Source organism: Hibiscus syriacus, unplaced genomic scaffold (genome assembly GCF_006381635.1).
Source record: "Hibiscus syriacus cultivar Baekdansim isolate YM2019G1 unplaced genomic scaffold, ASM638163v2 tig00110987_pilon, whole genome shotgun sequence".
Lineage (NCBI taxonomy): Eukaryota > Viridiplantae > Streptophyta > Magnoliopsida > Malvales > Malvaceae > Hibiscus > Hibiscus syriacus.
In genome coordinates this window covers 2,242,099-2,308,330 of record NW_024062941.1, presented here as the reverse complement: position 1 = coordinate 2,308,330, position 66,232 = coordinate 2,242,099, and the positions used below count along the sequence as shown (strand labels likewise).

The 66,232-nt window shown below is 33.7% G+C and overlaps 1 protein-coding gene, 1 long non-coding RNA gene and 1 pseudogene across 2 annotated transcripts; 2 read left to right on the top strand and 1 right to left on the bottom strand.

Moving 5' to 3' along the window:
• Window positions 1-28,538: 28,538 nt before the first annotated feature.
• On the top strand, window positions 28,539-45,022 carry LOC120148828. Its single transcript, XR_005518405.1, has 3 exons — window positions 28,539-28,550; window positions 36,887-36,890; window positions 44,948-45,022. It is a non-coding gene; the product is annotated as an uncharacterized LOC120148828 (long non-coding RNA).
• On the bottom strand, window positions 44,967-46,955 carry LOC120148826 (probable ribosome biogenesis protein RLP24). Its single transcript, XM_039161832.1, has 5 exons — window positions 46,837-46,955; window positions 46,152-46,248; window positions 45,638-45,751; window positions 45,390-45,526; window positions 44,967-45,305 (listed from the first exon to the last, which is right to left on the bottom strand). The coding sequence occupies exons 2-5, from the start codon at window positions 46,230-46,232 to the stop codon at window positions 45,131-45,133; spliced, it is 507 nt and encodes a 168-aa protein (XP_039017763.1). The 5' UTR covers window positions 46,233-46,248; window positions 46,837-46,955; the 3' UTR covers window positions 44,967-45,130.
• Window positions 46,956-51,586: 4,631 nt separating this feature from the next.
• On the top strand, window positions 51,587-56,143 carry LOC120148800 (annotated as a pseudogene).
• The last annotated feature ends 10,089 nt before the right edge of the window (window positions 56,144-66,232 follow it).

Genomic DNA, 66,232 nt, shown 5'->3' with positions numbered 1-66,232 from the left:
CTTCACGTGATCAAGCTTGGTACTTTTACAAGGGATTCATACGGGAACATGGTTTTAGTGCACGTTGGGGAACAACACATCTTGATATGGAAGGGAATATGAAGATACAAGAATTTTGTTGTTCCAAATAAGGGTTTTGAGTATCCAAAGTCAATAATGTTGATCGTCAACGTGCTCATACCCCAGTCACCAGAACGGGATGCAAGGATAAAGTCGTAGTTACAGTAACAAATACAAAAGATCAGTGGGTTATAAGTAAGTCTTCTCATAAACATAATCATGCATTGTGCAGACCTGCTATGACACCATTTATGTGTTCTAATAGAGCTGTAAGTAAGGCTGATATCGATGAGGCAACAACATTGAAAGAGATCGGTGTTGGCACGTCACAAGTAATGAACTATTTAATACAAGTAAGGGGTTATCATAATGTTGGATTTACACATAAGACCTCTACAATGCACTTCAAATAGGTAAAGCAAAGGAAATCTACAATGGGGATGTGAAAGCGCTTATTACTTACTTTGATTATAAGAAACATGATGATCCCGTGTTTTTTATGACATACTCGGAAGACGAATCAGGGCATTGCATAATCTTATTTGGTCATATTGTACATCAAGATCAGATTACACATGCTTCGGTTATGTAATTGCATTAGACACAACGTACAAAGATAATTTGTATGGTCGACCAATTATGCTATTTTCGGTGTCAATCATCACCATAACACAATTGTTTGCTACTGCCATAATCATTGACGAGATGTCCCAATCTTTCGAGCGGGTGCTAAAGAATTTTTTAGAAGCCATGATGAATAAATCGCCTATTTAAGTTGTCACCGATGGGGATAGGGCAATACAGAGGGCTATCAAATCTGTTATCCCTTCTGCTAAGCACACATTATGTTCTTGGCATCTTTTTCGTAATGAACAAGCTAACATTGGTGACCCAAAATTTACAGCATCATTCTCAAAATGCATGGCTTCCTGGTGGATAACCATGAATTTGATTTACTGGCGTTCAGTTGTTTCAGAATTCAATGTCGAAAAGCTTCTATAGGTGATTGAGAAGGGAAAAACTCGGCACTTATGGGCACAAGCATATCTAACCGGTCATTTGTTTTCCAATATTCATTCAACACAAAGGTGCGAGTCTATGAATGCTTCACTCGCGATTGCACTGAAACATAAGAAGGCATATTTAGATGTTGTTCATGCAATTGAACAAGGAATTAGTAGAATGCATATGAACGAGTTGAAAGCGGATTACTTAAGTTCCCAGACAAATCCCTTCCAGATCACAAAACTGATTGACCTTCAAAGCCACGCTGCTGAGATTTATACGCACGAATCTTTTCGTTTGTTCGAAGAAGAACTTCAACGGGAGACGTTGTACCGAATTCATGAAGAGATTCAATCCTTATCAGATGAATATCAAAATTATATTTTGACAAAGTACAAAGAAAAAAATAAGACATTTGAAATCAGTTTTGATTTCAATACGAAAACCTTAAATTACTCGTGTAGAAAATTCGAGACTGTTAGACTTCCATGTCGCCAACAACTTCACATTTTGAAGCACTTGGATTACACATATTTTCCCGGGTCTTTGATTCAAAGTAGGTGGACTAATGATGCAAAGGCTTGGGCACCTAGTTTTGTTGGCTTGAATGTGCCTCCAGAAGTAATACAAATGGCAAGGTTCGCTGCTCTACGTGCAACGTCAAGTTCTTTGATTCAAAGTAGGTGGACTAAGGATACGAAGCCTTGGGCACCCAGTTTTGTTGACTTGAATGTGCCTCAAGAAGTAATGCAAATGGAAAGGCTCACTACTCTACGTGCAACGTCAAGTCAGTTATGCTACATTGCATCAAAGACAAATATGTCTTTCAAAACCGTAAGAGATGAGATGAAAAGACTAACAATAGAATTTGAGAACTCATTTGGTTTGAATGATTCAGTCAATCAGAGCAGTGTAGTTAACAACGTTCACGACCCTCAACAAAAACAACGCAAGCAAAAAGAAGTACCAAAGAACAAGGTCAAGAAGAAAATTAGGCGATATGGGTTTTGCAACAGTGAGGGACATAACAAACTAACATGTCCTCAAGTTAAGCTCAATTTGGAAACAAGCACACAACCTATATCAACTGATTTTTTCGAATACATAATGGAATGGCCATTCAGTTCTGCATATGATGACAATTATGTTAGTGACATTTGGAATAATCAAACAACGATCTCCATATATCGTAAGTATCAACATGACTTCTACTATGTATAAGAAATATGTACAACAACCTATTGCTAACTTTTATCATCTCATACTTAATTACATTCAGATACAAGTTTATAAATCGAATACAAAATTTATCTTACATTGACATCATCGCGCCCTTTTGTTATTCTTGTGTCTGATGGAAGCTTGTGTCATCTCCTCTCTTTGTTTATTTTTAGCGTAGCTAACGAGATGGTTTAACATTCGCATACGATCCCATTCTCTAACAACCTATATTCAAATTGTCAGAACGTTAAGTATTATAAACCACAACATTCAATCTATGACTTTTAACAATTTAAACGCAAACTAATTTGTAATTCCACTTACAAAATCACCAGTTGCCCCTCTAGAACCAATTGATTTCATCTGCATAATCATAAAATGTCGCAATCATATCTGTTACAAAATTTGAATACCACACATGTCAATTATGAAACATGCATAAATTGCACTTTCTATTTATGATAACATCTCATACCCATTCAACTGCTCATTCATCTTATGCTCCACAAATTTGAATTATTTCAATGAGACCTTTAGATGGCCACATGCTTCTAAAAAAATGCGTTCCTTATTATAAATATCTAATATTGTCATCTACATTAAAAAAATATCAAGTTATGATCCAAACAAATTATGCATTATAATTTACATAATTTCCTTTCATACATATCAATCTCTTAGCATCATTCACTCTCTGTTTGGCCGCTGGAGATGAAAATAGACTATCATATACTGTTGCAACACGTTCTACCATATCCAATACCAACAAATACCAATGGAAACCAATGTAGTTTATTATGATCAAGATCTGAAATAAATTTCACACCCAATTTGACAAAATTCAACATTATATCTTAAACATCATTTGCAATTCGTATGGTGTCTTGCCTTATCACACTCGGTGAATTTCACATAGTCATCCAATATCGACCCCCAAAAGCTCACAACACCATCAACAGTTGCGTTGTCCTCCAACGACTGTTGCTGCATTTACGCGACAATCATTATTAATTTACGATCTATAATACAACTTTTCAACATTTATTATTTTAACTCACCGCTAAGTGGTATGGAAGGTAGCCAATCTTCCCAAGTAACTTTTTCGATTCGTAACATAATGTTCAGCCGACCAAATCAATAAGCTAACAAAATTAATTACACAATCAGAACATATTCACTAGGTTTTAATGTAATACTCCAAAAATTTAGATAATGACCAAAATGCAAATTTTGAAAGTTTGATGGTCAAGGTGGAAAATTAGGAAAAGTTTAGGGAATTAAGTGATCATTTCCTAAAAAGAAATTTTATTTCATTAAAAGATAGTTTACTCTTGAGAGTGGGGTTTTATTGAAATCATATTTTTGGATTTGGAATTTAGTAAGAAAAACTAGAAATGGTTAAAGCCGATAAGGAATTGGTAATTCGGATCGAATTGGAGTCTTAAAAAATTTAAAGGATTTTATAAATTTGTTGGAAATATTATTTTAATAGTTTGGATCATAGAAATTTGGTTTGAAAATGTGCTATTTTTCAGATTCAATTGAAATAGTGGAATTCAGTGACTAAAATGCAATATTTGAAAATTCAGGGGAAATTTTGAAAATAAAAGTCAAAATAATTCAGCTTTGACTTTGAAATATGATAAGGATGAGTTGTCATGGTTTTATGGTAAATAAGAAGATTCATTAAGGGTGATTTGGTCTTATCTCAACTAAATGAATATTTTATTCATTTAAAGTTAGATTAAATGTAAATTAAGATGAAATGTATCAAACATTTTATTTCACATGCTCATCTTCTTCTCCAAAGTTGCGTGGGTTTCTCCTAAGGTAAGAGAAAGCTTCAATTCAATTTTCAAGCAATTTCCTTAGGATTTTAAGTATGTTGAAAATAGAAAATTGTTATATGCGAAAAATGTTATCATTTGGTACCAATATGCATGATAATATGTTAGTGTTCAAGTTCATCTTGAGTTGATGAAGGGGTCTTTGTTTTATGGGTTTTGAAGAGTTAAGAGATTTTAAAGAATTGGTTGTCAGAATTGATGAAGAACCTAAGAATGAAGTTAAAGAAAATAGTTTGGATTTTTAATCTGACAGTAGGTTCAAAAATACACCAGAAATTATATAAAAATAATTTCAAGGTTATTTTTATATATTTATGTTCATATATCGATCTAGTTTTTTTTTAAAACAAACGGGGATCAATTTCAAGGTGTATATAAAAATATATGAATTTTTAACCAAGGAAATGTCAGAAAAATCGGATAGCAGATTCTGCAAAATAGATTATGTTGATCAACTTTGAAAATTCACCATAAATTGTACATAATGAATTAGAAGGAGTTCTTTATATGGATGGATTCTTATTCGAGTCTAGTTTTCAACGGAAGAAACGAAATTAAATTCTAGTGTGTGTATCAATACATAATACGGATTCTTTAAAGGTAGTACGAGTTGTCTGAATATGGAAAATTGATGGGTTGTTGTGTAAGTGTTATAATTGATGTACTTTGCTGGAAAATGCTGTTTTGGAATTGAAATGAGTGTTAAATGTGAACTATGATTATTTTTGAAGTTTGAAAAGATTAGTGATTTAAGTACAACAATTGTAAAGTTGGTGTACTTAAATGTAATTATGCTTTTGTAAAGTATTGAATGGGAATATATTTTAATGCTGGAATTAGTATTAAGAATTTAAGTGGTAAAATGGTGAAGGACCATTTTGGGTAAATTGGAAAAGTTGGTTCCAATGTTATAGGAATTATTAACTATCGAGTATTTTGATAGAAAATGAGTTCAAGTATATTTTGGAGTTATTTTGGAATGTGTTTATGTTAGTACAATACTAACATATGTAATCGTTATGAATTGTGATTTATACAGATTATGATTGATTTACGATTGAAGCAAGTCAAGTATAAAAAGGGTTTATTGTGGAACATAGTGAGGCTCATATTTTGAAAGATATAAAGTGTCAAGGTGAGTGCAATACACACATGAAATTATTCATGGATGTTTTATACATCATCAGGAAGACTTACGATAAGTCGACCTTATTTATATCAGTATGATATATGTTATTTTTATAACTTCGACATGACATTGAAATGTCATGGTATGAAATTAAAATGCATTGATAATGAAAAATGTGATATTTTACCATGAATATTTTCGGGTATGAACTATCCAATGTTAAATTTGATAATATACTTTGCCATGAATTGATCAAATAAAATAGACTATATGCCTAAGAAAGTCATTGAGGGACAGTGTATAGTTGGCATGCCATAGAGTATAGCAGCTGCAGATTTATATTAGCACTATAGTGTGTAAGGACACTAAGCGCATGTTTATGTCCGGATTAGCACTATAGCGTAAGCTTAGTGTAGGTGGTGGGCACGACCTTATGTGTATTATCTGGATTAGCACTATGGCGTAAGCTTAGTGTAGGTTTAGCACTACGGTGCATGTATTTTACTTGAATACCCAGGGTCCTCAGGGTTGTATTGGGCTATTGTCTATTGTTTATGGCTATAGGCTATGGTTTATGATTTATTGCTTAATAAATGGTAACCATGCAAATAAGCTTACAAGCTTATGGAATAATGGCAAGTATATTGGTAAAATAAGCTTACGAGATTATGGGATAAATGGTAAGAGATTTTATATTATTTTGATCATGGAAAAATATTGGATATGAAAATAACATGATTTTATGACATTTCAAATTTGTCATTGAAATTCATGCATAAATTGTATTGCACTGTATATTATTTTAATTGCCTCACTAAGTTTATACTTAGCGTGTGATGATTTTCACGCGTAGGTAAAAAGCCAATAGTGGAATAAAGAGTTCAAGCGACTTAAAGCATCAAGGCGTATATTTCAATATCAGTAAAACATCCTAAAATGTAATGTAGACATAATTAGTGGCATGTAATTATTATGTTTTATTTGCTTTGTTGAACAAAATTGGAAACAAAATGGGATTTTACGAATTTATATGTATTTTCGGAAGTTACTGTAGCTTACTATAGCAGTTACTGTAGCAATGAACAGTAACCGCATTTAAGAAAATTTCTAGAATAATTTTGGGGTACCGATACCCCTTACAGGGAACTGATTCCCCCACTGTTCATAGATATTGTTCACTATTCATAAAAAATCTTTTGAATTAAATTGTTTACAACGAAAAATGATTTATATGATATGATATTTTTATAATATCATTTACCATTTTAAGAAATAAATTTTAAATTGCGTTAGAATTGGAGAATGGTTTTAGAAATTCGGATAACATCTATAATCTGTATAGGTATAATTATACGGGTTATGAGTGTTACATTTAACATTTTTTACTTTCTACTTACCGCACTGCCAACTCATTCCATAGGCTTCAACGTTTCAACGTCTTTTACAATAGTGAATTGATTTCCAATTGCGATTACAACATATCTGTATGAAGAATTACGATTAATATTTTGTCATTAAATATTTAAATATCACTCACAAAGCAATATATTGCACTTACGACGATTCTAACTCACTATTCCATAAATAATCACACATTGCAGCTTCGTAATCACCAATTCTGCTTGGAACTTCCTCTTTTTCAACCTACAATTTTGCATACAAATTTTGTCACAACAACATAATAAAAATAAAATTAAGTTTTCTTTACTCAGCTTACCTTCTGCTTCTTCTTGGGTGCAGGACATTCTGAATCCAAATCTGCATCTATAACACTCTCCGGTGTATAAATCACATACACATCCTTCCTCCTCACTTCCTCCGTCTTTTTTTCTTCATATTTTTCCAATTTATCATATTTTTCCTCTACATAACTCTTCATCGCATTTATTTCACCCTTCATTTTTTCCCCTTCATCCAACTTTTTATCAACCACCCCCTTCACCCCCGTAAGTTCACTCCTCAATTCCACAACTTCCTTCACCACTCCATCAATTTTTCCACCCATCACCATCTTAAGTTCACCCCTCAACACCTCAACTTCTTCACCACTCCATCTATTTTTCCATCCACTTCCCTTTTAAGTCTCTTAATTGTCTCTTCGACTTGATTGTCTTTGCAGAATATCAAAAGAATTTTTTTTTACATCCGCCAATTCAAACATCAAAATGTTGAATTTATTTTGTTTTCCCTCACCGTCATCCCCCTCATCGTCATCCCTCTACTATCATCTCTTCTTCTTTCTCCTCTTCCTCCATTGCCTCCTTGCCAATAACCTTCAAAATTAAATTACAATATTAATATATTGATTATATTCTTAAGATTATTTAATTACATTTATTACCCTTTCTTGCTTCATCGGTCTATCCAACTTCAACTTCGTCATCACTCTAACCACCTCTTCCTTCCCCCATACACGGATGCGTGCCAGTCTAAGCCTTTCATATTCCGGCACACTATTACAGTCCGACCAAAAATTGAATAGTGCAACCTGCATTTATAATTAAATTTATCATTTTATATAATAACTATACTATCATTTTATATAAAAAATGTTCTTCAACTCATTTATCTCTAAGTTTGCTATGCACCCTTTGAGGTATCTATGGTGGCCCTTTTGAAAGTTGATTATTGATTCAATCAATATTGAATGGACATATTCATCCCAATTGAATTCACCTTTCAAGCCTTCTTCGCAAATCAGCTTCATATTGTCCTTGCTCGTTGATGTATCACTTGTTGAACAAAGAAAGATCCTGACAAGGTATAGAATCGGGCCTTCAGGTCCCCCTTGTAAGATCCACTTTTGATTTCCTCTTCAAGTTCAACATATGTCACCTTGTGCTTCAAATCATAATTGGAGGCAAGTGTTTTCCAGTTCTTAGTCTTACTGGCTTCTACAACACTTTTATCTTTATTTTCTACCCCCAAGACGACTGCAGCACATGGGACCCCTAGAGGAAATGAATAATCACCATATTTAATCATACATTATTGGACATCGAATTGCTCCACCAGGGATCGACACAATTCCCTCTGAATTGGTCGATCCCTCACTCCTATCAAAGATCCAAACCCCATTTCTTTCAGCACATTCAATTGCTCATTCTCCTTATAGTGTTCAATTAATGAATTCACTCTTTTTATGCTGCACCTTGTCGACACTTCCTACATTTTTAAAAATATATAATGTTATTGTTCTTATATATTTTATCAAAGTATTTACAAGTTTAATGAATACCTTCTTTTCATGTGCTTTTCTCCAAGCTTTGCATTCTTGTCTATCCATCTTTGACCGTGTCATGTAAGGTTTCTTCTCAACATCACTCATCGACTTCCATTTCTCCACACATCATTTTTCACCTAATATTAAGCATAAACGTTTTTAATCAATACATTAACGCTAAATAATACTCAATTTCAATTTCATTTTACATACCAAACCGATGTGATTGCCAGCTTCCTTCATCCTTTGGCATTCGGTCATACTCTCAATATTTCAAATTTGTAATCAATTTAAAGTTCTTAAATACTTTAATCCAATTACCATTTCAACAATAATAACAAAATTACATTGATACTTACTAGAAGTACATATATCCACCCTTTGGTTGCTTTCGACTCTCGGTCTCAATTTCAAAGTCATCTTCGCAATCAACAATTGCAAGATCTTTTGACTTCATTTTTCCTTCATATATCAGTTTACGCAAAACAAAATCAAATACTAGCTACATACAATTTATTCAATATGCAAATATCGATAACTACTCTTGTAGTAAAACGGTTTCCTTCAAAAGAATTTGAATGGTCACTACTATAACTATCGACACATTATAAACCTACAATATCATTTCTACCTATAATATTATATATAAGTATCGATATTTATTTTCTACCTATAATATTATATAATCGGTCTCAAATCCTTCTTGGCTTCGAAATCCCCAAACCAAACCCAAAAACCCTAATCTCTATTTCCTTCAAACGAATGAGAATTTCTTTACTTCAAAAATTCCAAACAACACATAAGACCCCTATTTCTGATTACTGTAATAATAAAAAAACTAGGGTTTCGACAACGTACTTTTCAATTCGACTGTAGCAACAAACAAACAAGCAAACTTCGCTTTAAAAATGCCTTCTGAAATACATCAACAATACGCTTCTATTTCAACAACTCGGTCGTGTTCTATCTATTTTCAGAGGAAATTTAGCTATGCCCTTTATATTTTAACCAGATATATTATTTATATTTAATCGATACAATTACCCAAGTGTCGATACTTTTATGCCAGGTATCGATACTTTCGATAGGATATTTACCTATTTCTTTTAAAAGTATCGATAATTTATTACTTGTACTTATTAAAGTATAGACACTTTCAACATATCCGGTAGCGCTTTACCGATTTTGTCATAATGAAACTTGTTTTGTCATATTTTTACCAGTTATTATATATAGATACATTTTATAAAGCATCGACACTTTATAGGCGCTACTGCTTTTCTTTTAAATTCCAAAAGTGTCGATACTTATTTCAATGGAATCGACAATTTCAACATATCTAGTAGCGCTTTACCCATTTTGTCATAATTATACATGTTTTGTCATTTTTACTTGTTATTTTTATAAATCGATACATTTTTATAAAGTATCGACACTTTATAGGAGTTATTACTGCTTCTCTTTTAAATTCCAAAAGTGTCGATACTTATTTCAATGGTATCGACACATTCAACATATCTAGTAGCGATTTACCGGTTTTGTCATAATGAAACAGGTTTTGTCATATTTTTACATGTTATATTGTTATGGATCGATACATTTTTATTTGTATCGACACTTTATTGGTACTATTACTGCTTCTCTTTTAAATTCTAAAAATGTCGATACTAATTATAATCTAATCGATACTTTCAACATATCCGGTAGCACTTTACCGGTTTTATCATAATGAAACTGGTTTTGTCATATTTTTACCTATTATATTGTTATGGATCGATACATTTTTATTTTTATCGACACGTACCGACAAGCTAAGTTTATCGATTGCCAAATTTTTAATATTTTTTTCATGATTTCCACCTACAGCATTATTATTACTCAACATTTTTTATAGTGCTACACCAAATTTCTTAAATATCTTATAATATATCCGCTAACACCGTATATTAATCGTATATTAGTCCACCTTTCCTTTCCTGAGATAACCCCATTTTATTCCTCTTTCAAATATTGATGAACGGTTGACCTCTCACTAACCACTACTTTACACCCAATTTAAAAAGGATAAACCGTAATGGCCCGATACTAATTATTCATATCAACCATCCATCCACAAATTATAAAGAATTATATTTATAAATACAAAATTTTACATAAAATGTGAAAAGTAATTATTATAAATTGTATTTTTATCCTATTTAATAAAGTATAATTTTTAAATTATTTCATATTATTAACTAACAAGAATATTAAAAAAATAAAGGTAAATTATACAAATGGTCTCCACGCTATAGGATATTATTTTATTGAGTCTATCAACTATTAAAAGTTGTAAAATGGTCCCCTAAATATAGAGAGTTACTTTGTTGAGTTATTTTGTTGAGTTCCTTGACTATTTAAAGTTATAAAATGATCCCCTGACTATTCATTATGTTCTAAACTCGTATTTTTCCGTTAAAAATTAACGGTTGTTTGAGTTAAACGTTAACATGCAGACTAAGATATGATATCCGTTTGAGATTATGAGATCAGAATTTATCATATCTTAGTCACATGTTAATGTCCAGCTTAGACAAACGATAATTTTTTAACGGAAAAAGACGAGTTTGGAACATAATGAATAGTTAGGTGATCATTTCGTAACCTTTAACAATCGAGTGACTCAACAAAACAACTCTCCATAGTTGAGATTATTTTATAACTTTTTATAGTTGAAGAACTCAGTAAAATATTATCCTATAGCTGGAGGACCATTTGTGTATTTTACCAAAAAATTAAAAATCCCTAAATACGTGGGGGATTGATTCTAGAATAAAAGAGATCCTTATCGCTTTCCCGGGAGCACAAGAAGAGCTCAAAGGGCAGTCGCTCATACTATCACTAATCATGTTTCTCTCTTTCCTTTTTTAATTAATCTTGTTAATTATTTGTTTCCTTTCAATCTTAATCGAGCTTTTCTTTTCCCAGTGAATCACCATGGAATCATCAAGGTCTGAAAATAGACCCAACGTTGACTCTGAAGAAAGAAGAGGTTATGTTCCTTTCCTCTTAATCGAGTTTTTTTTCTATTTTTTTCTATGCACATAAGAATTTAATGCAAAACCCAATTTGAAATTTTTTCCCTTTCTGGTTATGGTTTGTTCAGTTTGGTTTATTTTCTATGACACGGTGATTTCTGTTCAAAATCATATTCTTCTGCTTTGCCTGTATGAGAAAATTGTCGGAAAATCGATACACTTTCCAGAAATCATCGTGTAATCCTGACGACTTTCACTAAGTATTGTAGTTAAGAATCTGGTTCAAAAAATAATTTCTATGACACCTTATATAAGTAATTTTTTCTCACCCAATTATTCAAGTAATTTGCCCTAAAGTATTGATCATTTGAGTGTTTTGTATTGAGATGATACCATTGGTTGATTGATCTATATAAATTTCGATTGATTGTATTCTTATCATTCTATGTTTTATATTGCAGAAAGATATGTGAATAATTTATACTGCATTTGTGGAACATGAAATTCTCTATGTCCTTGCTGGTGACGGTAACACCAAAGATATTTGTTCGTTTATTATGATTATCTTTGTTTGCAGATACCCATATACTTGAAGGTCGTGAAGACGGAGGCCTTGAAAGTTAAATCTAATGAAAGCGTAAAGAATTTGAAGGCATTATACGAAAAGGGGATCGTTTCCAGTAATATTCAGGGTCTTTTCTTTCTGATAATCTGCTCAAGGATGATGAGAGGCTAGTTGATCATGGTATTCAAAGGAATTCCACTCTCCATTTAGTTCTCCGTAATTTTGATAGAGTAAAGTTACTTGTGAAAATACCATCACAGAAAAGGACCCTTGTGGTGGAAGCAAGGGCTCATGATACCGTCCGAAGTATCAAGTCGTTGATCGAGGCGAAAGAGGGGATTGAATTTGATCGATTCTTGCTTGTCTATGATGGAAAACTACTTGAAAATGCAGATACCCATATACTGAAGGTCGTGAAGACGGAGGCCTTGAAAGTTAAACCTAATGAACCGTGAAATTTGAAGGCATTTTATACGAAAAGGGGATCGTTTCCAGTAATATTCAGGGTTTTCTTTTCTGGTAATCTGCTCAAGGTGATGAGAGGCTAGTTGATCATGGTATTCAAAGGAATTCCCTCTCCATTTAGTTCTCCGGAATTTTGATGGAGTAAAGTTACTTGTGAAAATACCATCACAGAAAGGACCCTTGTGGTGGAAGCAAGGGCTCGTGATACCGTCCGAAGTATCAAGTCGTTGATCGAGGTGAAAGAGGGGATTGAATTTGATCGATTCGCTTGTCTATGATGGAAAACTACTTGAAAGAGGATCGACTCTGACCTCTCTCGTGTAAAGGATGAGTCAACATTCATGTTGTTTTCTGCCAAAAGGATGTGTATCGATTTATGTCAAAGCACTAACCGGAGAAGTTGCGAAACTCAGGTTAAAGTTAATTTTCCATAGCCGATGTCAAAGCAATTGCTGAGGAGTACTTGGGTGTACCTCTGCAGGCAGTTGTCCTATTTAGGACAGCAGCTTGAGGACTCGAAGACATTGGCTTGTTATGACATCAAGGAGGAATCTATGCTAGAGATGTTACTCCCGTTATTTCAAATATTTGTCAATCCTGGAGTGGAGAACCATAACTCTTGACGTACAGTCGAGTAACTGTGATGATGTGAGGCAATATTTTTAAGAGATGAAGCTTCGGTTGATCAACTTTTAACATTTTTATTTTCTGGAAAACGGCTCAAGGAGGACGTACCTGGCAGTTATGGCATCCAGAAAGACTGCACTATTCATATGACATTGGCACCCTCATCGACCATCAAGCATATGAAGGTGACAGATATCGGTCGCCATATATCTCACTCTTCCACGTTCGTGCTGTTAAGGAAACAATTTTATCGGGAAAAAGAATTCCGGTGAAGGAAGTACTATTTCGAGAAACGGCATTGCATGATGACTTCTCTTGGCACATTATGGATTCACAACGACACCACTTTGACTGTTGTGTTTTGAAACTACGTGAATGAAGCTATTTTGGATCCAGATGATACAGATATGTCTTACTGCTATTTGATTTCGAAACCTTTGGATTCTATGTTTCTTGTTTTACTTTTCTAGATTGGTATTTGATCGAGAATGGCTATTCTGCATCGGCTTTTCTTCGGTAAGCTTTCGAAATTCAATGTTCGAACTTTTCTTAGTATATTTCAGAATTCACTGATGCATTCGAATTATATGTGTCTATTGGCTTGTGAAATCCATGCAAGCTAAGTTGAAGAGATATATTAGATAGAGAGAAAATTTCATGAAATACACATCTTGATGCAATGATAATCAAGATTTGATATGGCTGGTGACAGAGTTCCCTCTGATCCGCCACATCTCTTCGATTTCTTTTCTGATATTTTCAAGATGCTGGTACTTCATGAGAAGATAATCTGGTGGCACGACTTGAATGTCGGTGCCTAGAATTCTTCTCGGATAATTCCGGTGAACCTACAGGTGTGCTATTGGCTACTGATTGTTTTTGTCTCGACTTCTTTTGCATCTCATCGCCAGTAGGTGGCAATATGTACTGTTTTCCTGCACCAAAATGACATTTAGATATTATCTATAAACGATCATCTGGTCCTCTCATCTATTATTTGGATCAATGGTTGCATTCACATGAATAATGGCTTTGAAACCCTGCGACCGATTTATATACGGAAGATCAATCCTACTAGAAAAAATCGATCGTTTTTAAACGTTTAGCATAAGATCACAAAGAAAACCTGTTGACGGGATCTGTTAAATTCAGATCATATTGGATAGATTATTAAGAGCTTGATGATTGGAAAACTAAAAAGAAACAACCTTGAGGAAAACGCTTTGCTACTTGTTGCATGTTTGAAATAAGGGTAATTACGCATTTAGTAATAAACTATTAGTTTTGATGTTTTAGTACTTAAACTTTTAATTTTTCAAAATCATACCTAAAGTTTTTTTTGTTTCATTTTAATGCCCCATTGTTTAGCAACTTAAAGCATTTAGTACTTAAATATCAGTTTTGATCTGTTTTAGTATCTAAATTTTTAATTTTTTCAAAATTTAAGTATGATTTAGATACTAAACGTGTTTTGGTACTTAATATTTCATTTATTTTTCAAAACTTAACAGGGTTCTAAAATAAAGCAAAATTAATTTTATGTATGATTTTAAAAAAATAAAGTTTATGTACTAAAACGGATAAAATTAATAGTTAGAAACTAAATGGGTAGTTTACCCTTGAAATAATTGATGAGGAACTCAGAGTTGAACTCATAGTGGAGAAGGGTTGCCAAATTGTGAGATTCAGATAAAGAAATTTAGGAGAAGAACTTTCTGATGTATTTTTATACCTTATTAGATTGTCTGATATTGCGGCATTGATCTTGGTGATGCTGCTTCCATAAACTTGCTAAGAATGTTATCAATACCCACCACTCAAGGTTGCCTATAAAAATAGGCTACTAATAAAAGGGTGAATTACAGAATTGATCACTTTCGTTTAAGTTTTATACACTTTTTCATTGAATTCATAAATAATATTTAGTCAGTTTTGTTTATTTAATTTAGATGTGGTCATTGAGGTTTAGTTGTCGTTAAACCTTTAACGAATTAATGATGTGGTACAGTGGATATATAAAATTTAAAAGGACAAATTACACAAATGATCATTAATGCTTGAATAAGTTTTCGTTTTCCTCACTGAAATTTTTAACCGTATAAATCTCACAGCATTAGTAAGTATTGTAGTAATCATTCAACTCCCTTAAATACGAGAGGTGCCTAAAATTGGCTCTATTTTAAAAAAAATGAATAATTCCAATATGCTAAATGTGCGTAACACTTACTCTAGTAATAAAAGGAAATAATGATAAAGGTGCCACTGGCACTCCTTTAGAAGTTTTGAGACCCTTTAAAAAGAAATTGACCACATATTTTTTAAAAAAAATTAACAATAAAATTTTGAAATTATGTATTTAGTACCTAAACTATTAGTTTTAATAAATTTTAATACCTAAACTTTTTTTTTGAAAAACATACCTAATGTTAGTTTTTGTTTCATTTTTGACCCGTTAAAACTTAACGTTAAGTTTTGATTTTTTTTTTTGAAAGTTTAGGTACTAAAAAACAAAACTGATAGTTTAGGTACAAAACGGTTAAGTTTTTAATGGCAGAGTATTAAAATGAAATAAAAACTAAACGTGAGATATGGTTTTTAAAAAACTGAAAGTTTTGGTAATAAAATAGACAAAATTGATAGTTTATGTACTAAACGTATAGTTTGCCCTGAGTTAGATAAGTGTGACTCTCTGAAAGAATAACATTTAGAGCCTTTTCACTTAGATTAAATGTACACTTTAACATTTAGGATCATATTCGATATTTTTATCGTATTTTGTATATTGGGAGCAAGTTGATAAGTCCTAGATTATTTGATATTTATTGTGATATTGATGCTCTGATGTTATGACATTCGTTGATGTTGCAGATGTTGTTGTGAGCATAGGGAGGCAAGATTTTTGAACCATTATTGTAGCAATTGATGACTCGAGGTGGTTAGAATGAACCTTCTAGGACAATCAACTGTTCTATTTGGATATTATCAAGGCTGAAAATAAAGGAAAATAGGAGAAAAAAATCCTATGGAGATTGTATTGATTTTGGAGCCTATAAACAAGGCATGTACTCACTTTTGATACCTTATTCTACACCTTTTCTTCTTCAATTAATTTCCTAGCCTTCTTTTCTTCAACCGCGATAGCCTTACAACTTGAGCACCTTGGGAAGATAGTACAAAGACATGGAAGTGGACCGAACTGAGAGAGATGGTTGTTCGTTAATTGAGCGTCAATTTGTCAAACCTGAATCAATCCCAAAAGGGAGATTTATTTTGTTAAGTGAAAAACTCTTATTTTATTTTGGGATGTTAAACCGTGTATGCTATGATTTGAACATGTTTGATGAAATGCGTATTCAATTTACCTTTTTTTATCGATGTGATTATTGTTGTTGGAGCATCACTAAAGGTAATAGTATGGAATGTACATTGCTCAATCACTGCACCGAGAGGAGAGTAACATCATAAGTAGCATTATACACTATTGGTTCGACAGTATCAGAGATGAATGACTCTCACAAATCATTATACAATTTGTTATACGTTGTTGTACCACAATTTAATCTCTATGGATTTAACACTAGACGCATTAATTTACGTCCACTTTTACTACTTGATAATGATAGTGTGCAATTGCGCCATTCATAGCATCGTGTCTATGTAAAGCTGCAATTCTTCTATATTTTTCTATTTTAACTTTAATGAATTTTTTTTCTCTTTTTTCCATAATTGTTACCAAAAGAATTTCTCACATAAAACCTTGATATTTATTTTATTTTACTTGCGCCATTCGTAGCATCATGTCTATGTAAAGATGCAATTCTTTTATATTTTTCTTTTTTAACTTTAAAGAATTTTTTTTCTCTTTTTCCCATAATTTTATTTAAAGAATTTTCACATAAAATCTTGATTTATTTTATTTTGCGACCACTATATTTTTCATTATCTTTAACATTATTAAATATAAAAAAATAACAAAACATGAGTGATAAAAAATTTCCTTGTACCCTACACTATTAACTAAACTGTCGGAACCGTCTTTCGGTTGGACCCAGATTGGACTTCGGCCTGAATAAAATGTGTTAGAGCCGCCACCGATCATTTAAAAACAATTTTAGATTGATCGGACATCATCTTATCTGATCTGCGTTTTACCAGAAATGTGTCGGGTTTAGGAGTCGGTTACAGTCAATGAAGGATTAGCACCCTTGAATTGCCTTTTCGGTACCATTTAATTTATCGGTTGTCTTAATTACGAAAATTAAAAATTTAAAATTTAAAAACCCGATTCGAATTACTGATCTTTGATTGGTTGAAAGTATCCCTAAAAAGTCAAGATAAATATTAAATGGTGTAATATGTAAATATAAAAAAAATAAAATTAAGAATATTAAAAAAACCTTAGGGTCCCTAGGCCCTCATGTTGCTGCCTCTCTAGAAACAATGAAATTCACTTTTATATATGCTTGAATGTGGTCCCATGGAAATCGGGTCTAAAAAATTAACCATTTATGTGTAGGTTTAGTGTGAACATGGCCCAGTGTTGTTCATTTATTCCAACTTTTGGAAAGTGAACATTATCCATACTCTCGCTATCTTTGCTATCTTTGCTTCCTCGTTTCCATGAAATCATCCTCCACCAAATCCTCATCAGGTCCAAGAGCGGCCGGATGGAAAGCCAGGCAAATCGAACGAATTCGAAGCCCCTTTGCGGAGAAAGGTTCATACAACGAATGGAATTACAACAAGCTTCGGATTTGGTTGCTCACATGGTATCACAAGGTTATTTTCATCGATTCAGATTTCCTAGTTTCAAAAACATGGATAGCCTCTTCCTCTTAAATATCTAGCACTCTGCCCAGCTTCTCCTCGCCCTCCTTAACGCTTCCTCAAGGTTCTTGTTTGAGAATCTGGGCTTCGACGAAGTGACCAATGCGGGAACGAGCCATGACGGGGATTGAGACGACATGTTTTATTTGTTTGGTGAAAGAAGGATCGGGTATGTGCGAAATGCCTTGGCGGTTAGGTTCGGTGATGACTACACACAAGCGTCGGCTTCCTCGGACAAGTTTGGCTTGGTTGAGGGTCGAGACTTCGATAATGGCACCGCCACGGAGCATTTGAGCAATCCCTGATTTGATAGAGAATGGGTTTTTCTTGGTGTTAGTGATAGTAGTGTTGTTGTAGCGAGTTACGGTTTCGTCTTCTGCCATGGCTGCCAAATGCTTGTGGATATGCTTCAATGGAAGTAGTGGAGGCGAAAATTTCTTTCGGCTTCCTTTTGCTTTAGAGATCCGTAAGTTGATTGGAGGATCGAAACTTAATGAGAAATTAAAGAGATGATGGACTGTTGTGTTTGGTTAATTCGAGAAGTTTCGATGAAGATCCATAAGTGTGAGCCTAGAACCCAGACAGCTTGTTTATAACTTTTCCCTTGCAAAGGTTCACCCCATATTGCAAATGGCACCAACATAAGCTATACTAGCAGCCATCACAATCACTTTCGCAACGAAAATGCAATTCCCCAGAGATAATTCTCTCCTCCTTTCTTTTGCCTTACTTCTGCAGCAATTTATAGCCTATGAATCCCTTGTTTTTTGGTTCGGTTTTAATGTTTTATTGGGATTGAAATGCTACGTGATTTATCTGTTTGGTTATGATCTTCACGAAATCCATGATACGCCGGATGATTCAGAGCGTGGATTGGTTGCATCTACCGTGAGGACTCTCAAGAGTCCTCAGTTTGGCCGGTGGTTCATCCCTTGTATGATGGTTGTATGGCGTTGAAGGGAAGAAGGAAGAAAAACCAAACTCACCTAAGGCTGCACACATACTGGGCTGGGTCATTGGGCCAGTAGAGTTACGAGTTGGGCATGACAAAAACCAAAACAAAAAACATTACTAATAATATGTAATATAACATGTATACATAATAATAATAAAAATGTTTATAATATATATATAATATGGTCGAACGAAAATGAGTGTCGACAACTGTCCCTTTTTGTCCTTTTTCGTGAACAAAAATAGGACAAAATAAAAAAAGACACAAATTTTCATTCAGTGAGTTGAAGAATAACTCCTATCGAATTGGGTTGCGGATGGCTCCTCCGTCGCGAAGTCGAGCCCATCTTGATATGATATGGAATTGAAGTCGTAGTTCAAAATTTGAATCAGAATGTGGTTTCTCGTTGCCCTTCGGTCTTCTTATCGGTTTAAAAATTCGACTAGAAATAATTCTTTGAACTCCACCATGTGGTTGATAGGCCCTCGAGCTGAATGAAATCGAACTTGAAAGGTCTTCGTTGACAGATAGTTTTTCTCAACTTAAGTTGTGCTGTCGGAAAACAGTTTTTTGTCACTAACGCGACTAACCCAGGTCTTCTTCTCGACTTGAAAACCTCAGCTACCACCGGAAAGTAGTGTGATTGATGTGTCATCAAGCTTAATGGAACCGAACTCGAAGGTTTTTATTGACATATAACCCTTCTCGCCTAGAGTATGTTGTACCGATATTGAGATATTGCCCTCAGATCTTCTTGACTTGAAGACCTTGGCTTCAACCAGAAAGTATTTTCTGGATGTGTCACCGAGCTGAATGGAATCAAACTCGACGATTTTTATTGAAAGATAACCTTTGCCTTGAGATAAGCTGCAAATGATGTGCCTTGAGCTGAGTGTAATCGAACTCGAAGGTCTTTTGTTGGCTGATAACCCTTCTGCATTGAGTTATGTTGCAAATGATTTGCCTTGGAGCTAAGCGTAGTCGAACTCGAAGGTCTTCAGTTGGCATATAACCTTTTTGCCTTGAGTTATGCTGCAAATAATATGCCTTGAGCTGAGCGTAGTCGAACTCGAAGGTCTTTTGTTGGCAAATAACCTTCTTGCCTTGAGCTATGTTGCAAATGAACACGATATCCTTCATCGTGAAGTTGAAATCGTGGATGGTATTGTTATTTGTGGGCACGATTCATCGTGAAATTGAAATCATAGGGCCCCTTCGTTGTGAAGTTGAGCCTTGAATTGGACATCCTTCGTCGTGAAGTTGAAATCCAATCTGAAGATGAATGTTACTGGTGGCACGATTCCCTTCATCATGAAGTTGAAACGTAGATGGCCCCTTCGTTGTGAAGTTGAGCCTTGAATTGATATCCTCCAATCCATATAAAGATGAATGTTGTTGGTGAGCAGATTCCTTCGTCGTGAAGTTGAAACTGTGGATGGCCTTCGTTGTGAAGTTGAGCCTTGAATTGGATATCCTTCGTCGTGAAGTTGAAATCCAATCTAAAGATGAATATTACTTCGAGTCCAATATCCTTCACCGTGAAGTTGAAATTGCTCTGAATGAAACTGGGAAGCCCTTCGCCGTGAAGTTGAGCTTTGAATTGGATATCTTCATCGTGAAGTTGAAATCCAATCTAGAGTTGGTATGATATCCTTTACTGTGAAGTTGAAATCGTGGATGGCCCATTCGTTGTGAAGTTGAGCCTTGACTTGAATATCCTTCGTCGTAAAGTTAAAATCCAAGCTTGTATTGTTTCGAGTCTAATATCTTTCGCCGTGAAGTTGAAATTGGCTTTGAATAAAACTGGGAAGCCCCTTCGCCGTGAAGTTGAGCTTTGAATTGGATATCCTTCGTCGTGAAGTTAAAATCCAATCTTGTGTAGATGGGCACATATCCTTCTTGTGAAATTGAAATCGTGGATTTGTGGGCGCGATATCCTCCGTCGTGGATGACCCATTCGTCGTGAGTTAAGCCTTAAATTGGATATCCTCCGTCGTGAAATTGAAATCCAATCTTGAGAAAGTTGGTTTTGAGTTGGATATCCTCCGTCGTGGAGTTGAAATCCAATTTTAAACAAATTGTGTCGCTTCAAGTTCAATATATTTCACCGTGAAGTTGAAATTGACTCTGAACGAGACTCGAAAAGTTATTTTGTCGTCAGAAAGTCGCCCCTTCACTGTGAGGTCGAGCAACCACCATCAACTTTTGAATGTGCTTTTGAATCGAGTATCTTTCGTCTTGAAGTTTAAACTTGACTCAAAAAGTTGCAAAAAATTATGTATGCTAAAAATGATAAATGGGATGCTCTTAAGTATGTCTAAGATGCATGCAACATGAATTAATTCTGTTTTATGCCTTGGATGGAGCCTCATTTTTGTCTTCTAGTCTCGTTCTTGGAATCAATCATGCCCCATTTTCTTGTCAGGTTATTGATAATGTCACAAGTTCTATCTGATCTCTCGGACTGATTGTCTTGTGAAATGCTCGAAATTTGGCATTGTTCGTTCTTTCTTCAATAGAGGCAAAATGAGCCTTAGCACCTTCCAAGACCTTTCACATTTGAGACTGTCCTATTTGAAAAAGTTTTTTCCTTTCTCTTATTCAGTAGGGAAGAAAAAAGATATAAAAATGCAAGAATTCTGTAAAACATTGCCTCTTAATTCAGGCTCGCAATCAAATCGAATCAAATTATAAACATGAGTTCAAAGAATATCAAAGGAATCAATAGCTCTTTTAATGCTTTCAGAGTTATAGCTCTTTGACAAATATTCAAGTGGATGAGTTGGCTTTAGGTTGACCTAAGGTTTTAACCATAAAAAAATGTCATTTTTTGGGTCATTGAAACATGCTTTTTCTTTGGCTTGGCATTTTAATTGGATGCGGGCAAAATGATACAACTAGTATTATCAATTACTAGACCCTCTATTTCAGTTCTCTGAAATCTTCCATTTGTTCAAGTTTGTAAGCTCCTCTAACAAAGGTAGTGCGGAAATATCGGTCTAAAAATGAAATTCCTGAGTGCTCGTGTGAAGTTGACTATAACAGGTGTTCCTTAACTCCCTTAGTCCATCTTTACCGAAACTCTTTATTTAATTTTGCCCTTGTATGGCTAGCTAGATCCATAAAACCGAGGCGTTTAACCAATTGCTCTAGAGGGACAACTTAATATCATTGTATAGATATTATAATCACCTTTATCAAGCTAGCTGAATATTATCCATAAAGCCGGGGCGTTTAACAAATTACTCTAGAGGGACAACTCAAGCTTTATTGTATATTATAATCACCTTTATCAAGCTAGCTAAATCTTATCCATAAAGCTGGGGTGTTTAAGCAATTGCTTTAGAGGGACAACTCAAGCTTTATTGTATATATATAATATTATAATCTGGGTATACAGGTCCAATTTCTTAAGTTTGTTAAGAAGAAACTGTTATAGTCTAAGTGTTTTTGAAAGTCAAGGAATCTCATCTTTAGAGTTCAATTTCCAAACAATTGACATAAACTAGATTTGATTACTCGACTATTCCATCTGTAAAGATCATTATCATCCCTGAACGTCTTAAACAAAAAGTATAGAAATGTCATATGCCAAAAGATGCCTCATGTTTTCCGCACCTATGCAATTCTAAATACCAAGCCTCTTTTCATTCTTTTATGAGAAGAAAATGCTAGATCGGTTCTTGTAAGGGAAATGTATGGTGTTCGGGCTTTTAGGGGTAAGGTCCGAGTCCTTTGTTTTATTAGCTTGTCAAAGATCTGTAACTCTGAATCATTTACAGAATTTTTAATTCAGCTAATATTCAAAGAATTTCAAGTTGTAAATTTGATTCAATGCTCAGCATAAATTCATTGAAACATCATCATAAAAAGAAATATGTCAAAGTTCAAAAGCAGGTATCAAAAAGAAATATGAGAAAGTTCAAAAAAACGAGTCCAAACAAGATGCTGCAAAATGGAATAAAGCCTCATTAGGATGCCCCATTATTTCCAGAATGTCGAGGATTAGGGCCTTCATCTGTACTTGCTCCCTATTTTTCAACCGTTTCACTTGCTGGGCGTCCTTTTAATGTATTCTTAGATGAACAAATTTCTGCTTCGGGAGTGTCCTTTCTTTCATCGTAAAATTCCCACTCTTTTCTATTTGAACGAGTGTTATGTGGATGAGGCGTGTCCAACTCTTGTTAGTTATTGTGAATGTAATGAGGAAAAAGAAAGAAAAATAATGTGAAGTATGCAAAAATGCATGATGAATGAAATGTTCGAGGCATTGATCAAAAAATGTGTCTGTTATTATAAATAAACCTTATTGGATACAATAAACCTTATTAGATACAAAAGTGTTATGTCTTAGGAGACAAAAAACATTTTAAAGGTATAGACCCCGAATAACTTCAGACTAGTTGATTTGTCTTCAGCCTTTTTCTGTCGCTTGTTGAATGCCCTATCGAACCGTTCTGGCTTCTCTGGCTAAACTGTGCAAGTGATGAGCTGCTTGCTCCTAAAAGTATCGAATGACTGCCTCGAATGACTACATCGCCGACTTTCACTTGCTGAGCCTGTTCCTAAAGACAACGCCATTAGAGCCCCTATCAAAGTTTAGCTGCTTGTTTCTTGAATTTGTCAATAATGGCATGTTGTTTGTGAAGGTACTCTCCAAGTCAATTTTTCTCATCTTGCCCCTACAATCTTTGCCAGCTCGAAAAGTCGACTTTTGGTGTGCACAGTGTAAATCCCAGTCCATCCTGAGTATTCTTTGACCATAGATGGACTTCTGAGTTTTTCATCTCTCGTATTATAACCCCTTTGTCCATTAATACAGAATATTTACGTTTAACGAACACGTTTTTGGTGGATCGACACCTATTTTGAATGATGCACGTGATAAAAATAATAAAATAAAAGAAGACAAAAATGAAAGGGGGAAAAAGTTAGTGAGATAAATATAATAATAAAAAATTATAATGAAAATAAAAAGTCCTACCCCACATGCTTATTATTCATACCCGGGTATGATCTCTATCCCATAAGTTAATTTTGAACAAGTCCTAACCGCATAAACTTCTAGTTCACATGCTTTGAACATGAAATAAAGTATGAAAAAATATCGAAACAACCTAGGGTTTGCAATGAGATTTTGGGCTGGCCTATAACTCCTTGTAGTCTCCTGGTTTAGGTTATAAAAAGGTACTCGAGTTCTCCTTGCTGGTGCCCCCTTGGGCTTGCCAGACCCTTAGTCCTAAGCCCATTACAAGCTTATGTGGACTAAGTTAAACTCGAGATGATACATTCTCTTATGTCTGTGCGGTGAATAAATTCACACGAAGACATAAGATATATGTATCCCGAAGGTTACTTGCTAGCCTGTGCGGAGAATAAATTCTCACGAATGCGTCGCTTTCATCCCACTTAAAAAGGGTTCGGAGCTCGGGTATAGAGCCAGAGATAGAAACTTTTCAAAAATCTGAAATCATTGGAAAAAAATGTCAATATAACTATTTATTTAAAAAATAATCAAAGGTAAATAATTTGAATCGAATAAATAAATTAAAATTAAAATTTACTATTTTCGCATAAAAAGACAACCGAAAATTAATTCTGACCTGACTCACTTACCTGTCCCAGCTGAGTCGTCAAGCTATCAGAATCGTCTTTCGGTTGGACTCGGAATTGGGCTTCGACTTAAATAAAATGTGTTAAAGCCACCACCGATCATTTAAAAACAATTTTAGGTTGATCGAATACCGTCTTACCTGATCTACGTTTTACCAGAAATGTGTCGTTCGGAGTCGGTTACATCAATGAGGATTAACACCCTTGAACTGCCCTTTCGATACCATTTAATTTATCGGTTGTCTTAATTACAAAAATTAAAAATTTAAATTTAAATTTAAAATCCCAATTTGAATTACTAATCTTTGATTGGTTGAAAGTATTCCTAAAAAAATCAAGATAAATATTAAATGGTGTAATATGTAAATATAAAAATAAAAATAAAAATAAATAGAATTAAGAATATTAAAAAAACCTTAGGGTCCCTAGGCCCTTATGTTGCCGCCTCTCTATAAACAATGGAATTCACTTTTATATATGCTTGAATGTGGTCCCATGGAAATCATGTCAAAAACCAACCATTTATGCGTAGCTGTAGTGTGAACATAGCCCAGTGTTGTTCATTTATTCCAACTTTTGAAAAGTGAACATTATCCCTACTTTCGCTATCTTCTGGTTCCTCGTTTCCACGAAATCATCCTCCACCAAATCCTCATCAGGTCCAAGAGCCGCCTGGTGGAAAGCCAGGCAAATCAAACGAATTCGAAGCCCCTTTTCCGAGAAAGGTTCATACAATGAATGGAATTACATCAAGCTTCGGATTTGGTTGCTCACATGGTACCACAAGGTTATTTTCATCGATTCAGATTTCCTGGTTTTCAAAAACATGGATAGCCTCTTCCTCGTAAATATCCAGCACTCTGCCCAGCTTCTCCTCGCCCTCCTTAACGCTTCCTCAAGGTTCTTATTCGAGAATCTAGGCTTCGACGAAGTGACCGACGCGGGAACGAGCCATGACGGGGATTGAGACGGCACGTTTTTTTTGTTTGGTGAAAGAAGGATCGGGCATGTGCGAAATGCCTCGGCGGTTAGGTTCGGTAATGACTACACAACAGGCGCCGGCTTCCTCGCAAGTTTGGCTGGTTGAGGGCGAGACTTCGACAATGGCGCCGCCACGGAGCATTTGAGCAATCCCTGATTTGATAGAGAATGGGTTTTCTTGGTGCCAATGATAGTCGTGTTGTTGTAGCGTGTTACGGTTCCGTCTTCTGCCATGGCTGACAAATGCTTGTGGATATGCTTCAATGGAAGTAACGGAGGCGAAAATTTCTTTCGGTTTCCTTTTGTTTTAGGGCTCCGTAAGTTGATCGGAGGATCGGAACTTGATGAGAAATTAAAGAGAGTATGGACTGTTGGTGTTTGGTTAATTCGAGAAGTTTCGATGAAGATCCATAAGTGTGACCCCAAGAACCCAGACAGCTTGTTTATAACTTTGCCCCTTGCAAAGGTTCACCCCATATTGCAAATGGCCACCGACATAAGCTATACTAGCAGCCATCACAATCCCTTTCGCAACGAAAATGAGCCAATTCCCCGTAGATAATTCTCTCCTCTCTTGCCTTGCTTCTGCAGCAATTTATAGTCTAGGAATCCTTGTTTTTTGGTTCGGTTTTAGTGTTTTGTTGGGATTGAAATGCTACGTGATTTGTCTGTTTAGTTATGATCTTCACGAAACCCATGATACGCCGGATGATTCAGAGCGTGGGTTGGTTGCAGCTACCGTGAGGAGTTTGGCCGGTGGTTCATCCCTTATATGTTGGTTGTACGGCGTTGAAGGGCAGAAGGAAGAAGAACCAAACTCACCTAGTGCTGCACACGTGCTGGGCTGGGTCATTGGGCCAGTAGAGTTACGGGTTGGGCCTGACAAAAACCAAAACAAAAACATTACTATAATAATGTGTAATGTAACATGTAATAATAATAATAATAATAAAAACGTTATAATATTATATAATGGTTGGACGAAAATGAGTGTCGACATAAATTTGTGCTATGTAAGTTTGTTATTACATCATCACTTATAATGGAAAAAGTATTATCTAATCTTATTCAAACACATTTGGTAATCAAATCCAGCAGCTTCAATTCAATCTTCTGTTAATGTCCAAATTCTCTGCAATTTCTTTCCCTTCAAATAAAATTCTTGATAAGTCATCGTACTGAAAACAATCATGTGTGTGTGATTGTGTGTGTATTATGTATACTGAAAAGGAAAGATAAACTATCAAACTTTGCTATTTCTTTAGGTGTACAAGTCTAAGCCATAGTTCTTCCTTGTAAACTGATTCAAGGCGCTGATAAGTTGTTGCATACAAGTTAAAATATTATGCATGCATATGCAACAAAATCATACTGTTAAATAAGTCATATGTTCCGTCTATTAACACAAATGGATCAAAATCTCAGTGAAAACTGGCCACCATATTAGTTTCTGCTAACGATTGCTCATCAGTTTTGATTCTTAGTTTGGAGCAGATATCAGTGATAAAACCATCAGATGTTTTCGGATATTCAGATCCCAACAAAGACCCTTTTTCAGGGATTGGAGGACAATCCCAGAGGTGTAAACGTTTCAAACTTTCATCCTCCGATGTGGGAAATAGAGGGGATTTATTCTCGACATCAAAAGACTCGTCTATAAGCTGATGATCGTGTATGATGATATCACAGGGTGTTGAAGGTGATGTGAAAAATGAGCCAAATGACGAACTGGAAGCTCTTGATGAATCTGATGATGACGGAGATGATGTTGTTGAATTACCAAATCCTTTGATTTCTTTTGATGTTTTAAGGGCCTTTAATCTTGATTGTCTTAATGTTTCGCCTCCTTGTAGAAGTTCCACGACTTTATCTGATCTTTTCTGCATGTTTAGACCCCAATCCACCCTAACAATGAAACAATAATATGCGCATTAAACGAGGCAAATATGTAATTGATTTCATACCCAAACTATGACTTTCATTCTAAATTAGTCCTAAAACTTTTGAACATTATAATTCCATCCCTAAACTATGACCCTCTTTCTAAATTGGTTCCCAAACTTTTGAATTTTCCAATTTCAACTCCAAATTCATCCAAATATGTAATTAATTTCAACCATAGTTTAACCTAAATTTTGTTTTTTCAAACGTTGAATAATATAACTTGGTCTTATGATTTTACTAACAAGGGACGTGATTAGTACATACGTATAGTTTGGGATAAAATTGGAATGTTCAAAAAGTTTGGGGACCAATTTAGAATGAATGTACTATTTTGAGGATGAAATTGAAATGTACAAAAGTATGAGGACTAATTTAGAATGGAAGTCATAGTTTAGGGATGAAATTGAAATATTTAAAAGTTTAGGGATCATTTTAAAATAAAGATCATACTTTAAGGACATGTAATGCAATTAAATCTTAAATAAATATACAAGTTTATGATTTTTAATAAATATATAAATTATTCATAATCTCCTCAAATTCATAAATCAAATATAATTATATCTAAGAAAACTTGAACTATAATCTTCATAAGAATCAATATATTATTTTGGTTAATCTATTGATCAATTAATTCGAATCAGATATTATATATATCCATTATGAGGATTATCTTCTCAACTTAATTTATTCCATTCACAATAAGAATTTGAATCTCTGACGTTGTTTAAGGAATTTAGTGTCCAATTTCACTAGACTAACCAAATGCTAATAAAAATATCAAAATAACTTTGAGTTTTTAATATATTAGCTATCAATAAATTACATTAGGGTGACTAAATACGTAGTTTTCCTTCTAAATTAAAGCAAAGAAACAAGGATTACGAACCCATTGTCATCAACATGTGAAAATGTTGGAAGCTCTTCAATAACCTCATAATCACATATGAATTCATCAACAAAAGTTGTAGGGCCATGAGTCAGTAAGAATTTAAGGAGTATCAATGTTTTGTAAGATTGTCTCCAATGCGACCCAACCTATACCATATCATTTATCATGTCAATTACATTGTCCAATAAACAAAAGGGTAAATTATGTGCTTAGTACTTAAACTATTAGTTGTGATCTATTTTTGTACCTAACCTTTTGATTTTTTTAAAATCATACCTAACGTTTAGTTTTTGTTTTGTTTTAGTACCTCACCTTTAAAAACTTAACGGTTGATTTGCACGTGGCACCTTTTTTATGGGTAAACTGCATCATTCATCACTCAACTATCTTTTTGCTCCTATTTTGGTCACTAAAGTTTAAATTCTTTAATTTAATTACTTAACTTTCAAATTACTCCTAATTTAATCTTTCTAACTTTCAAATTTATTTTTTATTTTTAATTATATTAATAAAATAATAAAAAATGTCATGTTACAAAAATCATTAATAAAATAAATTAGAGCGACTAAAATAGGAGTAATTTGAAAGTTGAGTAGTTAAATTGAAATTTTTTAAACTTTAGTACCAAAATATGAGTGAAAAGATAGTTGAATGATGTAATTCACCCATAAAAGCAGTGTCGTTAAGTTTTTAATAGGAATGTATTAAAATGAAACAAAAACTAAGCGTTATGTATGTTTTGAAAAAATTTAAAAGTTTAGGTATTAAAACGAATCAAAACTGATAGTTTATGTACTAAATACGTAATTTACCGTAAACAAAAAGTTTTTGGATTCATCACCTTTTGTGCATGATATGAACAATCCTCCAATAATCATTCATGTTAAATGATGCCTCTGATATCTTTGTCATTGTTCTAGCATCTGGTCCCCATGGATCATCGTTTGTTGCATCTTCAGTCAATCTTCATTACCAATGTTCACAAAATCGACAGCCATTTTATTTATTTTTCACTAGATTAATGATCAGAAGAAGAAAAAACACATATACAGGGACAGATGCGTGGTGGTTTATGTTAGAAGTGCGAACTTAGGAAATTATATTAGAAATTTAAGGGGTGCGAAATTAAATAATCGATATTGAATACAAAAGAATACCTAAACAATGTGAGAATTTGAAATTTTAGATGCGATCGCACTCCAACACCCTCTCGATCCATCCCCATACATATATAAGACTTACAATTCTGCAGCAGTAACATCGGTGAAGGCAATTCTTGCGTTTCTGTATTTTTCTTGAAGGAAACAAGAAGCTTGTTTCTTTATCTTGTTTAGCAGCAAGGTCCCCATTAATAGAAGCTTGTTTTTGAGCTCTTTTAATCTGAACTTTAATAAATTAAAAGGTTGTGATGAAGAATTTTATCGATTCTTATAAGAAGAAACTTGTGTAGACTTGCTTTTTTTTGTATGGATAGGCATGGTTTTAGTTCAAAATTTTTACGGAAATTGCTCAACACTTGTATGGAGAGATGTAAATCACTTAATACTGATTTAGAATTAAAAATGCGGTCGATAACCAACAAATAGTTTCAAAGGGAAAATGGATTTTGAATTCATTGAGTACCCTTAGTTAATAGTCAAAATAGATTTGAATTCGATCAGTTGCATCTGTAAGGTGTATATGTGCATCGTTATTAATAAGTTAAAAATTTTATGAACAATATTATATTATAATCATTCCAGATTATACAAATTCTAAACAATTTAGAAATTATTAACTATATATCTCAAATAAAAGAGATGTGTGATTCAGTGGCTGCTTGTGATATAGTCCAGTATCTGATATAAAGCTTATTCCAGACTGGTTAGCCTAGGATGGCTCTTAAGGATTTGTTATGGTTAGCTCTTCGAGTTTTGAGGTGTGTTTCACATTCACTGCATCAGTTGTCGATGGAAACAAGATGGACGGAGTTTATATATTGATCATGAAATGTGGATTATGATTGTTATGTATAGGTCGACAAGGGGTATAAATATAGTCGCCTATTAATAAATTTGATCAGGACAAATCTTTCAGATTTGTATTTGTTCAAAAATAGATCTTAACCATTTAGCATAAAATACTTGTACCTTTGACATTCTTGATGTTCAAAATCGAGACCTCAAGAAATAATAATAATTTTTATTACCGAGATCGTAAAAAATATTTGTTTATTTAAATATAATAGAAGTAAACTCAAACAATAAAAAAGTCCAGAAATCATGGTCTAAACATGAAGAATATAAAGAAAATAAAGCCTAAACACACACACAAACACATTCAAAAGAAACAAATATCATTGTCTAAACATAAAAGAAAGAGATCCCTTCAAAGCTTCAATGTAACATCCAACTCTTCTTCAACCTCTGATGTACCATCTATTTGCCTCTCTATGATCGACTCCCTTCCATCACTTAGTACTCTTGCTTCCAACTGATGCAGAAAAGGCCTGGTAAAGGGCTCGTTGCGAGACTGTTGCACTGTCGTGGATGTCGCAAGGACTAGCCTTGGCGGTGACGGAATCGAGTCGTTCCTAATCCCCGTCGACCAGAACGAGACAGACCACGATCCGGCAGTCAACTGACGGTCTAAGTTGTGAGCATTGGCTCCAATGGAAAAAGGGTTTAGATTTACTTCTATTGGCGGCGTCGGAATCAACTTGTTGTTACCCGTCGATTGGAAGGACACATGCAATGGTCTAACAGGCGACTGCCGGTCTAAGTTGCGAACATTGGCTCCAATGGAACAAGGGTTTATATTTCTTTCCCCTGGCGGCACTGTAGAGGGAACACAACCGATCCGCTGCTGTCGGGTTGGCAGTGCAGCCGGTGGATGACGGTTCAACGACAAGTGGCTAAGAAAAAGCTGCCGTTTTGTCCGCGATTCGTCGAGAAAAAGATGAAGTTCGATGTGATCCAATAGAGCTTTTCGGCTCGTGAAAACACAATCACAAACTCGACAAGCAATAAGGTCTTCGTTGTCAACATGCATGTTTCCATACCTAAAAGCATCCATTTTTTTTCTCGAGAAAATTAACCAAGAACGATTCTGAGAAAATGAAATGAGCAATGATGGGTGGTGGTCTATATATAGGTAAAAACAAAATTTGGTTACCATTTTTCGCTTTTCTTTCATTCATGTAATTTACTGTCATTGATTTGGTAGTAAGTGAGAAGAAAACTTAAAATAGATAAAAGTTAATGAAGACCAAGATTTATTTTAAATTACAACGTTAATGATTAATAATCAATTAAGATGTTACTTGTTTTTCTCAAATACAAAAGGTTACTCTTTTGTAATATATATATATATATATATATATAATATGTTTGAACATTCTTATAGATTCTAACATTATAATATATTCGATCGAGTACTACAAAAGTTCATAACATCATGTTACAATTATGACTAACATTTAACTACATTTCTATATTACGTGTTTGTGTTCTATAGATTCGAACATTAATAAGTATCTATATATTTTTAAGACTAAAAGTGTTATTTAAATGAATAATTAAGAACACTAACAAGTGATCAGAGGAAGTGGCGTAACTTTCTTCCAAGGTATTGAACCAAGTTTAAACTTAAATTCGAACAAAATTATTTTCGTATTGTACAACAGATGAAGATAAAAAGAACTAATAACATCTGGTCATAGATTAAAATTTCCTATGAAAAGAATTCCACCACCCACGTATAAAATAGTTTTACTTTAATGGTTAAAGTTGTTAATCTTAGAGGTCACAGTTCAAGCACCAACAATTGCAAGAGTAATTAAGTGTTCATGTTAAATGGTTTAGAGTACTTAGAACAGATACTACTCTGTAATCACATTAACTTAATAAGAAAAATAGTTATTTATATTTTTATTGGAAAATAATTTTTTATTTAAATTGCTAAAAGAATTATTAAGTTTCCTAATACTCTATTTCACTAGCCATATATGAGTAATTAATATTCATGTGTATTATAAGATTTCTTTCCATTTTTAGGTCTAGAATATGATAACATATTAATGATTAATTAATTTGAACAATTTATAGAATTTGTTGCCTAATTAATAATTATTAGTTATTAAACTTCCTAGGTTTCTATAATTCATTACCAATATTTATCATAACATACAGCAAATTAAAAGATGTATTAATTAATTATTATTCATATATATACCTAATCTGTTGTAGGCACTAACAATTATTACTTTAAATACCGATAGATATACCCTTCGTGAATGCTCATATTTTTTAAGATCTTTTTGTATAATAATCAATTTTACTGAACCCTTTGATTTAAAAAAGGGTAAGTATACAGATGGTCCTTAACTACAGATACTATTTTATTGAGTTATTTATTATTAAAAGTTACATGTCGCCCGACTATTTATATGTTTTATGTCGGAACCGTCTTTCGGTTGGGTCCCAAATTGGGCTTCGACTTGGATTAAATGCTTTAGAGTCGCCACCGACCACTTTAAAATGAATTTAGGTGGGTCGGACACCATCTTACCTGATCTGCGTTTTACTAGAACGTGTCGAGTTCGGGAGTCGGTTACGGTAAGGAAGGATTAGCACCCTTGAACCGCCCTTTCGGTACCAATTAATTCGTCGGTCATCTTTAATTGCGAAAACTGAAAACTTAAATTAAAATTTAAATACCCGGTTCGAATTCTTACCTTTAATCATTGAGATTATTACTGAAAAAGAGATCGAAAATGTTAGAGGAAAAAATGATGATAACAACAAATAAACAAGAAATCAAAAATGAAGACAAAAAAACAAAAAATAATGAGAAATTAAATAAAAATAAGTTTAAAAAAATAAATAAAAATGGAACAAGTAAAAAATGATAAATAAAATTGAATAAAAAATAAATTAAAAAAAGAATAAAAAAAGATAATTTAAAGAAATAGTAAAGGAATAAAAAAATAGTTAAAGTTTTAAAAAAACATAAAAGAAAAACAAGAATGATAAAATAAAACTTAGAGGATTAATTTGAAACGAATGGGAATTAATGGGTTAAATCGACATTAAAAAATGATCTACAAAATAAAAATCAAAAGTGAGGGGCCAATTCACAAAAATGTAAAAATATGAACCATGATCAAATTGATTAGATTGAAAATTCTGAGGTCAAATTACAACTGGTGACCAGATTGAAATGCGATTCAAACTCTGAGGGACCTCAGAAGGAATTTAATTATCTTCTATTTAGAGTGGTCCCTCATATAAATGAGTTAAAACCCCCTTACTCACTCCATTCTTCACCATTTCCTCAGATATCTCCCCTCTCTCTAAGGCTTTCTCTCTCGCCTCTCTTGAGATCTCGCCTGTGTAAAACGGCCACCCAGCCGACCACCGCACCGGCCACCGTCGCGGTGGCGAAATATCTAAACCCCACAAAATGCTCTCCTCCGCGCCGTGAACCCAAAACCAACCTCTAAATCCCCAAAACACACCCCAGTAAGCGAAGATCTAAGACCAAACCTTCAGCCCTTCACCTTTTTGGCGACCTTCGTTTTTCTTGATGTGCTCCTAACGCGTATTGTTTTTGTTGTTTTTGTGTGTATGTTAGGTATTCGGCTATTGTGGTTTGGTTTGCTCGATTTTTGGTGTCTCATGTATTTTGTTGATGAGGCTTTGGTACTGTTTTTTGTTTGCTCTGTTGAACGATGGTTTTTTGTGGTGGTTGGTACTGTGATGGTGGTTGATGGTTCGAATCCTTTGTGGGTTCTATATGTTTATGCTTCGGTGATGTTCTGTTGTTGTTGGCTTGTGTTCTCCGATGGTTCACTTTTGTGTTTTTTTCCCCTCGTCCGGTTGTGGCCATCTTTTTTTATAGCTTGGCTCTAGCCGTTTCTAGCCCCGAGATGAATGGGTTTCCGAGATCTTCGGAACGTCGTGGGTTGTTGCTTGACCGAGTTCCCCGGGATGGTTCAGTCCGGGGATGTCGGTCGGAAACTGTTTCGTGCTTTGACCCTTGGTTGCCCCCTCGTGTGGCGCATGTGTTGTTTTTATTTTAGAGTTCCCAATACCCTAAATCTGACGGGCTGGATCAGGCCTACTGTTCTGGACCGAACTGTGACCGTATTGGACCCAAAGCAAATCTTGGACTTGGACCTTGCAAAAAACATAAATAATAATTATAAGAAATAAAATAAAATAATAAATAATAATACTATATTATATATATAAATGTTTTCAAAATCATATAATATATAAATTTCTGAAATGTTTTTTTAAAAAACTATTTATTATACGTATTTTCAAAAACGTTTTAAAAACTATATAATATATATATTTTCAAAAATGTCTTTAAAAACTATATATTATATATATTTTCAAAACGTTTTTTAAAAACTATATAATATATAAATGTTTTCAAAACTATATATTATATAAGTTTTCAAAATGTTTTTTAAAAACTATATATTATATATGTGTTTTTTTAAAAAAACTGTTTGCAAACTATTAATATATATATATATGTGTGTGTGTGTGTGTGTGTATAAAAATATGGATGAAAATGAGTGTCTACAGCTACCCCTCTTTGTCCTTTTTCATGGAACGAAAAATAGACAAAGATAAAAAGGGCACAACTTTTCGTTGGTGGAGTTGAAGAATAACTCCCAGTCGAATTGGGTTGCGGATGGCTCCTCCGTCGCGAAGTCGAGTCCATCTTGAAATGATATGGAATTGAAACCGTAGTTCAAAATTTGAATCGGGGTGCGGCTTCTTGTTGCCCAATTGTAGTCAACCTCGGTCTTCTCCTCGGTTTAAATACCTTGGTTAAAAAATTCGACTGGAAAGTAATTCTTTAATTCCACTGTTTGGTTGACAGCCCTTGAGCTTATGAAACCGAACTCAAAAAGTCTTCGTTGACAATAGCTTTTCTCGACTTAAGCTATGCTGCCGGAAAGTGGTTTTTTGTCACCATGGCATGGTTAATCCAGGTCTTCTTCTCGACTTGAAAACCTTGATTGCAGTCGGACAATAGCGTGATTGATGTGTCATCGAGCTGAATGGAATCGAGCTCGAAATTTATTGACAGATAGCCCTTCTTGCCTTGAGCTATGCTGTGAACTTGATTTGCCTTTGAGCTGAGTGTAATCGAACTCAAAGGTCCTCGGTTGGCAGATAGCTCTTCTCGACTTAAGCTATGCTGCAGGTGATGTGCCTTGGAGCTGAGCGTAGTCAAACTCGAAGGTCTTTGGTTAGCAGATAACCCTTCTCGAGTTAAGTTATGCTGCAAATGATATGCCTTAGAGCTGAGTGTAGTCGAACTCGAAGGTCTTTGGTTGGCAGATAGCCCTTCTCGACTTAAGTTATACTGCAAATGATGTGCGTTGAGCTGAGCGTAGTCGAACTCAAAGGTCTTTGGTGACAGATAACCCTTCTAGCCTTGAGTTATGTTGTAAATGATATGCCCTCGAAGCTGAGTGTAATCGAACTCGGGGGTCTTTGGCAGATAGCCCTTCTCTACTTAAGCTATGCTGCAAATGATGTACCGTTGAGCTGAGCATAGTCGAACTCAAAGGTCTTTTGTTGGCAGACAACCCTTCTAGACTTAAGTTGTGCTGCAAATGATATGCCTTGGAGCTGAGCGTAGTCGAACTCGAAGGTCTTTGGTTGGCAGATAACCCTTCTCGATTTAAGTTATGCTGCAAATGTTGTTTTTAAAAAAAAGGCTTCCCTTCACAGGTCTAAGTCGGTCATAGTTCTTCAGGTGGTTCCTCTGAGCGGGTCTGAACCAAGTGAGATGATTTGAATGACTCCCTTTTACAAGAAAGTCCACTGATAACTTCTGAAACCAGATATCTTCCATTGTGGAATTGAATCTGACTTGAAGACATTAACTGGAAATATGTTGTTCATTGTGAGTTGAGCTGAACTGGATTTGTTTAATTGGTTCTCGAGCCTATCTGAAATTACTTGATATCTGTAGATATGTCTAGTCGGCTGAGGTGTATCTTCTCACTGTTGAGTTAACAACCACCATCATTCTTTAAAAGCGCTTGCGGATCGAGTATCATTCATCCTGAAGTCGAAACTTGACTCATAAAGCTGCAAAAATCTTGTATGCTAAAATGATAAATGTGATGCACCTAGGTATGTCTAAGATGCATGCAACATGAATGAATTATGTTTTATCTCTTGGACTGGAGTCCCGTGTTTTGTCTGCCAATCTGGTCCATGAAATCGATCGTGCCCCATCTTTTTCAAGCTTGGGCTTTACAGACCCTTCATATCTGAGACTGTTCTGTTTGAAAATGTTTTTCTCATTCTTCTTGTTTTAGGAGGGAAATGATAAAAATGATGTAAAATATTGTTCGCAGTTGAATCAAATTGTAAACATGAGTTAAAGAACATCAAATGAATTAAGAGCTCTTTTAATGCTTTCAGATTTACAGCTCTTTGACAAATGTTCAAATGGATGAGTTGGCTTTAGGTTGACCTAAGGTTTCAGCCATAAAAAGGTTAGTTTTTTGTTATTGCAACGTGTTTTTTTTTGTTTGGCATTTTAATTGGGTGCGGACAAAATGACGCAACTAGCCTGATCAATTACTAGACTTTCTATTTCGGTCCTCTGAAATCTTTCATTTGTTCAAGCTTTGTAGGCTCTCTAACAAAGGCAGTGATAAAAAAATATCGGTCTAAGAATGAAATTCTTGAGTGCTCGTGTGTATTTGACTATAACAGGTGTTCCTTAACTCCCTTAGTCCATATTACCGAAATTTCTTTCTTAGATAAATTTGATTTAATTTGCCGTTATCTGGCTAGCTGAATCCATAAAGCCAGGGCATTTAACCAATTGCTTTAGAGGGAAAACTTAACATTATAATCAGGTTTAACTGAAGGGTTATCTCATCACAAAGTCTTCGGCCTGACAAAAGCAGAGCAAACCGAATTGCCAAGTGTCCGAGCAATGTCATGGTTTGATCGTAATCTATTCATAAGGCAGGGCTTTCAAGTTTCCTCTATAACCAATTGCCTTAGTGGAATAGCTCAGCTTTACGAATTTAATTTCTTAAGTTTGTCAAGAAGAACCTGTTATAGTCTAGGTTTTTTAAAGTCAAGGAATCTCATCTTTAGAGTTCAATTTCCAAGCAACTGACCTAAACTAGATTCACCTACTCAATTATTCCATCTGTGAAGATCGTTATCATCACTGAACGTCTTAAATAAAAAGTATAGTAATCTCATATACAAAAGGATGCCCATGTTGTCCGTACCTTATGAAAGAAAAAGGTTATATTGGTTAATTGTAAGAGCAGGGTACGGTGTTTGAGGGTATATTCTGGGTAAGGTCAAGGTCCTTGTTTTAAATCATGTTACTTTGTCAAATACCCGTAACTTTGAACCATTCACAGGTTTCTTAATTCAAATAGTATTCAAAGAATTGTAAGTTTGCAAATGTGATTCATTGCTCGTCATCATTAAAGTAACATAAATTTATTCAAATGTTCTTACAAAAACTTGGAAAAGTGGAAAAAAAACAAGTTCAAACAGAATGCCTCAAATGATGAAATGATCTTCCTCATGGATACCCCCAAGTTGTTGAAGTCGATCAGTTCTGGTTACGCATCTTCTGTACGACTCTTTTGAATGCATAACAGTTCTCAACTGTGTGCCCTAGGACTCCGCCGTGATATTCACAATGCGCATTCTCATATACCACTTGGGGTATGGGGGCTTCAAGGGTTCCACCGGGTATGGTGACCTACGTGGGTGTCAAGAAGTTGTTGGTAGAGTTCTTTGTATGTCATCGGAATAGGGTCAAATGTTTCCTTCCTTCCTGGGTTCTCTGGAATCTTGTTTAGAAGTACCTGACGGTACATCTGCAGTTGATTTCGGTTTGGAGATTGTAATACCTTTAGCATGGTGGATGTTGTTAATCTCTCCATCCTGCTCTCGTATAGGAGGTTTCCTATTGGCCTCCACATCCTTAATTTTTCTTTCTTTATGGCCGACTCGATCATTTTACGGCCATAACCAAGTCTGAAAAGCTTCCTGATGTGATCGCAACTAGGTGCCCGAAGTATGGAGCCTTCGGGTTGTACAAGAGGTTTCGGGTTTCCTTTTCATCCAACGGTGGATGAACTTGCACAGCCAAATCCCTCATTTTTGTGTTTTGCCTGAAACTCTCGTTATGCTTCTTTTCCATGCTTTGTAGCACAACTCGATCTGGCCTTATGTCATTGATATGCTTATATTGTTCCAGAAATGACTTGGCCAGGTCCTTCAGGTCTTGATATTTGATCGACTTAACTGGTTGTACCACCGAATGGCTGAGCCCGACAGACTCTCCTGGAAGCAGTGGATCAGAGTTGGTCATTTCCTCCATATCCTGTCATCTTTCGGCAAAACATGGTGATGTGAGCGAATGGACAACTATTCTCGTCAAACTTCTCGAATTCTGGAGACTTAAATTTCGGAGGATGAACCAAGTCCGGGACTAGACTGAGTTCCGCGGCATCGATTTCATGGTAGTCATGGTCTCCTTTAACTAACTTCATTTACTCCTCCAACTACTTGACTTTTTCCTCCATCTTCTTCGCTTTTTCATCTTCGTCCAAATCCAGTACATGGTAATAACCCGGATTGTTCTTAGGGTTAAATACAGAGGACGAGGGCTTCGCTTTTGCAGCAGATGAGTCCCCTCGAAGTTCTGGTAAGATTTCAGGTGAGATAACCACTTGCGGGGTAGGTTGTATAGTTACCCCTTCCAGTGAACCTGCCCCAGACGCACTGGTCTGTTGTAGGCCAACTAACTTGGCAACGATTTGATCAACCAAGGACTCTTGGTTTTTCATGATTGCATTCAGAGTACTCAGACTATTATGGTTTATCTTGTCTTCAAGTTCTTTCTGCAATTTTGCCATGTTCTCCTCGATTTTCTCCATTCTTGCTTTCATCTTCTTCTTTTTCAGGCGGGTGTTATGCAGATGGGGTGTGTCCAATGCTTGAGGTGGTGTATCCAGTATGTGTTCCTTTTGATGAGACATGTATATGTTAGTTAATGTGAATGCAAAGAAAATAACAAAATGCAAAATGCATGATGCATGATGCATGAAATGTCTGAGGCATTGATCCAAAAAATGTGCCTGTTATTCTGAATAACCCTTATTGGGGACAAAAGTGTTTTATATTTTAAGAGACAAAAATATTCTGACAGCTTCTGACATGTTGACTAGTCTTTCGCCTTCATCCGTCACCGGTTGAATAACCTGTCGAACCGCTCTGGCTTCTCTCCGGCATTTATCTTTTGTTGTGCCTGTTCCCAACGAAATACGTTATTGGAGCCCTTAATTATAGGAACTATGTGAAGTCCATTTGTCTATTTCTTGAATTCGTCAGCAATGGTCTCAATTTCAGTTATCGTTTTGCCATTTTGTATTTGAAGTGACTCTAAGATCAGTGGTCTTCATCTTGCCCCTGCAACTTCTGCCAGTCAGTTCTTCAAAGATAGACTTTCATTCTGCCTGATGTAGACCCGGTTCATTGAGTCCTTTATAATGCAGTATAGTGATATACTCTTCAATTGCAGGCACCACGTCTTCTGGATTAAACGTGACACATAGTCTCCTTGTAGATTGTCCTCTGCATTTTCATCTCTTGTATTACAACCCCTTTGTCCATTAATACAGATTATTCATGTTTAGCAAATACGTTTTTGGTAGATCAACACCTCTTTTAAATGATGCAAGTGATGAAAATAAAATGAAAGAGAAAAAAAAGAGTTAGTGAGGTAAAAATAGTCAAAAATAATCATGAAAAATAAAAGTTCTACCCCACATGATATCTACCCGAACATGCTTAATATTCCTACTCGGACATGATTTCTATCTCGTATGCTAATTTAAACAAATCCTAACGCATATTTGTCTAGTTCCCATGCTTTGAACAGAAAATAAAGCTGGAAACAAAATAGCCTAGGGTTTGGAATGAGGTTTTGGGGTGGGCTCTAATTCCATGTACTCTCCCGGTTTAGGTTCTAAAAAAAAGGTACTCGATTTCTCCTTGCCGGTGATCCCATGGGCTTGCCAAACCCTTAGTCCTAAGCCTATTACAATCTTATGTGGACTAAGTTAAACTCGAGAGGAAACATTCCCTTATGCCTATACGGAGAATAAATTCACACGAAGGCATAAGGTATATGAATCTCGAAGGTTACTTGCTAGGCCCATACGGTGAATAAATTCACACGAAGGCATCGCTTTCACCCCCACTTAAAAGGTTCGGAGCTCGGGTATAGAGCTAGAGATGACAATTTTGAAAAATCTGAAATCATTAAAAAACGTCAGTACAACTATTTACTTGAAAAAATAATCAAAGGTAAATAATTAGAATCGAATAAATAAATTTAAATTTAAATTTAAATTTATAACTTTCGCTAAAAAAGACAACCGAAAATTAATTTCAGCTTGACTTACTTACCTGTCCCCAGCGAGTCGCCAAGCTGTCGGAACCGTCTTTCGGTTGGGCCCCGGAATTGGGCTTCGACTTGGATTAAATGCTTTAGAGTCACCACCGACCACTTTAAAACGAATTTAGGTGGGTCGGACACCATCTTACCTGATCTGCGTTTTACCAGAAACGTGTCGAGTTCGGGAGTCGGTTACGGTCAATGAAGGATTAACACCCTTGAACGCCTTTCGTACCAATTAATTCGTCGGTCATCTTTAATTGCAAAATCTGAAAACTTAAATTAAAATTTAAATAACTGGTTCGAATTGCTTACCTTTGATCGATTGAGATTATTACTGAAAAAGAGATCGAAAATGTTAGAGGAAAAAAATGATGATAACAAACAATAAACAAGAAATAAAAATGAAGACAAAAAAACAGAAAAATAATAGAAAAAATAATAAGAAAAAATAAAAACGGAACAAGTAAAAAATGATAAATGAAAATTGAATGAAAAATAAATTAAAAAAAGAATAAAAAACCGATAATTTAAAGAAATAGTAAAGGAATCAAAAAATAGTTAAAGTTTTTAAAAAAAACATAAAAGAAAAAACAAGAATGATAAAATAAAACTTAGAGGATTAATTTGAAACGAATGGGAATTAATGGGTTAAATCGGCATTAAAAAATGATTTGCAAAATAAAAATCAAAAGTGAGGGGCCAATTCACAAAAATGTAAAAATATGAACCAGGATCAAATTGATTAGATTGAAAATTCTGAGGTCAAATTACAACTGGTGACCAGATTGAAATGCGATTCAAACTCTGAGGGACCTCGGAAGGAATTTAATTATCTTCTATTTGCAGAGTGGTCCCTCGTATATAAATGAGTTAAAAACCTCTTACTCACTCCATTCTTCACCATTTCCTCAGATATCTCCCCCTCTCTCTAAGGCTTTCTCTCTCGCCTCTCTCTTGAGATCTTGCCTGTGTAAAACTGGCCACCGCGCCGGCCACCGTCAGCGGTGGCCGAAATATCTAAACCCCACAAAATGCTCTCCTCCGCACCGTGAACCCAAAACCAACCTCTAAATCCCCAAAACACACCCCAGTAAGCGATGATCTAAGACCAAACCTTCGGCCCTTCACCTTTTCTGGCGACCTTTCGTTTTTCTTGATGTGCTCCTGACGCGTACTGTTTTTGTTGTTTTTTATGTGTGTATGTTAGGTATTCGGCTATTGTGGTTTGGTTTGCTCGGTTTTTGGTGTCTCGTGTATTTTGTTGATGAGGCTTTGGTATTGTTTTTTGTTTGCTCTGTTGAACGATGGTTTTTTTGTGGTGGTTGGTACTGTGATGGTGGTTGATGGTTCGAATCCTTTGTGGGTTCTCTGTGTTTATGCTTCGGTGATGTTCTGTTGTTGTTGGCTTGTGTTCTCCGATGGCTCACTTTTGTGTTTTTTTCCCCTCGTCCGGTTGTGGCCATCGTTTTTTATAGCTTGGCTCTGGCCGTTTCTAGCCCTGAGATGAATGGGTTGTTCCGAGATCTTCGGGAACGTCCTGGGTTGTTGCTTGACCGAGTTCCTCGGGATGGTTCAGTCCCGGGGATGTCGGTCGGAAACTGTTTCGTGCTTTGACCCTTGGTTGCCCCCTCGTGCGGCGCCTGTGTTGTTCTTGTTTTAGGGTTCCCAAAACCCTAAATCTGACAGGCTGGATTAGGCTTACTGTTCTGGACCGAACTGTAACCGTATTGGACCCAAAGCAAATCTTGGACTTGAACCCTGCAAAAAACATAAATAATAATTATAAGAAATAAAATAAAATAATAAAAAATAATAATACTATATTATATATATAAATATTTTCAAAAACATATAATATATAAATTTCCGAAATGTTTTTTTAAAAACTATATTTACGTATTTTCAAAAACGTTTTAAAAACTATATAAATATATATTTTCAAAAATGTCTTTAAAACTATATATTACATATATTTCAAAACGTTTTTTAAAAACTATATAATATATAAATGTTTTCAAAACTATATATTATATAGTTTTCAAAATGTTTAAACTATATATATATTTTTTAAAAAATAAATATTAATATATATATATATATATATATATGTATAAAAATATGGATGAAAATGAGTGTCTACATTTTAAACTCATTTTTTCTGTTAAAAAATTAACGGTCGTCTGAACTGAACATTAATATCCTGAATGAGATATGATGGTCGTTTGAGATTATGATACATATTTTATCATATCTTAGTCGGCAAGTTAACATCCAACTCAAATTATCGTTAATTTTTTAACGGAAAAGGACTAGTTTGAAACATAATGAATAGTCAGGTAATCATTTTGTAACTTTTAATAGTCAAATGACTCAATAAAGCAGCTTCCTATAATCGAGAATCATTTTGTAACTTTTAATAGTCGAGAAACTCAACAAAGCAATATCATATAGTCAGGGGACCATTTGTGTACTTTACCCTATAAAAAATAAAAAAAATATTAAAAACTTAATATTAAATATACATTATGAATTAATAAAATATCAAATTAATCAATAAATTTGTTTAAAAATATATTGCAATTAAAATATATAAAACTTTTAGAAAATTATTATTTTTTTTATTAAAAAGCTTCTAACATCTTACCATATTATATAGTTTATTTTAAAAAGTATAATTTTTACAGAGATTATTTTCTTATATTTTCACTTTCACTGTAGGGTTCGAAATTTAGTAATTTGATAAATGGGTAACACATTTAATTACTTAGATTTAGTTTCAAAGTTAAATTTGATAAAAAAAATTGTTTAATTAGATATTTGAATGTCTTTTTTATTCAAGTTAGTTTATCCAAACTCGATTTAACTGTTAAAGTTCGTTCAAATAAGTCATTTGTCTTAAGTACTTGAATAAAAGTACCTAATAAAACCCAAAAAACTTAATTAGACCTCAAAAAAATTTTGATCAATCTGAGGTGAATACAAGGTAGTATATATTCAAAAATTCCCAATCATTTGACAATGAACTCTCATACCCTTAACATATGTGTTGCTCGAACCTGAGTCCTCAAGAGATAATAACAAATCTCTTAATTACTAAGATCGTCTGGTTCGTGCAAAACCAAAAAAAAACTTAAATAAAATATCAAAATGTATGTTTTCCCTTTCTTAAAAAGTGGTTTTGTTTTATAATTTTATTCGGTTGTCCCCTTTTCGCACGAATTAAATTACTTTAGTAATTAGATAAATTGTTGTTATCCTTAGAGAATCTAGGTTTGAGCCCCAGTGTTTACAAAGGTGTTTGAACGTTTATTGTCAAATGATTTAAATTTTTTAGAACAAATTATCTTATAATCACCTCACCAATTTAATAAAAAAAATTATCCCCATTTCAAGTGATGGATGAATTGCCAACTCAATAATGAATTTGGATAAAATTGGAACTTCATTCAAAGGCATGTGGAAAGCCCAAGGAAATATATAAATGGACAAATGTTTAAAATTAGCATCACCAGTTAATTTGTAATATTTCAAATTACGTTTGTGTTACATATTATTATTATTATTATTATTATTGTATTTCCATGTAGAGTATTATCTATTTGTTTCTCTCAAGTCATGATTTATAATATATTTTTATTAATTAATTATTGTAATTCAATTTAAAGAGAAAATATATGCTTATATTAGTTATTATTTTTTCACGTGAAAAATATTTTGAATTTATTTAACTTTCTACATGTTACAAATAATCTTACATATACTTTTAACTCTTATTATCATATTATTATTTTTGACAGTTTAATTATTTTTAATGTTACTTTCTTGCTTTTATTTATTTCATAATTTGTAACCCTAAATGTAATTAATTAATTAATTAAGACCAATGCTAAATTACTTAACACATGCGCAAATTTGAACACCAGGAATGCCAAGAGTATGAGTGTACAATGTCAAACAGTTAAGTGTTATTTGAACAGATACTACCTTGCACTAACTCAAGATTAATAAAATTAAATAAAAAAAAACTTGCTTGACACATATTACAACATCTACAAAACAAAATCATCTCTCCACTTATATCCAAAAATAACCAATACAACTTTGCTAGAATGGTAACACCGCATTTCAAATGGAAAAACAAACATAATAATTTGTTCTTACTGAGCTTTCCATAATTAGGAACATTCAAAACAATAACATTTAACTATGCTATTCAAAATTCTGAGCCATTTGACACGGCACAAGACTCTTGATATGGCAGATAAATACCAAGATGAGAATAGAACGGGAATCACTCTTCCATGGGCTGATTCTCCTCTGTCTGTGCTTGGGACACATTGACTTTGATTTTTGGAAGACGAAGAGATGAGTCTTGTGCAAGAGCCAGTGGAGCTTTGACCAAGTGAATGCACTGCTCCAATTGCTTCCTTGCTTCTTTCTGCCTTTGGACTTTGCCCGTCTTAAATCTGGAAAAGGATTCAGAATGGATTGGTTATTTAGCAAAGTGCATGCTACAACACTTTCAAAGGGAAACAGAAGTGCAGTCCTACCTGTTTTTGATGTGGTCAGATGCCCTGTCTGATCTGATTTTATCGATCTTTTTGATGGCCTTAAGAGTATTCTCTGCAAGGTTTCTATCATATCTCTCCGGCCTATTACGTTTCCTCTCAAACTCAAATGTTGAATCCTGGTTAAAAAGGAAAGAAACAGATATCAGCATTCAGTGTTTTGGTCTAAGCATTGTACTAATGCAATAGCAGGTACCGATATTGATGGCTTGATGCCATAGGCCTATCACCTGTGTCATGTCCTTTCCATGCAAACGCCTATAGGCCTTGGTCCATTTTACTTTACGAGGATTCCTTTTCATCTTGAAGTTCTTGTGGCATTTGGATCTGCAGAAACGGAAAACCTGCAAAAGTTTGGACTATCAGAAACTAAAAGCAGTCCAAACAGAAAGAATGAATTTGTGTACGGAACATAGTACTATAAATTATTTTAGTTGTTGCCTTTAATCTGTCACAACATTCACAAAGCTAAAGTTTGCTGAAAACTGCATATATCTCCACAATCGTATACATATAGTAGCAGACATCATATGTTAGGCTGGAGGCATACACACACTGCAGCAAGTGTAACTAAAACTGAATAAGACAGAAAGGTAACCTTCCCCAGTGTCAACAAACTAAATAAAAGCCGATTCCATAGCATCATATCGCGTGTAGCATTATTAGCCGATATGGATATGAAATAAATAGAGGCAAAGCAATAAACTTCGAATATGAATGTAAAACAAAGAGACAAACTCTTACCTTGGCATCATTGCGAACAAATTGAATACCATGCCCCGGATATACAGTCGAGGAACAAAACCAGCACTTCTCTAATCTCATCTTGTTCTCAAATTAACTAAAGATGCAATTTCCAAAGCAGAAAATAACAATAGCAGTCATTACATGAAGAGAACAGAAAATAGCAACAGCAACATCAGAAATCATTGAATGAAGAGAATAATCAACAATAGCTAGGGTGTATCCTCTAATCTCATCTTGTTCTCAATTTAATTCGTAAAAAACATAATCCTAAACGAAAAATAATAATAGCAATATCAGATATCATTAAATAAAGAGACTAATTAGCAATAGTAAAGGGGGGAATCGCACTTTCGTGCCTTGAATTCTTCAGTTTTTCAAGTTTAATAAAAAAAGTTAATAATAAACCCTAGACCTAAACCTAATAAGCAATAGTTAAGGGGTTACGCCGTCCCTATTTCACGGCACCGACCTCAATACAGGGGTGAAATAGTTTCACGTCAATAGCAGCCAATGGAAGGCGCAAATGACAGAGCTTCCGAAAATAGAGGCGATACCAATAGCTTTACAAAATCTCCTCTATCGACAAAGTAAACAGAAAGAGACAGAACCCAGATAACTCAAAATCTCGCGAATCAAGTATGAAAAACAAATCTTCACGTTAAGATTTGGGTTCAAACATTACCTTATTTAATTTCCTGGTCGGTAAACAAGAGAGGGCTTGGATGAGGGACTGAAGAAGGAGGAGAGGCTTGCTTGGCGGCGGAGATGTTTAGAGAGAATTAGAGTAGGTCGAGAAATTTTAAGGGGTTTCTTTATATATATATATATAGAGTAAACTACATATTTAGTATATAAACTATCAGTTTTAATTAGATTTATACTTAAATTTTTAAATTTTTCAAAACCATACTTAACGTTTAGTTTTTGTTTCATTTTAGTACGCTGTCGTTAAAAACTTAACGAAATGGTTGATAGTGCATAGCTTCGGTGGACGGACGACCAATCTGAATGGTCAACCGTGAGAGAATAACGAACCGACCAACATAGTCAAGTTTTAGACCCATCGTACGGTTGACGACTGAGATCGGAAGATGAAGAAGTCAAAGAGTTCATTATCGATTTGGGGAGACTAAGGCATTTTCTGTTGAAACGAAGGTCAAAATCATGTTCAAGGGTTGAAAAGGTGTGGGATGAAAAATTTGGGCTTCATCGGTTAACAGATGTGATGGTTGGCGACTGTAGGCACGATGGTTGGCAAACCAGTCCGTTAAGTTTTTAACGGTAGGGTACTAAAATGAAACAAAAATTAAACGTTAGGTATGATTTTTTAAAAAAATTAAAAGTTTAGGTGCTACAATGGACCAAAACTAATAGTTTATGTATTAAACGCGTAATTTGCCATAATATAGAAAAAATATAGGCAAAATGATACCTAGGCACTTGTAATTTTCAAAAGAAAAAAATTGATGTGACATCCGAATTATTTTTTCACTCAATGTAGCTCTTAGAAAAAGAACTCAACGTGGCCTTTTGACCAACGATTTTTATCGTTGATTATTACAGTACTGACATGGCATTTCACGATGTTGATGTGATAGTCTATGATGCTGACGTGGCGGTCCACAGTGATTAGTGGCATGCCTGATGATGTGGTTGATGGGTTAAATTTGCTATTTTATTGAGTTCTATTGTCATATTGATTTTTTAAAAAAAGTTTAAGAAATTATTTGATTTTAAAAAAAATATTTAAAATTTACAATATAAAAATTAAATATAAAAATACAAAAAAATAAAAATAAAAATTAAATATTTTAAAAAATTAAGAAGTACATATACATAATGATTGAAAATGTTATTGTTAAATGATTTAATTAGAGACGAATTTTAATTTTAATTTGAGTTTTATTTTATTTTATTTAATAATGTAATTATATTGTTATATTCGTACATATTAATTCTAGTGTGAGATCTGTTTTATTTTATTTTGTAGGGATGAACTTGTTATTAATTATTTTTTTAGATTAAGTTTAGGTAAAATTTATTTCCCTCTATAATGTTTTATTCATTAAAATGCTCTTTTTAATAGCACAATTATTTATATATTTTTTAAATTATATAGTTCCATGATAATGTATAAATAAATTTTAACTTCATAACTTTTAAATTTTATTTTATAAGAATAATATTTATGTAATTTTTTAAAAAAAATAATTAAATAGAATTAATAAGACATTTGGAATTTAATTAGAGATAAATATATAAAATAAAATTTGTGCAGGATGAACGGATTTATATTTATATAAATAAAAGTCGGGTTAAATTCGAGGTAGAAAATAATATATATTTTTAACTTTTTTGACAATTTAATTTATCTTTGGTATTTTATTATATGTATTTTTAAAATATTTTTATATTTTTATATTTTAAATTTTAAACATTTTAATATTTTAAATTTTAAACATTTTTATTTAAAAAATCAAATAAACCTCTGAACTAAAAAAACAATTTAACCCTCAAATTCAATTTACAAAATCAATTTAACTCATTTACCATGTCATTAGTCATGTCACTACACCAATCATCATGGATCCTATGTCAACACTATAGATTGTCACATCAGTATCGTAAAATGCTACCTCATCATCATAACCAATTTTGCATTTTATTTGCTCCCTGAATTACTTTGGTGTTTACTACCGTTTTTATGATATTGTGTTTTTTATCATAACCAAGTCGAAGAGTTGTTTATCTATCAATCCATTAAATTTGTATTTTATAAACTTGACTCGTCAATTTGAATAACTCATATTTAAATAAATAAAACTCTTCAACTCGAATACATCAAATTTTTTTTAACTTGACTCGATTTGATTGAATGCAGACTTTAGTTGGGCTGCCGTGATCTTCAATGGATTTTGTGACACTAATTTGATTTTTTTTCTTTTCTTGTATTTTTATTATTTTTCTTGTAATCTAAAAAATACATTATTATTGTTATTATTATTATTATTTTAATAATTATATCATCCCAAGAAAAACTCAATTTCGACATGGCCGAAACGTAATTAAAAAAGGCCAACAAAGGCCCAATTAGAACCCAAACTTGTAATTCGTTATATGAGCCCAATCATGGAAAAGATCCAACTCGGTTAGATCTGATTCGAACTTTAATGAACATTTATACACTCTTGCATACGTGATGCTCAAACTCAAAATCTCAGAGAATAACAACAATCCATTAACCACTGGCGTCGCTTGGTCCGAGATAAAAAATGATTAATTTAAATTATTATAATACGATTTTTATTTAAAAGATAATATGATTTTAGGATAAAAAAATTAAATTAGTGATTGATTGAACACATCTTAACCCTTCATTTAAAATTGAAAAAAAAAATAAATGATTTTTTATATTTATTACCAAATGTATAAATAACTAAAATTTAATTCTAAAAACTGGTAAGCAGCTTGATATCGCTTAAATAAAGTCTCAAGTTCAAGTCATTATGTAGCAAAAAATCTTTGTTGGGAGACTCATCCACATAAGTCAGGTGTGCAACATAGGTTAGTCCGTATTAATCAATGTGAAGTCTTGGGACCGGAAGGACAACAAAAAATAATTTTAAAAAAGTAAATTGTTATGAGTTATAAAACAAACCCTAAACTTGAAGCAAAAAGGAGGAAAGTTTAATTAGGTTAAAATCCGGTTAGTTTGCATTGTAATCCATTAACTTTCTTTGCTTTGAAATTAAACGATAAGGACAACAACATCTAAAAGGCACAATATTATTATTTTATTTTCAAAATCATGCCTAACGTTATATTTCGATTTCATTTGGTCACTCGTAGTTAAAAAAAAGAACTACTAATGTGACATTTTTTTAGAATTTTTCAACGATGACATAACAATACCTTATAATCACACATTAGCAACCATGCTAATTTTTTAACGGTGAGTAACCAAAATGAAATCAAAATATAACATTAGATATGATTTTGAAATAAAAAATAGTTGAATAGTCAAAACAAAATAAAAGTGACAATTAAGATAATAAATGTGTAATTTGCCCTTAAGTTTAATGCATTAAAATTATGGGTAAAGTATATAACTGGTCCCCCGACAATAGGTCACTCGACTATTCATTATATTTCAAACTTGTCATTTTTCATTAAAAAATTAACAGTAATATGAGTTGGACGCGAATATGTTGACTGAGATATTATAAAACCCAATCTTATAATCTCAAACAACTATTATATCTCAGTCAGCATGTTAATGTCTAACTCAAATGATCATTAAATGTTTAACAAAAATGACGAGTTTGGAACATAATGAATAGTCAGTGACCATTTTGTAACTTTTAATAGTCAATGGACTCAACAAAGTAACTCCCTATAATTGAGTGATCATTTTATAACTTTTAATGATCAGAGACTTAATAAAATAATATCCTATAGCCAGATAACTATTTTTTATACTGTATCCTAAAATTATCATTTTAGAAAAGATATTATAATAACAAAAACGATATCAAAATATTACCAACTTTGTATCACCTAACCCCACAGGGATGGTTTTCTTCTTATTTTTTTTTATTTTTGAAATTACTTGTACTTAACCCTGATTTCATAGATCATCGGCCCCTTCGATAAATTACTTCCTTTTAGATTTTTTCCCCGCATATTCCCCACCTTTTTTTTTCTTGGGGGGGGGGGAGGGGCATCATAAAATCATAATTCAGCAGGTATGTAAATGAATCGAACGCATACGAATAGAAGTATATTCATGTATGAACATAAACAAATAAGAACATAAACGAATAATTTTTTTTTTATTCATGTTCGTTCATTAAGAAATATAACTTGTTCATGTTCGTTCATTTAAATAATAAACAAATATAAACGAACACGAACGAACGAACATAAACGAACACAATAAACGAATATAAACGAACAACACAAACAAAAAAAACTTATTCGAACACAACAAATGAATGTAAAAAAAATAAACAACAAGAATAACAACTTAAAATTTATTAATATAACCTGTAATTTTAGAGTTAATTTATTCGAATATGACAAAAACATACATAAATCATAAATAAATTATATGAATATAATAAAATCTTAAATTTAATTTATTCAATAAAACAATCTTTTTAAATTCAAACAACTTCAATAATATTCGTAATATATTTAACTTGTCTTCTGTTCGAACATAAATGAACAAACATAATTAAACAAATAAAACGAACATAAATGAACATATAATCGAACGTAAATGAACGAAAAAACCCTTTGTTCATATTCATTCATTTAATTAAACAAACTCAAAATCTTATTTATGTTCATCCATCTAATAAATAAACAAACATAAACAAATTTACCGCCCACGATCTCATTGAACTCAGTTCATTTTCATGCCTATAATACACTCTTTCTTTCCTTTTCTCATTAATACTCTACTTATCTCTTAAAAAAAAACCCAACCTTTTCTCTTTACTTTTCTCCCACCTAGTAAATGCAACTTGATGATCCCAAAACGCGTGTTTCGGCTCACTGAGTAATCGGTAATCAGTATATTTTCAATAAACTTTCTACCTTTGCTTATCTTTTTAGTTACTAGAAGGGGGTAACGGTTTTGTTTTGTTTTTTTGTTTTTCTTTTGAATTTTGGAGTTTTTCTAAGGATTTTTAGAATATGGGTTTTGATTTTTTTGTGTTGATAGATAAGAATTTGGATGGATCTGAGAGTTAATTAAAAGAGAAGGTTTTTTTTTGAGTCAATTTATCTGTTACTACTTTAAAAAGTTCTTTTTTCAATATTAATAAATTTGAATAAGAAGGATTTTCACTATTATTTGATTAAACTGAAGGTTAGATCATGGAACATATTGTTGGTGGAAAATTCAAGCTTGGTCGAAAGATTGGGAGTGGATCTTTTGGTGAACTTTATTTAGGTATATGATAACATTTTTATATATTTATATATTCTTTTTTTCTCATTTGCAGCTGTTAAGTTGATTTCTGGTGTTTTTGTTTCGCAGCCGTTAATGTACAAAATGGAGAGGAAGTGGCTGCTAAGCTGGTAATGTTTGATGTTTTTGTTTTTTTGTTTAAACCCAAACAATTCTTTTGTTCCGATGAAATCTAAGAAAATAGAGTAGGGGATTTCTGCTTTTATCAAGAACATGTTTGACTGTGATTTATTTTGAATATTGTTAGAACTAGAAGGCATGACATTTGCTGCTAATATAGGAATAGATGCATTTATTATTCAAGCTGATAGTTTCGGATGATCTGCTTAAGTGCTTAAACGAATTTCTCTACAAGTTCAGCTGTTACATTGTAGTTATACATCGTTTGTTTCTTTTTCAATTTGCAATTTTAACTGAATTTAATATTCTTGCTGATGTTTGAAGTGTTGGTTCTGTTATTGGTATGGTTGTTGTTGTTGTTTGCCCAGGAATCTGTCAAGACCAAGCATCCCCAACTTCTCTACGAATCAAAGCTGTACATGCTTCTTCAAGGAGGGAGTAATTTCTGTTTCTCTCTCTCTGTCTCGTGTATCTATCTATTTTATTATGATATGTTGGAGTCTGTTACCAGTTCTTCTTTCTTTTGCATGTGCAGCCGGTATTCCTCATTTAAAATGGTTTGGAGTTGAGACTGAATACAATGTCATGGTTATTGATCTCCTTGGACCGAGCCTAGAAGATTTATTCAACTATTGCACTCGGAAGTTTTCTTTAAAAACAGTTTTGATGCTTGCAGATCAGTTAGTAAGTCACTACCTTTTTCTGGAAACTTTAATTTGGTCAGTTGGCTGCCTTATTTACATGTGTTTTCCCCTTTTCGATTCAGATAAACAGAGTTGAGTATATGCACTCTCGAGGTTTTCTTCATCGTGACATAAAGCCCGATAACTTTTTGATGGGTCTAGGGCGCAAAGCAAATCAGGCATGTTCCATTTATTTGCTGCATCTATTTGTGCATGTGTTTCTTGGATTTGTATAGACAATAAGGCATGAGATCACGTTGACAAGATTTTAACACAATTTTATGTTCCATTTGAAATATACTTTTCCCTAGCAATCATTATCTTTTTCCCTCGACTAAAAGTCAGTTTGACATGAATGTATCGTTCGAATCACTTATATTCAACAAGATGTCCTAGCGTGCATTGCTTGATACCATTGTTTCCATCTTTTCACAGCAGGTATACATAATTGATTATGGCCTTGCAAAAAAGTATAGGGATCTTCAACACACAAACACATACCATATAGGTAAATACTTTTGATTTAATATTTTTATAGAATTTGACATTTCCACTTGTAGAGTATTCCGCGACCCCTACTTAAATGACTAAGCTTGTCTTAATTCTTCTGGTAATAGATTTAATGAATCAGAATAAGAGATGGGTCAATTTTCATCGTTTATATTTGCCACTCGTCAGCATACCTAAGGCATCCATTTTCATTCCTAGACTTCTTAAACAATTTGGTTTCATGATTAACTGTTTAGATGATCTTGACTAATTTACCTCTTGTCATCAATTGTCAATTCATAAATAATAAGCATATATCTTTCTCTAGTGATCATGTAATACTTGTAACACTGACCTTATATTGTAGTAATTTTTTCTTCTTGTAAACCTTTTCATTGGCCATGGTTACTTATTAAGTTATCCTCATATTTTGGTTGTGTAGGGAAAACAAGAATCTTACAGGAACAGCTCGATATGCAAGTGTTAACACTCACCTTGGAGTTGGTGAGGAACTTACACTTAATATTCTTATGGATTTTACACTCAGCAAAATATTGTAGCTTCGGATTATTTTGGCTTTATATATGATCCAACATGCTCTACATAACTTGCAGAGCAAAGCAGGAGGGATGATCTCGAATCACTGGGTTATGTGCTTATGTACTTCCTAAGGGAAGGTTGGTTGAACACACAAGTGGTTGCTTGCTTCAGTGATCTTTTAAAACTTCAAGACTTCGTTAACTTAGTTGCTTGTTCTCTATCTCAGCCTTCCATGGCAGGGCTTGAAAGCTGGCAACAAAAAGCAGAAGTATGACAAGATTAGTGAAAAGAAGATGCTTACTCCAATAGAGGTAACATGCTTTTAATAGCACAGAATTCTCTTATACAAATATTCGAGGCCAGGAAAGTATAAGTTGGTTAATAATAAGTCAAAGTTTTCAAGAAGTTTCCTGCTAGTTCTCCTCATTGCTAGAATTGTGGACTGAATGTATGCCTGAGAAGTATTATGCCATTTTCAGGTCCTTTGCAAATCATATCCTTCTGAGTTCACGTCATACTTCCATTATTGTCGATCACTACAATTTGAAGACAAACCAGATTATTCATACCTGAAGAGGCTGTTCCGGGACCTTTTTATTCGAGAAGGTTAACTCTCGCCGTTGAAATATTGCTTACTGTTATAAATATTCACATCTATGTTACTTGGACTTGGGTGTACGTGTCCCAAACGGGTATGGGTAGATTTTACTAAGTTTTTCCATACATTTGAAGGATCATTGAGGTCATATCCCCATATCCAAGTGTAGGATACAAGTGTTGGGCATGGGTACTTCTTGAAAAATTAGGAGTCCGAGTAACATAGCTTCACATTAGTTCATCATCTTAAATTTACTAGTGATCACGAAATCTGCTTGGTTGAACTCCAAATGTTATTGATTTTGACAACCAACTGATGCAGGTTATCAGTTTGACTATGTATTTGATTGGACTTTACGGAGATATCCGCAGGTTGGCTCTAGCTCAAGAGCACGGGTCAGTGATATTTTGACTTGCTGGCTGTGAATTTCTTGGAAATACTAATTTTGAGTCTTCAATATGGATTCTTATACTTTGCTTCTTTGCTATTCCTCAACAGCCTAGCCCGAAGCCAGGTTTAAATCCCCCAGGATTATCTGCTGAAAGAACCGAAAGGCCATCAGGTTGATTTCTTTTCACAGCCTAGTTTAAGAATATAAGAAAATCTAACCGGTGAATATTGCATATGAGGCTCCCGAATTGCGCATATTCTGATCTTGATTTCCTTAAATCAGCTAACTTCCTTTTCTTAGCACAATATCTTTATTTCCTGTAGTTGGCCAAGAGATTCGAGAAAGGTTCTCTGGTGCTATTGAGCCATCTACAAGGCGCATTGGTTCAGGACATGGTGTGCATGTTGATCAGTCTAGAAACAGATCTGATGATATGCCATCATCCAAGGATGTGAGTTTCATCTATTTGTTTTCTGTTGAATTTCAATCTCGGTCTAGGAAATTAAAATATACACGTTAGCTATTTTCCGAAGAGGTTACGATTTTCTTTTAAACTTTCTCTATTTCAGCAACCTGATTCTGAGAAGGTTCGCTCCTCAAGAAACGGTAGTACTTCAAAGAGGCCTGTCGCATCAGGCAGCCAACCAAACTCTGGTGAGCCTAGTGAAAACCGGTCTAGAAGATTAGTCTCAAGCAGTAGTCGCCTGTCCACAGCTCACAGAATGCTACCTGTGTTTGAATCCAAACCAGCATCTTATAGTCGAACCTCAGCTGCAAGAGGTGGTCAAGATGATACCCTTCGGAGCTTCGATTTCTTGACAATAGGGGGTGGGAAAAGGAAATAAATTGTTCACTCATCTGGTAGGAAGGATATGCTTTGGCCGGGGGCGGAACACAACTTCCGTTTTCTCATTTGTGATGGAGATCTATGCATCATAACTCTATGATTCGGTTCCGACCACGAGAATTTCCAAGGGAAACTTTTTCATTCTCCTTCCTCATGTACCCAATCAGGTATACTTCCCATCGCTATACCTCTAGTGTCATGAAAAAGGGATGACGTCATCTTAATGAATTGTCCATATATTTCCATCTGTAATGAACACTTGATGTTTCTTTCTTTAATCTAATAGCAAACACTTTCTGGTGTATGGATGTTGAAGTGAATTATAGCATGATCATGGTCAATGATAATAGCTAACTTTTTAATTATTACATCCTCCTGTAATTATATTCAAGGTTTGTGTGTAATTGCACACAATTAAGCAAGATTTTTTTAGTTAAAGAATGAATAGAAATTAGAAAAAAAAATATTGTGTAATTACATACAATTGAGTGTAATTGGATGTTATAATTAAGCACACGCTAGTGAAATCTATTAATTAGGACAATTATTTAAACACTTCAAAATAATTAATTTAGATTTAAATTGATTAATTTAGATTAGGTATCACAAATGTCCACTATAAAATTGACCTTTTAACTCAACAAATTTATTTTAGGGTAAATTATATTGGTGATCACTTAATTGTTGTCAGATTTCATTTTGAATACTGACGTTTCGATTTAATCAATCAGATCATCCGACTATTTAAATGCTTCAATCAAGTCACTTGATGTTAACATTTAATGGAGTAGGTGAAATAACAGTTAAAACATTTTCGTATAATTACAAAATTGATCTTTATATATTATTTCAATTTGATCTTTCAATTTGGTATAATTACTTGTTTCTCCTCGGCTCTGAGACTATATAGTCCTGTGAATATGAGGATTGGTTGTGGAAATGAAATGGTTTTGATTTAATAAAATTTGTTTTTATTTAAACAAATAAAATTATGTTAAAATAAAATTGAAGTGAGAATTTTGATTCAGAGAGAATTTTATTCTTTAAATGCTGAAATGAGTTTGTGTTTTCTCAGCATAACTTTAGAGTTTTTTTATAGAGAGCTCTCATCTCTTTTTACATCATTTTCCAGCTAATGGAAATGATTAAATTTCAAAAGATAATAGTTTGAAATGACAAGGTTGAAAGGTCTTGTTCGATGCTCATCCTTTTGTCTTGTAATGAGAACAACTTTTACTATTTGCTTTATCATGGCTTGTAGCAACAATAGTGTTTTGCTTGCATTTCTTGATCCATTATCATGAGTTACTATTCATCTTTGTTTTGGTGTTATAGGGAATCTTGAATGCTACAACTTTTACTATTTGTTTCATCATGGCTTGTAGGAACAATAATTTTAAACTTGTATTTCTTGATCCATTATCATGTATTACCATTCATCTTTGTTTTGGTGTTACAGGGAATCTTGAATGTTTTTCCACACACTTTTTTTACTTTTTCTTTCTGGTCTTGATAATCTCGACGGTTGTGGTATCATCAGCGAGATCCATTGTTTTAATTGATGAGGTTTGGGAGTCTTGTTATACGTTTTTTCGGTCCATATTCATAACTAATTTAACTTAGCATTTTTGCCATCAATTTCTTGTTTTCCTTCTTGATTTTTGCTTAATCTAATATCGTACTAGCATTCGATTTTGCTAGTAAAAATCTTGCTATGTCTTTGTCTGGAGAGGCTGGTTTACATAGACTTTGATTTTTGGCAAAGAAAATATCCAAGTATTTGGAGTCATACTTTTCATCATTGAATTTTCCCCACCATTTAGTCTTGAAATATCGAACAAATATGGAATTCTTAGGTAGTCATCACGCTCATATTCATAACTCCAAGAAAACAATACAAGAGATGTATAATTTTGAGAGAAAAATGGATATTTGGATAGAGGTGTTTTTGATCCATTTCGGTTTGATATTTGTTGAAAACATTTTGATGTTTCGATATAACAAATTAAGTTAAATGAATTTTAAGATTTTACAAATGACTTTCTAAGTATATTCGATTTAATTACTCGAATATCAAAATATTACTCCAAGTCTTTCAAGATCAATTTCAATCCTTACTAAAGTGTAAAATTGAGTTTTAATCTTAAAATATTTTTGAAACAATTTTCACAAAGCATTTCGAACCAAAAACGAGCCTAAAATCAAATTTTCAGGTAAGTGTATCGATGCATGAATCAATGCATCAATGCACCATTGTTTTAATTGAACATCGAATGGCTTTTGTATACCGATGCACATACTATGCATCGATACACTCCATGTATTATTAAAACATCGAATTGATTTTATGCATCTATGCACCCTCAATGTACCGATGCACTAAGTCTTCCAACGGTCGAAATATTTAAATTTTACACATAGTGTACCGATGCACTAGTCTTATGCATCGATGCACACACGCTCCTAACTGATTTTATTAATTGTTTTCACACTTAAACAGCTGCATTAACTCCATTAATCATCCCCAACGTTCAGAATCAATTGAAGGAGTATTTAAACAATCTTAGAAGCCATTGATCAACAACAAGAAACAACAATCAACAAGAATCAAGAGAGAATCAAAGAGAAAACATCAAACCTCAAGTTTGAGCATTTTCAAGCCTATTTAATTCAATATTCATTTTTGCTTTCGAGAACACTTATTGTGCTCAATTGTATTATTCTTGAGTGTTCTTTCTTTGTTCTAGAATTATGCAAACATCTTGCATTGTGAGGATTTTCTTGTAAGTTTGCAAAATTTGTATTGTTCTCTTTGGGAGAGAGTGTTCTTAAGAATTTGAGGTATAATTCTTGAGGGATTTGTAAAGTTACTCTTTGTCCTCAAAAGAAAGAAAAAGTAGTGAATTTGTGGAAAATTCTCAGTGTGGATAGCTAAGGTAGTGGATGTAGACTTTGGTTGAGAAAGTCGAACCACTCTAAATCGCTGTGCAAATATTTTCAATTTTCTGCAAAAGCTTCCACCGAAATTTTAATTGCCAATTCACCACCCTCTTGGCCATATTTGTCGATCGATTAACTCAACAATTGGTATCAGAGCCTCACTCATTTGAAGGTTTAATCGCCTCTTGAGTCGATTCGGGAAGAGTTACATCGATAATCAAGTCATCAATGGCCTCCACTTCAAACTCTGACTTCGGTCTTGATTATTTGCCCGTTAACAAGCCTTCTTTCTTCAATGGAGCTAATTATGCTTATTGGAAGAATAGAATGATGTATTTCATTCAAGCAAGTGATATGGGAGCATAGAATATTATAGAAGATAGATACTTCAAACCTTCCCACTCATCCAAGATTGTGGAGTGAAGGAGAAACAAGAATGTTCTAGCTCAACTCCAAAGCCATCCATATTATCTTTTGTGCTCTTGGACCGGATGAATACGGGGGAGTTTCATCTTGTACAACCTCCAAGGAAATATGTGATAAACTACAAGTCACTCATGAAGGCACCGACGAGGTAAAAGAATCTAAAATTAGTCTTCTAACTCATAGCTATGAAAATTTCAGGATGAAACCGGATGAAGACATCAAAGCTATGACGGATAGATTTTTCACAATTGTCAATGGTCTCAAATCATATGGAGAGATCATTCCAAATGAAAAGCTTGTGAGGAAGTTAGTTTACTCACTTCCAAAATCGTGGCAATCAAAGAAGACGACTATCATCGAGGCTAAGAATTTAAAGTCCTTAACCCTTGAAGAACTAATCGGTTCACTCCTCACTCATGAAATGATGCTTCAAGATGAGGTAGATCTCGATAAGACTGATCAGACACCAAAGGAGAAGAAGAAGAAGAACGTTGGAGTTGCTCTCAAATCCACAAAAGATGAAAGTGATTCGGATGAAGATGACGATGACGAGGAAATGACATTATTTGCCAAACGGTTCAGAAAATTAATGAGGCCCAACCGAGGAAGAAAATTCAAAATGAAATGAAAGGAAGCAATTAGAATGTTATTAGCATTTGCATGTTTCAATGAATTTAAATTATATCAAATGGATGTTAAAAGTGCATTTTTAAATGGTTTTATAAAAGAAGTGTATGTGGAACAATCTCCTGGTTTTGAAGATTCAAAATTTCCAAATCATGTTCTTAAATTGACAAAAACGCTTTATGGTTTAAAACAAGCTCCTAGAGCTTGGTATGAAAAATTTTCAAATTTTTTAATTGAAAATGGTTTTTCAAAAGGGAAGGTTGATAGTACATTGTTTTTAAAAGCATAAAGGTAAAGATTTATTAGTATTTTAAATTTATGTTGATGATATAATATTTGGTTCTACTAATGATGTTCTTTGCCAAGAATTTTCTAAGCTAATGCAAAGTGAATTCGAGATGAGCATGATGGGAGAACTCTCGTTTTTCTTGGGATTCTAAATCAAGCAAAGAAAAGATGACATCTTCATAAATCAAGCTAAGTACGTCAAAGATATCCTCAAGAAGTTTGGACTGGAAAATGAGAAACCCCATGACACTCCAATGAGCTCATCAACAAAGCTTGACAAAGATAAAAGAGGTAAATGTGTAGATGTTAAATTATATAGTTCAATGATTGGCTCTTTGCTTTATCTAACCGCAAGTAGACCAGATATTATGTTTAGTGTTTTCTTATGTGCTAGATTTCAATCATGTCCTAAGGAATCACATTTACTAGCTGTTAAGAGAATCTTTAGATACCTTAAAGACACTCCTAGTTTAGGACTTTGGTATCCTAAAGACTCTAGCTTTAGCTTGCATGCCTTCTCTGATGCGGATTATGGATGATGCAAATTAGATAGGAAAAGCACCTCCTGTACTTTCCAATTCCTTGGAAATATGCTGAATTCTTGGTTTTCAAAGAAACAAAATTGTGTTTCATTATCTACCACTGAAGCAGAATACATTTCAGCCGATAGTTGTTATGCACAAGTTTTATGGATGAAATAACAACTTTTTGATTATGGAATTGAAGTAGGTACCATTCCTATCAAGTGTGACAATACTAGTGCTATTTGTCTCACTAAAAAATCCCATCCAACACTCTAGAACTAAGCATATTGAAATTAGACATCACTTATTAGAGACCATGTCACTAAGGAAGATGTAGTTCTAGAATTTGTTGATACTTTGCACCAATTAGCGGATATCTTTACAAAACCTTTAGACAAAGAAAGATTTTGGACACTTAGGAGAGAATTAGGTTTAACTGACCTATCTTCACTCAGTGTTTAAAATATTTTTAACACTTTTAAATTAGATTTGAAAAATGCTTATAATAATAATATTGTTTGATTGCATTCTTTGCTATTAGTTAGGGGGAGTTATGATTCTTAATGAAAATTTATTTTATGTTCAAATGTAGTTTAAGGATAAAATTGATTGATTGAACATGATTAATTTTCAATATATGAGTTACCAATACCACTAGAGCTAAATAATTTAACATTTTAAGTGTTTAAAACGGATTTTTTACATTTTTGTGCATAATGCATCGATACACTAAATAGTGCATCGATGCATCCCTTTGAATGTGCATCGATACATCATGAAGATGCACCGATGCACTACTTGAATGTGCATCGATGCACACTGCCATGCATCGATGAATCCGTCGGGTTTTGGGATAAAATGCTTGTTTTTCTTCATTTTTCTCAAACCCCTAAAACACCTCTCAAAACGCCATTCGTCCCTCTCTCTACTCTCAAATTTGACTAAAAAACATCTGTAACAAGTCGGATTCTTTGTGCATTACATCTCCAAATCCTGCTAATATCATTGAATCGTGCAAAACAACATCTCATTCTCACAAATCCGAATTTTTCAAGGTATTTTTCTAAAAACCCATATTTTGTCAAATTTTGATTTTAGAATTAGTTTAGATTAGTCCTAGGACGAACATTATATAGGGCATTGATGATATTATGATTCTAAACTATATTTTACAATCAATTTCGTCAAAAACAAACAATTTTTCAAAAATGTTCTTTGAATTTTGAAATTTAAAAAAAAATAATTAGTTTCGAAAATTATTAATTTGATTTTATTTAATTGTGTTGTTTTCAGGAAAACTATACGTATTATGATTTTCAAATATTATTTTCAAATAGTTTTCAAAATCTTGCCCATTAGAATTCGGTTTAGAAAACCTTGAATTATTGCAGACTCACTTGAGTTTTGGGATTGATTATATTGCATACATGTTTTTCAAATTACAGGATACCTATCCCATTCCATTCCTTAAACCATGTCTAATCCAAAATGACCTAGATCCTCTTCGAGTCGTTCTAACCGACCTCCTAATCCTATTCCTCCTCAACCTCCAAATCCAAACGATCCCAATATGACCATTCTAAACTCCTGTTTTAATATGCCTGGTCGTCATAGAGAAGAAATCTACCATAGGTACATGGATTCTTTCCGAACATACAAAATCCGGGAAGAACGTATTCCCTCTGTTCAAGCCATGGTAGATATCAACTTTGGATACCTACCGACTCTCAAATCCTGGAAGTTTGATAAACTGTTTCACCTTAAACCAATTGTCTATCATCAGTTAGTCCGCATTTTCTACTCTAATGCGGTATGTATCCAAGACGAGCGTCAAACTGGGACTATAGGAATCAGATCCTACCTTTTAGGAAAATATATTCATATTGATTCTGAAATGATAGCTAAACAATTTGGGCTAGATGAAAATGGTTTATATAATGAGAAAGATATTGTGGCATATCCTTATCTTCCTAATGCTAGTGTTAGTACCTTACGTACACATCACGATCGTTTTCTGCATTTAATGATCTCTTGGTGGTTTAGACCATCCGGAGGTAGGTACTCCACTCTTCGTGTTAGGGATTTATGGTGGATACATTGTATCCAACATAATAGAAAGATAAATTTGCCACAAATCATTTTTAGTGAACTAGTAGATACCATAAATGTTGTCCCCTCTAAACAGGTCGAAACTTTAGTTTATAAGTGTCTACTTAGTAATCTTTTTATCAAACTCGGTCTTAGAGTTTCTCTTGACAATCCCATCCCTCTCCAAAACCAAATCAATCTCACTTCCTTGAAGAAAGCTGATTGGAAACAGGATGAGGAAACTGGTCAATGGGTCTTTCGACCCAATAATCAAACTCCGGGAGCCAGTTCTTCACAAGCTCCTTCTGCTCCTAGCTCTTCTCGTGTTCCTCCTCCTCCGGCACCAGTTGCTGACGATGATCCCGAACTTCAACAACTAATGCAAGATATTGACGATCACATACCCAACGAAGAGCCAGAGCAGCATCAAGATCCGGCACAGCAAGAAGATCAAATGCCACCATATTTTCGATCATTCTTAGAGTTGTTTAATCTGAGGTTTGCATCAATGGAATCTCAGATAACTGAGTTTCAACGGGAGATGCATGAACGTATGGATGCTCTCACTCTTGAAGTGCGAGCACATTATCCTCCTCCTCCCGATCCTCCGATGGAGTAGATCCTTGCTTGTCATGCTTTCTTGGTTTTAGAACTTGGATTGATAAACATTTTGCTGTTCTTGGATTTTTTTGGATGATTATTTGTTTGGATTTATGTTTTGGATGCTTGGATATTTGAACTTAATGCATATTTGGTGTGTTTGAATTTTTTTATTGCATCATTTAGCATATGACCAATTCTTACCATTTCACACTTTTGATTATGAATATTGATGGAACTAATGGCTAACCTTTCTCTTGATTGTGATCTTAGCAGCTTAAGCTTTAAATTTCTAAATATCAATTGGCTAATTTTTCAAAACCTTTGTTTAAAAACGTTTTAGAGTCTTTTTGATTTAACAAAAAGGGGGAGAAGTGTTAAGGGGAGACGTGTTAAAGTAAGGGGGAGTAATTTCAAAAATCTTAAAATTACTAAAATGTTTTGTTATATCAAAAAGGGGGGAGATTGTTGAAAACATTTTGATGTTTAGATATAACAAATTAAGTTAAATGAATTTTAAGATTTTACAAATGATTTTCTAAGTATATTCGATTTAATTACTCGAATATCAAAATATTACTCAAAGTCTTTCAAGATCAATTTCAATCATTACTAAAGTGTAAAATTGTGTTTTAATCTTAAAATATTTTTGAAACAATTTTCACAAAGTATTTCGAACAAAAAACGAGCCTAAAATCAATTTTTCAGGTAAATGTACCGATGCATGAATCAATGCATCGATGCACCCTTGTTTTAATTGAACATCGAATGGCTTTTGTGTACCGATGCATATAATATGCATCGATGCACTCCATGTATTATTAAAACATCGAATTGATTTTATGCATCGATGCACCCTCAATGTACCGATGCACTAAGTCTTCCAGCGGTCGAAATATTTGAATTTTACACATAGTGTACCTATTCACTAGCCTTATGCATCGATGCACACACTCTCCTAACTGATTTTATTAATTGTTTTCACACTTAAACGGCTGCATTGACTCCACTAATCATCCCCAACGTTCAGAATCAATTGAAGGAGTTTTTAAACAAGCTTAGAAGCCATTGATCAACAACGAGAAACAAGAATCAACAAGAATCAAGAGAGAATCAAAGAGAAAGCATCAAACCTCAAGTTTGAGCATTTTCAAGCCTATTTCATTCAATATTCATTTTTGCTTTCGAGAACACTTATTGTGCTCAATTGTATTATTCTTGAGTGTTCTTTCTTTGTTATAGAATTGTGTAAACATCTTGTCTTGTGAGGATTTTCTTGTAAGTTTGCAAAATTTGTATTGTTCTCTTTGGGAGAGAGCGTTCTCAAGAATTTTGGTTATAATTCTTGAGGGATTTGTAAGGTTACTCTTTGTCCTCAAAAGAAAGACAAATTAGTGAATTTGTGGAAAATCCTTAGTGTGGATAGCTAAGGTAGTGGACATAGACTTTGGTTGAGAAAGTCGAACCACTCTAAATCGCTATACAATATTTCAATTTTCTGCAAAAGCTTCTACCGAAATTTTAATTGTCAATTCACCTCCCTCTTGGCCATATTCGTCGATCGATTAACTCAACAATATTTGTCAGAGAATTTGTATAAAATGTTTCTGATTTTTTGGGGAAATATTTCAGATGATGGTCCATACCAATTCCACCATTCTTGAAATCAGATAGGAAATTTATAATATGATCCATACTTGAAATATATGGTAGAATTTGTACCAAATATATATATATATATATTTGACATGGTAAATGTTAAATTAAAATGAATTTTGAATCAAATTGTGTTGTATATATTTTAAAGAAAACTTACACATTTTCTATCAAATACCAACATTAAAAAATAAATACAATTAAGAAAGATAGTTGGGGTGCCTAGTTTCCCCATGCGTACTTGGATTTTATGTCGATATTTATTTTTGTTTGACGTTTATCATTGTTGTTCAGTAATGACACCTTATGGTATAGTAAAAATATATGACGAGCACAACTCACGTATTCATGTGTGAGGATTGCTTTTAAATAATAAATCTAAAGTAGTTATATTTTTAGTTCATTCTAAGCATAGTGAAACTATTGGATCTTGTTCACAATACTAAAATTAATTTCAGGGTCGGTAGTCTCAATCTTTGATTTATCATGCAACTAAGACAGACATGTTATTTGTTTAAGAACTCATAGATTTTTAAGAGAGTTCTCCAAAAAAGAATGGTTTACAATCTGATGGAATATATTTATATTTACTCTAGGAATAGAGAATCTGATGTAATATGGATTACCAAAGTTTGTACTCATCCTAAACTGTACTATTAGCAAGAATATTTACAATCATTTTAAAGGCGTTATAGAAACTTATCATCGAACAAATATCAAATTTTGATCCACCTCTTACATATCCAACACGTATTTGTACATTCATTTTGAGCATTCCCTAATTCATATATGTACATTAATTTTCTTCATGCAAAATGTTCCCAAACATACATTTGAACGTAACCCAATTACATCATTACTACCCAAAATGTAGGATAATCTCCGTATCTTACTATTTTTAGTGAACTAGTAGATACCATAAATGTTGTCCACTCTAAACATGTCGAAACTTTAGTTTATAGGTGTCTACTTAGTAATCTTTTTATCAAACTCGGTCTTAGAGTTTCTCTTGACAATCCCATCCCTCTCCAAAACCAAATCAATCTCACTTCCTTGAAGAAAGCTGATTGGAAACAGGATGAGGAAACTGGTCAATGGGTCTTTCGACCCAATAATCAAACTCCGGGAGCCAGTTCTTCAGAAGCTCCTTCTGCTCGTGTTCCTCCTCCTCCGGCACCAGCTACTGACGATGATCCCAAACTTCAACAACTAATGCAAGATATTGACGATCACGTACCCAACGAAGAGCCAGAGCAGCAACAAGATCCGGCACAACAAGAAGAT

Bases quoted from the DNA above. Each gene is read 5' to 3' on its own strand.
- LOC120148826 (XM_039161832.1), bottom strand. From the start codon at position 46,232: ATGAGATTAGAGAAGTGCTGGTTTTGTTCCTCGACTGTATATCCGGGG. The intron at 45,527-45,637 runs GTGATAGGCCTA...CTTTTTAACCAG, and splicing joins ATGGAAAGGACATGACACAG to GATTCAACATTTGAGTTTGA. The intron at 45,306-45,389 runs GTAGGACTGCAC...ATCCTTTTCCAG, and splicing joins TCTGACCACATCAAAAACAG to ATTTAAGACGGGCAAAGTCC.